General features: G+C 37.0%; 1 protein-coding gene and 1 pseudogene across 1 annotated transcript; both read left to right on the top strand.

The window, feature by feature from the left end:
* The first annotated feature begins 2,278 nt into the window (after positions 1–2,278).
* LOC125847240 (uncharacterized) lies at positions 2,279–47,678 on the top strand (annotated as a pseudogene).
* Positions 47,679–54,299: 6,621 nt separating this feature from the next.
* LOC125849214 (protein ASPARTIC PROTEASE IN GUARD CELL 2-like) lies at positions 54,300–55,866 on the top strand. The gene has a single exon (XM_049529255.1). The coding sequence runs from the start codon at positions 54,347–54,349 to the stop codon at positions 55,778–55,780; it is 1,434 nt and encodes a 477-aa protein (XP_049385212.1). The 5' UTR covers positions 54,300–54,346; the 3' UTR covers positions 55,781–55,866.
* The last annotated feature ends 7,099 nt before the right edge of the window (positions 55,867–62,965 follow it).

Here is a 62,965-nt window from a genome sequence, read left to right as displayed (position 1 = left end):
GCTCATTGACTTTCTTAGAGAAGGTTTTCTACCATTCCGGTCCACCAACTCTAAGTCTATCATTTCACACAAGAAGAAGGTCATCACCCTAAGGTATACCACTTCAAGGTTTTTCATTCACTTAGGAGTCTAGACTTATGAAAGGGCACCATGCTTAGGTCTACCGATCCTAGACATTCATTCATTCCATAAGCTTTCATGTAACAAGAAGGGACATCTAAGTCTACCAAGCAAGCCACAACATTTCCATATAGAGACTCTTCATAGTTTAACATCATCACATATATGAACATTAAAAGAGATCACACTTTCAATCATAATGCAATAACACTTTATAAAAGATCACCTTATGTCCATAAGAATACCTTCACATTTATATCTTCACATAGTACAATAACACTTCATAACTTGATAGAACTTTAATTCAATAGATAATGCCTTCAAGGCCATGTTCATAATACATTCCATAATTTAACACCTCCACCATAAGTGGATCAAACCAAACAAGAACAATTATATCAAAAATATGAGATTAAGCCAACTTACCATCCTCCAAAGCCATATTCAACAACACTCAAGTCCCAACCATTTTACTTGCCACAAGAGAATTCATCCATAACTTGCCCATAAGGCCACAACTCTCAATTCATCTATACATCAACAATTCATCATAGATCGATATAGAAAATCATGAGAGTCACCAATACAATCCAATCCAAACACAATTTCATAAACTTTGGATTATAAGAAAAAGACCCACTTCATAAGCAAATTCTAGGGTTTTGTGGAAGACAGGGGTTCATAGAGTTTTTCATTCAAAAACCTTCAATCAAACATTAATAACATCATATTTAATCATTGAAACCATTTTCATGCAAGAACCCTTGAGAGAATTGAGAAACAAGATTTTTCATAACTTTTTGGAAAACTTTGAAATTCATTTGAGATTGGCTATAAAGCGAAAACTAGCTTTAGATAAAGAGCCACCATACCTCAATTGATGAAATCCCAATGAAATTTGGCAGAAGGAACACCCTCAATTTGAAACCCTAGCTCTCCACGTTCTTCTTCCTTGAACTTGAGGGAACTCTAGAGAGAGAAAGTCTTTGGGAGTTTTTAATTTGAAGAATGAATTCAAAAATACCTTTTAAATGTTTTAATACCTTTAAAATACCTAATATAAGTTAAAACAACCGTCCATTCATTTAATTGGCCAAGGATGGAATTTACCAAACCACCCTTGGCTAGGCAGATTTTTGGACAGCAATACAGTGCCAATTGACGGCCACCATCCACAGACCGTGGATGGATTGACGGCCCATCCTGGCTGCTCGTCAAAAGGTTCAGAGAGGGTGTTGGGAGTCTTTGGTGAGGATACTAAGTCTCAACTCACGAAGCCAATCCACGCCCCGCCAATCCATTGACGCCCCGTCAATGGGGCTCGTGGATGGCTGCTGGTTTTGACAGCTTTTTGGTCAGCATTTGGGTCCTCTTCAAGGGCCCTTAAGGTGGTCCTTGGGGAGTCGTACCCAGGTGTTTTGACCCTAAACATGCTCATCTAGACACTAGGGTCACTTCCACTACTCTTTGACTCCAAACAACTCACCAAATCAAGGACGACACACTAGTACACACAAGACTAGTTTCCGGACGTCTCTTGACGTTTGACCTCCAACACAACCAAACTGACCACTAACACCATTTTAAACATTTATACAAGATTACCAACTATATACCAACACACGAGGCTCTAGTTTCATGAGTTCATTTTTAGGGTCGTTACAAAGGCTTGGCACACTGGAACTTTAGGCGGTCAAATAGCCATCGGTGACTCGCCAAGTGGACTAGGTGATCACCTGGCTTTATTTTCTTCACTCTTTCAGCTCGCTTCATTCCTTTTTGAAAATTAGTGTCCTTGCTTGGTTCCTCAATCCGTATACCTGGAAATCAATTGTTTTACATCCGTTATTGGCACAAAATAAGCATTTGAGGACACTAAATCATTGTAAATAAAGCCCTAACTTAGTCCAAATCTCGGACTCATCAGTACCTCTGGGTCGTGACAAACTTGGTATCAGAGAACAAGGTTAAGAATTGTTCTAGGATGTCTCAAACCATGTCTAGTAGATTTTTGTTCATAAGTGTGAAGCACGCCAAATTTCTGAATAGGAGGCTATTGGATGTTTATGAAACTTCACTTCTTCATTCTCTAAGTCGTGCCATAGTGTTTAACGCTATTAGGTCTTTCTCCTAATCTGTGCTCGATAATTTTTAGGATATGACTACTACAAGGTCTAACGTTAGAAAGAATAAGGAAGGAAATGTGGATCAAGAAGTTCCTCCTCAAGCTCCAATTGACCTTTTTGAAGATAAAGTGACTAATGGGAAGTTTAGGTTTGGTTTTCAACTGTTGACTCAGGTTGGGATAGAAACTATGGAATTTTATGGGTCAAAGATGGACGAAGATCCTCAAGAGCTTAAACAGGAGGTCTCTAAGGTGTTGTATTTTGTGGGAGTAACTCCGGTAGAGAAGACGGAGTTGGCTTCTTATCAACTCAAGGGGTTGCACAAGTTTGGTTTAATAAATGGAAAACGGTTAGAACGGTAGGAATGGGTCCCATAGACGGGGAAGGGTTCAAAAGTGATTTTATGTTACGACCCGAGAGTACCCCCTAGACGTAACATGGCGTACAAAACTCCGAAGAGCCTTATACAAGTATCTTAGCATATCATAATATAAGAACATAGGAAATTTTGCTGAAATTTAAAACTTTTCTTTACAATCAAAGTCTTTTATAAAAATAGGCGGGAGTCCATGACACTATGTCTCAAACCATCTACAACACTTGAATAACACTTTGGGACATAGCCCATACAAGATCTCTAAAATTAAAATAAAAGACATAAAGGATAATAAAGGGGTTTGTCCTCGAAGCTATGAGGACTCACAAAATATTCAACTCCATTCTCCTTAGAAACCTATCTTCCAAGAATAGTACTCAAGCCTCCAAACCCTACACTTTGTAAAAGCTAAGAAGAAATAAGGATTAGCACAAATATGTACTAAGTATGATAGACATGCATGAAAAACCTTTGAAAACATGCTAAAAGGGACATTTTTGTTAAATGGATGCACTTTGCTAGTTTGAAACCATCATTTGGAAAATACTATGAAAACACAATCATAAGAATACAAGACATCATGAGGTAAATAGACCATAGCATGGTAGACAACAATCATAACTAGTGCACATAAGAGATACCATTATGAACATATACATAGTGAATGCAATATAGTGTTAACATGACATGTGAGCAACACTTCATGAGCCACCTCAACGCAAACTTGTGCAATGCATAGGCAAGACCCCATAATCCCACCTATACTAAGCAAGTCACTTTAGATCCTCATTCATGTTTACCCTCTTTTAAACTCATCCTTAGCAAATCTCTCATAGACTAGGAAACATTCAGTTTTAGTCAACCACATCAATATAAGCAACTCATAGCAACAATCTAAGTTATAATGCAACATTACAAATAACCTTGACATCAAATGTAATAACCATTTAGACATAAGGACATTCATTACATGAGTCATCTTAACAAATAGGAACCTATCATGACTACTCTCAAAGCCTACTTGTGCAATGCATGGATGGCATCCCATACTACCACCCACACTTCATAGAACCTCTTGAGTGACCATAGCACATCCTAGACTTGACCTTGTGGGAATTTGCTTTAACCGACATAGATCATGTGAGCTTGCATGAAATCTGGTGCCATACCCCACACCGAAAAGAGGTGTCCTACTTGCCTAAGGTAGAACTAAAATGTATTAGCTTTGAAATGAATCCAAATGGCTAAATGTCCTATGGGGTCACGTAGTTATGGGATAAAGAGAATGCTACTAGAAACCCAACCTATCTAGCGGGGGAGTTTCCATCTCATGAGATATATTATAGAAGTCAGTCATTTGATGCAAGGGAACTTCCATCTCATATTCAATATCCACTCAGTGTTAGGCATAACTTCCCATGAATACATGATTAGTCTTGAATTGAATTTACAACCATTAAGGAGTATCTTACCCTCCATCCAACACAATTCATAAGGATAGCTCATAGATTCATTAGGTGAGAATGGACTTTCAACCTAAGATCTTCATGATAGATTCAATTAAGAACTATCTTTCAACCTAGAATCTAAAATATGTGAGGAAAACTTTCACATTATACTCATTATGTATTTATGAGAATGAACTTTCAATCAACACAATAATATCATCATAATCATGGAATCATCGTGTCTAACTGTGTGTGAGTGAGAATAGACTTTCAACTACACCACAATCACATCAAAGTCATAACCACTTTACTTGCTCAAAAGATGGTCTTACATCATGAACATACCTTCACTAAGCATGAATAATAACATATATTACCTATCTAAGGACCAAACACCATATTCACTCAGCAAATCTAGCATTCATTATATTAGACATGGATATAGTCTTAGTTCAAGTAATCTAGTCATTAAATGCATGATCTCAACCACTCATAATATTGGTCATGTTGGTGGAGTCTTTCCACAATAAACCACATACAATTCAACACAAAATAATTTAGATTATAATCATGCTCATCAAGTATACACATAAAGCCACAACTTGGCATAAATCTCATATTTTACCCCTCTTGGATCAAGGTTCACATTCAACTAATCTCATTTAGGATTACTACATTTAACATGGAAGGCAATATGATTCCAATAACTCAAATAATACAACATAATCTCATAATGTTTAACTTACTACAACGTACCCATAGAAATTCCTTAAGTAATACATAATTCAAGTAATCAACACATTATATCCATAATTCTACAACATTCTACTAAAGTAATTCAACACCCTAACTTTAAGGTCAAATTTGAGGAGTTAGTAAAATTCATTGATTCATTGAATAATTTATCATAAAAACATCATAAATCAGTAATTAAACCATAATATAAAACAATTGAATCATTGAAAATGTTTTGGGAAGGAATCCCATGATTTGGAGTGAAAGCCCTAGTTTTGGAGAATTTTCTAACTTTGGAATTGTGAATTTAAGGACTTTATGGATGAAAAGTTAAACATGAATCAAAACTAACATACCTTAATTGAATAATATTCATGAATTTGAATGTAAAGGGTGAGTTCTTGAGCCCTAGACCTTGACCTCTTTTTCTCCAACACAGGTTTTTACTGAGAGAAATATTTGGGGTTAAAGTTAGTTATGCTTTGAGGTCTTGGGAATTATAAAGTTAATAGGTTAGTTAATGGTTTAAAATACTTTATATAAGTCTAATAAAATGAATTAAATGATTTTACACTTGGATAAATTGATTGGGAAATTACCTAAAGTGTCTAAGCTTTGGCAGAGATTGGGCAGGAAGGTGCAGGTGTGACCCACGCCCATGACCCACGTGGGTGAGGGGTCTGCAACCTACTTTTCCAGGTCTTGACCTACGATTCGGAGCTACGGAGCGTGGGTTGACTTACACCCAGTAGGTCCCCATCTGCAAGTCCCAACTTTTTGGCAGATTTTTTGTTCTTAGGCAACCTTGGGGTTTAGACTTTAGGGTCCTTCTCAAGGACCCTTGGCTGGTACTTGGGGAGTCGTACCTTGACGTTTAACCCCTAAACACCTCGACCTAGGCTCGGGGAATCATTTTACAACCTAAAAGCCCACATCAAACTCAACACCTCACTCGTAAGGCACTAGTTTCACCTACTAGTTTTAGGGGGCGCAACAATATCTCCCACTTGGGGACATTCGTCCTCGAATGACACTTCTAAAAACTTCTCAGAATTAAAACTCAAGACTAGCATTCCAAAATGCATGAAACATCAAAATAATGAATCATTTAAAGGAGAAAACATCGATCTCATCTCAAAACATCATCAATGCAATACAAGGTAGTAGGAACTACTTCTAACAACCCAATATGCACTAAACTCAATAATTCTCATTTTCATAGGAGGAACTCACTTCTCCAACTAAAATAAGGCTCAACACAACATCATGGAGCCAATATGCAATTTCTCTCAAAAGCATACTAAAGCATGTCCATTAACACATCTCATGAAGTCAAATAGGCAACTCATACCAAATGCACCACAACATGAGAAACATAAATCATGAAAACTCATTTTCTCAATAAACATAACTTTCATCAAGAACATTCATCATTTAAGGAAACCATGGAAAACATATAATTCACACATGACTTCCAAAACAAGGAAATTATGGAACACATACAACATCCAAGACTTCACAATTATGAAACAAGTCAAGGGAAAACTTAACCTCTCAAGCTAAAGGAGGAATAGAAGAAAATATAAGGATATCGGGATATCTCACTGGCCCCTTGGCCTCCCAAGTAGCACCCTCACCTACAACCTTCACACAAAAACCACTCCTTTACACCTTCATGAAAACAACTTCCTCACACTTCTATTTCTTAACTTTCCAAACTAAGACCTCTATCGAAACTTCTAAATTAAAGAGATTCTCATTTAGGCACTCTAGCTCACAAGCACCCTTACCAACACTACTCAAAACCTAATATGAGCCTACAAAACCGAGACTAAACTTCTCAAGTCCACTACACCTCTCAAGGTGAGAATTTCAAGCCCATCCTAATTATGAACATATAAGACACCTAACCCCTTTTCCATCGAAGCACATTATCTCCCCCTTGGGAGTAAGCCTATACGGACTCTTCTAAGCCTCATATCTTTCAACTCTAAGGTTTGGTCAACTTATCACTCAACTTTCACATCCCTCACTCAAGGTGATTCTAAACCATGATAGACTACACTTCTACCTTTCTTAGAGGAGTCTATTGACTCAACATCTCTAGGCATCACTTAAGCACCACTATTCATCAAATCTTCCGACACACCCTAAAACTCATCATAACTAAGTCGGGTTCTACCAACAACACACCTAACCATAATGCAACCTATTCATACCAAAGGATTCCATATAAACCTATCATATCAAGCCTTATCTAGTAATATAGCCATAACTGGCATCACAACCAACCTTTCTCCCTCACTCCTTGTAGCATAAGCCCTTCGAGTAGTCATATCCAAAAGACCATCAGATAAGGAAAAAGAGAGAGACCTTATAGAGTTAAGCTCTATGGCACGACTTGGAGAATGAAAAAGAGAGATTTTGCTAACATCCAATAGCCTCCTATTCATAAATATGGCATAATTCACACTCTGAACAAGACTCTACTATATGTTGTTTGAGACATCTAAAACCATCCCAAAATCTTGTGCTCTGATACCAAGTTTGTTACGACCCGAGAGTACCCTTTAGATGTAACACGACGTACAAAAGTCCAAAGAGCCTCATACAAGCCTCTTAGCATACCATAACATAAGAACATAGGAAATTTTGAGGAAATTAATAACTTTTATGTACAATCAAAGTCTTTTATAAAAATAGGCGGGAGTCCATGACACTATGTCTCAAACCATCTACAACAATTTAATAACACTTTCGGACATAGCCCATACAAAAGCTCAAAAAGTAAAATAAAAGACATAAAGGGTAATAAAGGGGTTTGTCCTCGAAGCTATGAGGACTCACCAAATCTTCAATTCCATGCTCCTTAGAAACCTATCTTTCGAGAATAGTACTTAAGCCTCCAAACCCTACACTTTGTAAACCTATCTAGCGGGCGAGTTTCAATCTCATGCGATATATTATGGAAGTCTGTCCTTTCTAGCAGGGGAACTTCCATCTCATATTTAATATCCACTCGGTGCTAGGCATAGCTTGCCACGAATATATGATTAGTCTTGAATTGAATTTACAAGAATGAAGGAGTATCTTACCCTCCATCATATACAACTCATAAGGATAGCTCATAGATTCATTAGGTGAGAATGACCCTTTCAACCTAAGATCCTCATGATAGATTCAATTAGGTGAGAACTATCTTTCAAACTAGAATCTGCAATATGTGAGGAAAACTTTCACATTATACTCATTATGTGTTTATGAAAATGAACTTTCAATTTACACAATAATAACATCATAATCATGGAATCATCGTGTCTAAGTATGTGTGAGTGAGAATAGACTTTCAACTACACCACAATTACAACAAAGTCAAGATCACTTTATTTGCTCAAAAGATGGTCTTACATCATGAACACACATTCACTAAGCATGAATAATATCATACAGTTCCTTTCTAAGGACCAAGGAACATATTCACTCAACACATCCACCATTCATTATATTAGACATGGATATAGTGTTACTTCAAGTAATTTGGTCATTAAATGCATGATCTAAAACACTCATAATATAGGTCATATTGGTGGAGTCTTTCCACAATAAACCACATACAATTCAACTCACAAAAATTTAGGTTATAATCATGCTCATCAAGTATACACATAAAGCCACAACTTGGCATAAATCTCATATTTTACCCCTCTTGGATCAAGGTTCACATTCAACTAATCTCATTTAGGATTTCTACATTTAACATGGGAGGCAATATGATTCCAATAACTCAAATAATACAACATAATCTCATAATGTTTAACTTACTACAACGTACCCATAGAAATTCCTTAAGTAATACATAATTCAAGTAATCAACACATTATATCCATAATTCTACAATATTCTACTAAAGCAATTCAACACCCTAACTTTAAGATCAAACTTGAGGAGTTAGTAAAATTCATTGATTCATTGAATAATTTATCATAAAAACATCATAAATCAGTAATTAAACCATAATATAAAACAATTGAATCATTGAAAATGTTTTGGGAAGGAATTCATGATTTGGAGTGAAAGCCCTAGTTTTGGAGAATTTTCTAACGTTGGAATTGTGAATTTAAGGACTTTATGGATGAAAAGTTAAACATGAATCAAAACTAACATACCTTAATTGAATAATATTCATGAATTTGAATGGAAAAGGTGAGTTCTTGAGCCCTAGACCTTGACCTCTTTTTCTCCAACACAAGTTTTTACTGAGAGAAATATTTGGAGGTAAAGTTAGTTATGGTTTGGGGTCTTGCGAATTATAAAGTTAATAGGTTAGTTAATGGTTTAAAATACTTTATATAATTCTAATAAAATGATTTAAATGATTGTACACTTGAATAAATTGATTGGGAAATTACCTAAAGTGTCTAAGCTTTGGCCGAGATTGGGCAGGAAGGTGCAGGTGTGACCCACGCCCATGACCCACAGACTATGGGTCCACATACGCCCTATCCTGCCGGTCATGGGTGAGGAGTTTGAACCCTACTTTTCTAGGTATTTACCTATGAGTTGGAGCTACAGAGTGTTGGTTGACCTACGCCCAGTAGGTCCCCATCAGTAGGTCCCAACTTTTTGGCAGATTATTGGTTCTTGGGAAACCTTGGGGTGTAGACTTTAGGGTCCTCCTCAAGGACCCTTGGTTGGTCCTTGGGGAGTCGTATGTTGACGTTTAACCTCTAAACACCTCAACCTAGGCTCAGGGAACCATTTTACAACCTAAAACCCTATATCAAACTCAACACCTTACTCGTAAGGCTCTAGTTTCACCTACTAGTTTTAGGGGTGCGTAACATTTTCTAGATAGGTACTTCCCTTTAGATATGAGAGAAGCTTTAGTGCTTTATTTCATGAACCTTAGGCAAGGTAATATGAGTGTTAAGGAATATGCATTGAGATTCACCTAATTATCTAAGTATACTCCAATTCTAGTGTTCGATCCTAGGTCGGGAATGAGTAAGTTTGTGTCGGGTGTGTCTGACTTGGTAGTGAATGAATGTCGTACTACCATGCTTGATCATCATATGAATATTTATCGTCCTATGGTTTATGCTTAAATAATTGAGGAAGGGAAACTTTAAGAAAGATTTAGGAAGAAAAAAAGGTTTAGGATTGGTGATGATAATTCTTCTCTTGAAAGGTTCTCCGGACAAGGTCCTTCTAGGTTTGCCCCAAGATTTATTGAAGATAGGGTATCTAACCATATACCGAAAGGAATTACTAATGAGTCCATATGGCCTACTTGTGCTAGGTGTGGAAAGAGACATGAGGGTAGATGTTTAGTTGGTATAGAGGGTTATTATGGTTGTGGTAGGAGTGGTCATAAAATGAGCGATTGCCGGAACTTAAGGCTAGAGGGAGAGGGCATAAGAAAGTTGCTTCTACTGATTCGGGTATGAATGCCCCAAAGAAGAATAGGATATACGCTCTCCAAGCTAGAGGTGAACAAGAGTGTCATCCAAATTTTGATCCCGCTATGTGTTTTATATTTATTTAGATTCTGGTGTTTCTTGTGTTTTGTAACTTGATAGACTTTGATGTTGTCTTTGGTTTGAATGGGTTGCATTATGGTTATGTGTATTTGATGGTAGAAATCAACTTAGTTATGATAAGTTTTGGGGGAATGTGGATAGATTTGTTGAATAGGGTGTTTAGGTAATTCCTAAATGTTTTGAGAGAATAGACAGCTCTAAGAAGAGTAGAAATGTAGTCCACCATGGTGTAGAATCATCTTCAACAATGAATGTGAAATCTTAGTGATGACTTGCTCCGACCTTAGAATTGAAATAAATGATGCTTAGAAGAGTCCGTATAGGCTAACTCCCAAGGGGGGAGATAATGTGCTTAGATAGCAAGGTCGTTGAGTGTTTTCTATGCTCATGATTTGGGTTGTCTTGAAATTGTAGCCTTGAGAGGTGTAGTGAGTTTTGGGAAGTTTAGTCCCGATTTTGTAGGCTCATGTGAGATCTTGAGTGGAGTTAGTAAGGTTTTTTGTGAACTAGAGTTGCTTAATGAGTGGTACCGGTGTATCCGCTTTTTCCATGTCTCTTGGATATAGAAGGTGTTGGAGATCCGACATTCATAAATTCCTTAAAGAGAGTTGGGAGTTAATGAGAATTTCTCTAATTTAGAAATACCGGTGGGCATCTTAGACCGGAAAGTTAAGAAACAGAAGAGTAAGGATGTTGCTTCCATGAAGGTGTTAAGGAGTGGTCTTTAAGTGAAGGTGAGAGTGCTACTTGGGAGGCCAAGAGCCAATAAGAAGTCCCAATATCCTCATCCTTTCCCTTGTATTCCTTCTTTAGCATTAAGATGATGAGTTCCTCATGATTTGTTCTTTATGTGAAGTCATGTGTGTTATAGATGTTTCGATGATTTCCTTATGTTATGCATGTTCATGAAAACTTGTGTTTTGAACTAAAATGAAGTTGCATGATTAATTTCCTCATGATGAAGTGCATTGAGTAGAATTGCCTATAGACTTCATGAGACGAACTGATGAACATGTCCTAACTTGGACTTGAGAGATTCCTCCTTGGATGTATGTTATGAGTATAGATTGCATATAGGCTCCATGAGATGATTGTTGAACATGCTTTAGTTGAAAATATGTTGCATAAGGACTCCACGAAGTTGTGTTGAACATGCTTTAAGTTGGAGAAGGTAGTTCCTCCTATGGATATGAGAAATGTTGAGGTTTCATGAATAATGGATTGTTAGATGTAGTTCCTACTTTCTTGTGATGCATTGTTTATGTTAGAATTGGAGTTGATGTTTCCTCCATAGAATTGTGCATTATTTTAATGTCGCATGCATGATGGGCTGCTAGTCTTGAGTCTTCACTTCCATAAGGGTGTCTAGATCGTCATTCGAGGATGAATGTCCCCAAGGGGGAGATATTGTAACACCCCATAGTTTAGTAGGCCAACTATGTCTAAGACTGAGGGCAAGAAGATGCAAGGGAAGGGGGAAAGGCCCAAGCCAAGGGCCAAGGCTACCCCAAACTTGCCAAGCATTGACCCACCTCACGACTACCACCACGGCTCGTGGTGTGGCTTGTGGTGTCTAAGGCAGTAGCTACCTTGAGCTGCCAAAGAATGGCTCACCTTCATGAGCCACTTCACAGCCAGTGGTAAAGACCACGGCTCGTGGGAAGGCTCGTGAAGATGCCTTAGAGTGTTGGAGGCCAAGACATCATGGCTTAGCCACAGCCCAAGGACCACGGGCAGGACCACGACTCATGGAGCCTGTTGTGGTGCCTAGGAGCAGGCTGCCTAGTAAAGGGTAATTTGGGAAATTCCTTTTCAAGTTAACTTTAAGTGAGGTCATTTTGTATAGTCTTAGTACACCTATATATGCTATTTTAACCCTTCAAACTCCCCAATTAAGTTATTTTATTCCCAAAACCCAAATCAAAACCGAAAGTTCATCCTATTAAATATTTCTCTCTCTAGAAAACTCAAAGAAGAAGAAGAAGAGGGTCAACCTAGGTCAAGTCTCCATTATTTCAAGCTTTGTAGGCTTTGTAATCAAGGTATGATGTCTTATTAATTCATGGATTTCTTTCATCCATGAAGCCCCCCATGTTTCCCCCAATTGTAAATATGAATCCCCTATTCTAGTTAGGGTTCCTTCCTATATTGTGGGTATTATTGTATGTTGATCCAAGTGAGTGGATAATGGTTATTTATGATTGTTTATGATGTAATTACATGTTTTTAGTATGATTATACATGTATTCTTGATTAACCTAGGATTCTAGGTTGAAATTGATATAGTTCTGTTTTATGCCATGAAAGGGGAAATTGAGGGCTTAGATGTGAACTTTTAAGGTTGATGAATTACTTTATGAATTGCTTGATATTAGAGCACCTAGATATGAATTTCTTAAAAGTAAAGTTTGTAGACATGAATTAAATAGATTAGGGATATGATGAGTCATGATTAGTTGTGTTGAGATTGAGTTTATATGATGATATATGACTAGAATTTCTTAAGAATGAAGCATGTGGTTAGATTGTCTTGAGAATTAGGAATATATGATGATAATGTGAAGTATTTCTTGAGTGTAAGGCTTTAGTATGAATGTGATTTCTAGGGTCTTGAGGGTAAAAGTTAGTATGTTAAATTATTAATGTTAAGGCTTTGATAGTGAAGCTTATATGATGATGGTAGACTATTAGGTAGAATTGTTGTGGAGGGACCTTACCTACCTAATATACCTCATGAATGTTTGAGTGCATGAATTGATAGAATCACAATAGTTAGGATGATATCTATGCCTAGTGCTTGAACCCTAAGTGTGATGATTGAAAGTAAGTTTGAACCTCAAAGAGGTGAAGTATGAGATTATGCTTGTTGTAATTGAACTACTTGAATTATGATTATATCCATGTCCAATGTAGTCACTCTAGATGTGTTGATTTGATATGAGCTTTGACCTTGAAAAGGCAAGATATGATATTAGGCATGTTTATGAAGGTTTGGTACATGCTTTAAGAACACTTTGAGAGTAAAGTGAATATGCTCATGATCTAGTTGTTGTGTTGTTGAAAGGTTATTCTCATATACACACCTACGTATGAATATGATATGATATGAATGATTCCCTAAAAATATGATGATTCTAAAGGTTGGAATACTAGTCTCACTTAATGAATCTATATGATGACATGGACGGTGAAAGGTTATTCTCACGCATGATCTAATGAGCTATAGTATGAGTTATGTTTGATTGAATGTCAAGACATTCTTCCATAATTATGAACTTAAGTCAAGACTTAATATGAACTCAATGAGAATTATGCTTAGCACTGAGTGGATATTGATATGTGATGGAAGCCTTCACGTTAGTAGAGGTCGGGTTTCTAGTAGGAATCTCTTGAGATGGGAGCCCTCACGTTCATAAAGGTTGGGTTCCTAGGAGCAATCTCGTGGGATGGAAGCCCTCATGATAGTAGTGGTCGGGTTTCTAATAGCAATCCCCTTATTCCATAAACTACGTGCCCCGTAGGTTACTTAGCTAATGGATCCACCATCACCATATACGGAACTTTGTGGATGTGTATGGTCCCTTCTCAATCAAGAACATCTCACAAGATTCAGTCTGGCTCCAGTTGTTCCCTTTTTCTTTGATGGGGGAAGCGACCAAGTGGTTAGCTCAACTACCGAGGGATTCGATTACGTCTTGGGATGAGCTTACCGAGGCATTTTACATAAGATTTTTCCCTTCTTCAAAGATAATGGCATTGAGGGACAATATCCAGGGCTTTCAACATTTGGATGGTGAACCAATCCACGAAACATGGCTTAGGTTTCAGAAGTTGTTACTTCAATGTCTGACTCAAAGACTTCCAAAAAATGTGTTGTTACAACATTTCTACCGAAGTCTACACTCGGTTACCAAAGGTGTGGCTTATCTTCTTGTCCAAGGAGGAATTAGCAGCAACCTTTTGAGATAGCGTTGACTCTCTTTGATGGAATGAAGAAGATAAACCGAGCTTGGTATACTAGGAAGGATCAGGTATCTCTTTTGACTTACAGGATGACAAAGGAGCAAATGGAAAAAGACCAAGAGCGGGAATAAAACATGGCTAAAATGATGACCCAAATGGATATTTTTTCCAAACATGTCATGGGTAGTGTTTCTAAAGTCGTGAATGCAGTTGGAATTAGCGTAGTAAATCCCGATGATGAACACTTTGAAGCATTGTACAATGAAGAAGTACACTTTCTAGCGGATCAGGGAGGAGGTTTCTGCCAAAATTATCCAAGGCCAGGTGGAAACCAAGGTTAGAATAACGAGCGTGACAAAGGTTAGAATAATTGTGATAGGGAGTGGCATGACTGTGGTACAACTGGAGGGAGTGAAATGGTGACAAAGAGTTAGAAGAATTGTGATAGGGAGTGGCATGACTGTGGTACAAACTAGAGGGAGTGAAATGGTGACAAAGAGAGATATGTCCCTCCCTATGAGTGTCAAAAGCCAAAAGAGAAAAGGGCTAACCCAGACAAGGTTTTTAATGAAATTAAAGATGACGTCTCAACTCTAAACCAGACGGTAACTTCTCACTCATTTTCCATTAAACAGTTGGAAACGCAAATGGGCCAGATTTCATCTCATTTGAACCCAAGGCCAAAAGGGGTTCCACCAAGTGATACCTTGGTTAACCCAAAGAATGAACCTTGAGAGCATATACATGTCATGCCACGACATTAAATAAGGTGCTTCTTGGGAAGCAACTGATGAATCCACAAATTCGACTCATTTCGGGCTTTATTTTGATAGAAATAGTATCCTCGAATGCTTATTTTATCTCAATATCTGATGACAACTCTTAAGTTTCAGGTATTTGAAGTTTTAGCGGAAGCATGGACTCCTAGGCACAAAAAGGAACAAAAAGGCTGAAAAGAGTGAAGAAGCTAAAGCATGAACTCCGCCAATCACACTTGACGAGTCGCCAAAGGGACAGATCCCGCCCTTTATTCCAGTACGCGAAGCCCTGAAGGAAGAGGATCAAAAAAGTGATGAAAGGAGTAGTCGGCGCTTCGTCGAATAGTTCCGCGAGGCAGTACTATACCGCCCAATGGTCCAGGATGTGAAGATGCTGAAGGCAAGCATGAAACGGCGATGAGACAGAAGAAGTGCGAGTCGCCGAGTCATTCAGCGAACTTGACTAACTTCGCCGAGCTATCCGCTAGCACTAATTTATGATGGCTATAATTACTGAACTCTTTATTAATTCTTAGGAGAGAAACCATTATTATTATTTTTACAATAGAAAAGTACCTTTTTTGGATATGTTTCTTAAAGTTTAGAAGAGGGTTTTTGGGAGACTTGAAGAAAGAAAGATTTCATCTTCCTCAAGTTGGAAGTGGGTCTTCTCCATTCTTTTTCCTTTGCTTAAATCAAGATTTAATTTTTTATACCCATTTGATTTTAGTAGCATTTCAGGTGTATTTAGTTATTTCTTGATGTGTGGCTAAAAACCCCCCATTCTTGGGGTGTGATTTAGCAAATATGTGTTGATATTGTTGTTGGGTCTTGCTTGATGATAGGGTAGATGTATTTTAATGGTGATTTCACCTAGTGGTTGTGGTTTAATTTAATGGGTTTGTGGTTGTACATACAAAACCACCCATGTGTTTTCATCTTGCTCGAGAGAGAGGTCACGAAACCAAGACCACTAGACTGATGGCCTAAGGAGTGGGTCGACATAAGGTTCAGCCCGAGAGGGTGAGCCCTAGTCCCATATCCTAACACTCAGCTCGAGAGAGTGAGTGGGGTAAGTCGTAGGCTGGCCTTCATGCTGCAAGTGGGTGTCCGAGAGGAACCCATTTGAAACAGGATAAGTTGCCCGAGAGGGAACTTATTTCCATCTAAAGCTTAGCCTAGTCACTATTATCTTGCAAATTTCCTATTGAAAGCATGTACCCAACAATTTATCTCAACTTGTATTGTGGTCACACTCCAAGAACTTTTCCCCATACTGGATCATGTTAATTCTTGTTGTTTTTACTTACTTGTGACAAAACCCCCATTTGATATTTGACACTCTCGTGTCACCCCCTTTAATTTACTATATTTTTGTTCGTTAATATATTTAGCTACGACTATTTAGAGCTAAGTTTTATTTTTCTATTAATTCTCAAAACCACTCCCTTGGGACGAACCCAACCCTTGGTTGGGTTATTATACTATTGCACCATCGTAGACACTTGAATTGGAAGTTGTGTCATTGATTACGGCAAACATCAAAATGGTGTCGCTGCCAGGGAGTGGTGTTGTTTGAGAATTTTTGGATTAATAGAGTTTATTTTCTTCTTACTTGTAATTTACTAACTTAATTTTTAGTTTTGTTTTGTTGATTGTGTAAATATTTCAGAAAGCATAAGTGTTAACGGTAGTAACGGGAGCCAAGTGGGCCATCATGACGACATCGATAACCTCAACGATGTTCAAGAGCNGTTTTGTTTTGTTGATTGTGTAAATATTTCAGAAAGCATGAGTGTTAACGGTAGTAACGGGAGCCAAGTGGGCCATCAGGACGACATCGATAACCTCAACGATGTTTAAGAGCCCAACATCAATGATCCACATCTCATGGGAGGTGTTGGAGCTATCCGCCTACCTCCAACAGAGGGAAACTCAGTATTCCACATAACAAGCATCATGTTGCAACTTTTGCAACTAAAGGAACTTTTCAGTGGATTAGCTCATAAGGACCCACACGAGCATCTTCGAAACTTCGTAGATGTGTGTGGACCATTCTCATTCAAAAACATCTCTCAGGAATCAGTTCGATTAAGGCTATTCCCTTTATTCATTGATGGGAGAGGCGTGCAAGTGGCTAGCTGAGTTGCCACGAAACTCAATCACTTTGTGGGAGGAGTTGGTAACCGCATTTAATGTGCCATTTTTTCCTCCCTCGAAGATGACAACTATTCGGGATAGCATCCAAAGCTTTAAGCGTCTGAATTGTAACGACCCGAGAGCACCCCCTAGTCGTTACTAGCGTATTCGATCTCTCGGAGGTCTTATACAAGCCCTTAGCATTCTTCATAGCATTTATCATAGAAAAATAGCGGAAAATTTAAAACTTTTTCATAATATAACACAAGACATAAAAGTCACCTCATTAAATCTTTAATACAAAAATTGGAGTACTACGTCTCAAGGTAGCCATCTTAAAACATGACTACAACACAAGAGGGACACATCCCTTACAATACAAAAGAAACTAATATCTAGTACATAGAACTTAAGGAAACTCTTTAACATAAAGGTCCTTGAATCTTTACGGACACACACGAACTTGGGAATAGTAAGCCATGCTCATCACTTCTAGGAAAGACCCTTTAGTCACCATCACCTACACTTGGTGTAAAAGATGAAGAAGAATGGTATTAGTACAAGAATGCACTAAGTATGATAACCATGCAAAATATGCTTTTAAAAGGACATTTAGTTGGAAACTATGCATCATGCCTTTTTAGAGAAACTTCAAGAACATTTAGCGCATAGGCACAATATAAACCACATACATCATCATACACATGGAAACCATTCATAATAGCACATAGAGCCACTTATAACATTTTAGGCACATTCAATGCATACAATACATTACCTTCCTCTTTATCTTAACTCCTTTCCTCAAGCAACCCTTAGGGAATACTTGGTGCAATGTATCACCTTAAGGTTACCAAGGGTGAACTTACATATAGCCTTCATCAATCCAACCACATATATTCATAGAGTCATAAGCACACCATAAGACATAGTCTTCACATAGGAACCATCACCTAAGACAACCCCCAAGTCACACTAGTGCAATGTGCAAGTAGCATCCCATAATACTACTCACACCAAGTGTTCCTAGGAAGCCACCATAGACTAGGCACATCATATTCAACAAGTCATAACATCTTCATTTAACATTAGACATAAGACCAACATACTTCATAACATCATATAAGGACTCATTCCTTTACTACATCATTAGTCATAACCCATTTAGTTCATATCATAGGTAAACCACCCTCACAACCCCTTCACAAGCTCACTTGTGCAATGTACACATGGAGTCCCATACCCCCACATATACTAAGCAAACCCATTAAGAAGTCATAAGTGTAATTCACATGCATAAACATACTTCATGTCTTGACATAAGTAAAGTCAACCTTAACATGCTTTCATATTAACATACATAGACCATAGTCTTCATTACATAAAGAGACTAATCATAACCTCCCTTAGAGTACACTTGTGCAATGCATAAGTAGGGTCCATAGTCCTACCTACACTAAGTAACTCTTCAAGAAATCATGACTAGAGTTCATATTCTTATCTTAGTTCATTTCTTAACTTTCGGGAGACATTGCCATAACCGACATAGACCATGTGAGCTACATGGAATTCGGTGTTCTACTCCCACACCGAAAAGAGAGGGTACTACTTGCCAAAGTAGGACCTACATACATAATAGCTATCTAGTGGATCCACTAAGCTAATACCTACAGGGGCACGTAGTTATGGAACAAGGAGATTGCTACTAGAAAACCTTGACTTACTAAGTGTGGAGGTTTCCATCTCATGAGATAACATCTATGTTGGGAACCCGAACTTGCTAAACATGAAGCCCCCACTCTCATTTTTCATGTTCACTCGGTGCTAAGCTCCAACTCCCTTTTTTAAACATCTTTAAGCCTTTATTTACCATTAGTTCATAAAGTAGGCTTTAGGGACTTAATCCCTCATATCATATAGGTCAAAGGTTTCTAAGATGAGAATGACCTTTCATCGTAGAACCTACATTATGTGAGAATGACCTTTCACATAATCATACCATATTCATAACATAGTCTAGTTTAGAGTACAATTGAGGAAACCTTTCAAGCGACTCACTTTCACTAGATTATCATAAAACTTATTCATTCATTCATGTGTGTACATATGTGAGAAATCCTATCACATAAACACCTTTATCCAACACATATTCATACCTTTCTAATCATATACTTTGCATGCATAATAAGAGGTAAGGGTGCATTTAAGAGTTCACTTTTCAATAGACACCATAACACATCATATTCATAGCTATACATGTAGAGTGTGTGTGTGCATATTGGTCCTCATAGTGACATATTAGCAACAACATTGATATTGAGTATTCTTCCCTTAAAGGGATCACAACACATTCACAATGTCCCCAATTCATGAGCAATTCATATATAAAACCCTTAGGGATTCTAGACCACACACCCACACTCCATCATAGGAGACAAGGACGCATTCAACATTGAATAGGTACTCCTAACATGTATATGATCAAACATTCATATAGAAATCGTATAGGTAGGGGTCGTTCCACAATAGTACCTAACATAATCAGTCATGTAGACCACACCTAATCCCTAACATTATCATTCACATTATACTCCTCATCATCAACACACTTTAAACATCATGCTAGCATTGAGGATTTCATACATAACCTTCATAGCATAACTTCATAAACATATGCATCATAATCATCAATTCACATCACATCTATTGCCTTCAAGGCCATGCTCTCAATATGCATAGATAGACAATAAGTGAACACCTCCATCATAAGTGGATCAAACCACACAACATCAATTCTCATACTATAGACTAGAAGTTAGGTCAACTTACCAATTCTCCAAGACGTGATCACCATGGATCAATCCTCAACAATTCATAATCAATTGACATAGATAGTAATAGGAATCAACAATGTAATTCAATAACATAAACACAATCTAGTACAATTCTATAAACAAAGGGATCAACCCATAACTCTACCCCTAAGGCCATAATTCTCAACTCATCAATATACCAACAATTCAACATGAATAAGTATATATAATCATAGGAAACATCAATACAATCTAATCTAAACATAATTTCACCAATAGAGATCATATTCACAAAGCCCCACATCATAGGCCAATTTTCGAGAATTTGGGGATCATGGGTTCTTCAAGAATTCCTTTGAAAATTATCTTAAAAACCTTAATCCCACATTAATTCATTAATAAAATGATTCAGAAAATCGTTTGACAAAGGACCTATGTTTAGATTGAAAATTGGGAATTTTGGTCTTTGAATCACTTTTGAAAATCTTTGATAGAACTCCTTAAATGAGAGGTTATTCACGAATCAAGAGTCACCATACCTTAATTATTGAAGACCCATGAAATTGAAGAAGAAATCAGTTGAAAACCCATCTTTAAGCTTGAGCTTCATCAAGGTCTTCAATGGAGTTTTTGAGAGAATCTACTTTGAGAGGGAAGGGTCAATTTGAAGAATGGGGTCTAATTTTAGGTTTTGGGGTTTTAACCAATTTAAAATACCCTAAAATAGGTAGAATAACCGTTTATAATAATTCCCCAAAGTACACAAACTACCCCTCACTTAGTTGGACCTTTTAAACAAGTCAAACTTGAGTTTTATTTTCGCAGATTTCATCGGGAAACAAGTTCGCGATGCGGAGGTGTTCCCACAAGTTTTCTGAAAATTAAATTTGAGATAGTAGAGTCCGCGACATGTCCACGACGTGGACCAAACTTTTGGCCCTTGGTGGAGCTAGTCCGCGACACGGACATGCTCCCTCCAAGCACAACTTCAAGCTGCCTTGGCAGCTTGCTTGGCCAAGGTTGGGGTCCTCCTCGGGGACCCTTAGGGTGGCCCCCGGAGCGTCGTATACAAACATTTTGACCCTAAAAACATTTATTAAGACACTAGGGTCACCTCCACTAATTTTAGACTCCAAACAACACATAAAAACATGAACAACATACTAGAACACACCAACACGTAAAAGACTAGTTTCCGAATGTCTTGGTCATCCCTTGACGTTTGACTTCCAAACTCTTTAAACCTAACTAAAAAGGCTATTCTTCATTATTTTAACAAGTTATAAATGCATAAAACCCATGTGAGGCTCTACTTTATCCTACTTTATTTTGAGGGTTGTTACATGAATGGAGAGCCTTTGCACGAAACTTGGCTCCAGTTTAAGAAATTGGTACTACAATGCCCAGCCCATGGTCTGCCTAATAATGTGCTCCTTCAATATTTCTACCGGAGTCTGGACTCGATAAACAAAGGTCTAGCTGACCAACTCTCGCCTAGAGGCCTAATGCAGCAACCATATGCAGTAGCAGCCCAACTGCTCGATGGTATGACGACCATCAACAGGGTGTAGTACACCCACGAAGACCAGGTCTCACCGGTCACTTTTCATTTCTCTAACGAGCAAGTTGAAAAAGATAATGATAGAGACCAAAACATGGCCAAGATCATGACATAAGTTGATATATTATCCAAAAAAGTCATAGGGGTTGGTGCCCATGCTGTAAATGTTGTGGGGGTCTGGGGTGCAAATCCTGAGGAGACAAATTTTGACGCCTTCTATAATGAGGAGGTGAACTTCATACCCAACCAAGGTGGTGGTTATCGATCGAACTACCCAAGGCAGGGTGGTAACCAAAGTTGGGCTAGAGAGAAAGGATGGAAGGATTGAGAATGGAGAGACCGAAATCCTAATTGGAAGGATGGGGAGAAGCTCAGATATGTGCCCCCCATGAGCGACAAAATCCCAAGGATTCGGAGGTGGTAGGTCCGAGGATATGCTCTCGCGTATCCTAAACAAAATTGAAGGGTCAGACAAAATACTAAAAGGCATGAAATAAGATGCGTCTACCCTCAGCCAAACCGTCACTTCTTATTAAGTTTCAATCAAGCAGTTAGAAACCCAAATGGGTCATATCTCGTCTCATCTCAACCCGAGACAGCAAGGGGGTTTGCCTAGTGATACTACGGCTAACCCCATGGGTGAGGTTTGAAGGTTAAATTGTGTCATGCCATGACGTTAACTAAGGCACTATTTGGGAGGCAACCCAAAACCATTTACTTGCCTTTTGTTATCTTGATAAAATAATAGTGTGTTGTTTGTACAGATTGAGTAAGGAAAGTGCTTGAAAAGTTATATGTAGGCGAGCAACAGTTCAGTTTGGCAGATCATCGATAAGTTTGGTGTACCCGATCATTCCCACCGTTTGATGCAACACATCTTAAAGGTTGAGTCTGTAAAACTCAGCGAAGTGTGAATTTCATCGGCGCATCACCAACCCAATTAGTGATCTCGACAAAGACCGCTGATGCACTGCCCACCTGAACTGAAAACCCTGTTATATTCGGCGAGAAAATTATATATTCGGTGTTTTGTCGAGTGATTGAGCAAGATCAACAAACATCGCCGAATGAGTAGAAACTGGACGGTCACAAGCCGCAGGTTTAAAAAGTTCCATTTCATTCACTTTCTTTCACTTTGTCTCTTTTCACAAAATCACACTCGCACTTTAGTAGTCATATTTCTTGCACTTTTATAGTATTTTAAGTGTCGAATTGTGCTTAGATTAGGATCACATTGCTGCCTAGCAAGTCAGTACTATCTAATTCAGCATCAAAGGTTGGCAATCGAACCCCTCAGTTATTTGATCAGAGTTTTTTACTCATTTGCATAATGACTGATAGTATAAAATCTTTGCTGAGTTTCTGAGTTACTGGGATTGAATATATTATCGATTATGACTTGGTATTTTCTGCATGATTTGAGGGACTACCACTTAACTATGCTTTGAGTTGAATTGTTACGTGGTGGGAATAGAAGTTTCTTTGGGTCTTCATTGAAATTGAGTTATATAAGCATAAGTTGCATGATCTGGGGTCTCGGGGTGAAATTTGAAAGGCTGGGTTGTAAATAGACACGTTGAGCTGATCGGCGAGATGAACAAAATCCGCCGAATCGCTCGATGGTTCGCTTAACGTCCCCATTTCTCCTTTAACTGAATACTTTATGTACTGATTGATCTATGACTTTCGGCGGTCAGCGTAATTCTCATAATGCACCTGGCGACTCGCCGAAAGATCCCTTGTTTGCCCTTTGTCTGTGCCCTTGTATCATTCATACATCAATTTCAACGATTAGCCTAACAAGATAAGCACTTCACCAACTAGCTTTGCTCCTGTTTGAATTACTATCTAACTTATCTTAAAGTCATTGCAGAAATGGCTAGACCAAAAGTCGCAGGGAGATATGATCCACCCAGGCATATAAGGGCACGAGAGTTTAAAAAAATTGAAAAGAAAGCAGAGCTAGCTAGACAGAGAAAATATACCAAGGAAGCCAGGGAAAAGAGACAAATTCCCATCGACCCTAATGTGCCTCCATGTGCTCGAAGTTTAGTTAATGCAATACGGGCCTTCGAAGCAGCTCATGAAATATATCAAATGATTGAAGCTAATTTTGCTGCAGAGAACAAGGAAAAGGCAAACAATGGGGACCAAAACAACAATACTCTCGGGACCATTCTTTTACTTCAGGGAGATGCATCAGGAACTAATTCCCCGGCGGATAGAGAGACTGCATAGACAGGACCCTTCTTTACCTCATTCATTGTCTTATCCTTCTTCAACTCCGAACTCTGTCATTATTTGCATTAGAGGACAAATGCTTTTTTATTTGTGGTGGGGTGAGGTCCACACATTTTGTCACCTTTTGTGTTGATAGTGTGTTTTGTGTATATATTTGTGTTGTTCTGTTTTTAAAAGTTAACACTGCTTTTCTGTGGATATTTGAGTTTGAGGCTCCGTTTTGTTTTTAATTGCAAATGATTTTTGACCCTTCCAAAAATATTGAATTTTTCACAAATTTTCCCCACCCCTCGTGAGTTGAATATGGTTGTTCTTTTGCAAAAATTTAAGTCTAGGTTTCGATCAATACCAATGACTTGAATAGTGCTGTCAATTGAACGAACATGAATGTGCGGCTACGATGAAACCAAATGAAGTTGCATAAACAATATGTGAACTCTTTGCATCTCGTTGTGATTAGCCATTTATCGAATTGATTCTCTTGTAATGACCATTGCACATTAGCGAAAGTGTGTAGTCTTGTTCGACTTAAGTGTCAATGCCTTGTGTGATTAGCTTGCTTTGATCCATGCATGAATAAACCTAGAATTTTCCCTGTTAGTCTGATTGATTTAGAAAAGTGTCCTGTTGAGTGATCTTAGGAAACTTTAAAGAGTGTGAGCCAAATTTGACATATACCTCTTTTGTGGCCTGCCCTTGAGCGTATGTAACTCTTTTGAATACCCTTTGAGACTTACCTTTCTTTGGAAGAACCTTGATGAACCCTAGACCTTACTTGACCCACTACCTATAATTCTCTTGATTTGTGGTTTAAGCAAATAGCCAACTTAGGCCAAAAGCCTAAGTTAGGGGTGTGGTGAAAAGGAAAAGGAGAAGTCAAGAAGTGCAAGAAAAGTCCCCCTTAACCCATGGTATTGCATAAAATGGAACTCCTTCAGTTCAAAAAAATGTGTAATAAAGTACAAAGGGAATCGGGTTTCAAGCAATCCATGGAGGTGAATAAAAAGGTGACTTAGAAGCACTAGAAAAAGAATTGATAAAGGAAAATAAGGTAATGCCTTGAGAATACCACATCTCACGAGGAAAAGCCACTGAGCCTAAATGACCATACATTTGCACTCATCCCCATTACAAGCCTTAGAAAGACCATTTTTATCTTGAGTAAGCCGAATTGAAAGTCGATTGAAAAATAAGGGCAAACCTATGGGTGAAAACTTGCATTGTGTTCCTCTTTTTTAGTGTGAGCGTTGCATCTGATTTCGGATCTTGAATTGATTAACCTCTGTGTGTGGTTATGGAATCATTCTTTATGTGAGGGCATTTAGATACTTTTTGTTGAGCTTCAACTTGTACAAGTAGCAAGTATTGCGAGCATGAGAATCATTGGTAATGGTGTGTCACAGCTTAAATCTTTGAGTACACAATTGATCCTTGAATAAGTAAATTGAGTCTTGTTGTGTGCATTCATGATGGAGTCTTGTGTAGCACTGTTTGAGACACCCTTTTTGAACGGCTGAACTTAAGTTTGCTTGAGGACAAGCAAAAGTTTAAGTTGGGGTGTTGATGAATCCACAAATTGGACTCATTTTGGGGTTTATTTTGATAGAAATAGTCCTCGAATGCTTATTTTATCTAAATATCTAATGAAAACTCTTAAGTTTCAGGTATTTGAAGTTTTAGCGAAAGCATGGACGCTTAGGCACAAAGAGGAACAAAAAAGCTGAAAAGAATGAAGAAGCTGAAGCCTAAGCTCCACCAAGCACACTTGGTGAGTCGCCAAAGGGACAGATCCTACCCTTTGTTCCAGTATGCGAAGCCCTGAACGAAGAGGATCAAAAAGGCGATGAAATGAGCAGTCGGCGCTTCACCGAATAGTTCTGCGAAGCAATACTATACCGCCCAATGGTCCAAGACATGAAGATGCTGAAGGAAAGCAAGAAACGGCAATGAGATAGAAGAAGGGCGAGTCGCCAAGTCATTCGGCGAACTTTACTAACTTCGCCGAGCTATCCGCCAGCACTAATTTCTGATGGCTATAAATACTAAACTCTTGATTAATTTTTAGGAGAGAAACCATTGTTATTTTTTTTACAATAGAATAGTACGTTTTTTGGATATTTTTCCTCAAGTTTGGAAGAGGGTTTTTGGGAGACTTGAAGAAAGAAAGATTTCATCTTCCTCAAGTTGGAAGTAGGTCTTTTCCATTCTTCTTCCTTTTCTTAAATCAAGGTTTAATTTTTTATACTCATTTGATTTTAGTAGCATTTCAAGTGTATTTTGTTATTTCTTGATGTGTGGCTAAAAACCCCATTCTTGGGGTATGATTTAGCAAATATGTGTTGATAGTATTGTTGGGTCTTGTTTGTTGATAGGTTAGATGTATTTAAATGGTGATTTGACCTAGTGGTTGTGGTTTAATTTAATGGGTTTGTAGTTGCAAATACAAAACCACCCATGTGTTTTTGGCTTGCTCGAGAGAGAGGTCGCGAAACCAAGACCACTATATTGATGGCCTAAGGAGTGGGTTGACATAAGGTTCAGCCCGAAAGGGTGATCCTTAGTCCCATATCTTAACACTCAGCTCGAGAAAGTGGGTGGGGTAAGGTATAGGTTGGCCTTCATGCGGCAAATGGGTGTCCGAGAGGAACCCATTTGAAACAGGATAAGTTGCCCGAGAGGGAACTTATGTCCATCTAAAGCTTAGCCTAGTCACTATTATCTTGCAAAATTCCTATTGAAAGCATGTACCCAACAATTTATCTCAACTTGTATTGCGGTCACACCCCTAGAACTTTTCCCCATACTTGATTTTCTTGTTCATTTTTGTTGTTTTTACTTACTTGTGACAAAACCCCCATTTGATATTTGACACTCTCGTGTCACCCCCTATAATTTACTATGGTTTTGTTCGTTAATATCTTTAGTTACGACTAGTTAGAGCTAAGTTTTATTTTTCTATTAATTCTCAAAATCACTCCCTTGGGACGACCCAACCCTTGGTTTTATACTATTGCACGATCGTAGACACTTGAATTGGAAGTTGTGTCATTGATTACGGCAAACATCAGCAACCCATGTTTTTAAGCTTTTATTATTGTTGTTTGAATAACGGGTTTTGAATGTGCAATTTGAAATTTTTGGAAAAGGAGCAGTTAGGTGAGCTAAGTATCAGTCGGCGACTCACCAAACATGTCGGCGAGCCTAATCTGGATCGCCGTTTGGATCAACTATTTGGCTAGTGTGTAACACCCCGGAAAAATTTTAAGCTAAGACTCGAGCCATTCTTCGTTGTGAGTAGAACTTTACTGAGGAATTTTAAATTTCTTGAGTGTTAAGGTCACTAGATGTAGCACCTTGAGTTACAAAAATAACTAAATTAGAAATAGCAAAATCTGAAATTTTGCAACTTATGCTTAAGTTATGAGTTTTGGATCAACTTCAAATGACCATAACACTCAGTACATGATGAGTTAGGTCTTCCATAATATAGAAAATTAAAGGTCTTTGAATTATTTTTCCAACACCACCGAGTTTGCTACATTTTGAGTTTGGAGATATGCCATTTTGAAGTTAAGTTGTTCAGTTAATGAAAGTTACCCGAAAATAGTGAGGGGTATTTTGGTCTTTTCCTTACCAAATCAGTTTAAATCCATTTTTAGTAAGGTTTTAAGGGTCTAATCCTATTAGGTTCAGTTTTATTACCTAATATATGCCTAGGGTTTTAATTGATAGTTCAAGAAGAGAAAAGAAGAGAAAAAATGAGAAAAGAGGAAAGGATCAATGTGTTCGTCAAGGTTCTTGAGTTTTGTTGCGGATATTCCCCATGGGTTTGATCCCTAAGAGGTATGTAAGTTTTCATAGTTTTGGGTTCATTCACCCACACGCCAAACATGATTTTCATGTTCGAATCGTCCATCAAGATTGAAAGATTTAAGGTCTTGATAAGTGTTCTTCGAGTTTCATTCTAAATCTTATTTTGTTTGGGTTTGGATGATTTATTGAGATGAAAGTGAGTTTTTTTAGGGTTGTATTGAGTAGATTAGTATGTACTTATTTAAGAAATCGAATCCAAGTGATAGGGGAAGAAACTGTTCGAATCTAGGCGAAATAGGGTGAGAAAACGAGCAAAGAAAGTCGTCAGCATTTTCTGGGTTGGGGCCTGGCACCCCACGCCAGCTAAAGCTCCCCAACCACTCCTCTGTAGGTAAAGGTCTGGCACCCCATGCCACTCAATGCGCCAGGGTCACCTGCCCCCACCCCTTCTCCGTTGTTTCGCCGTTTGAGTCTTTTAAAAGGGTACCTTCAAGCCCTATTGATTCTAAACAGTAAACTACTTCTAAACACCTAAAAATCATTTCTAACATGATCATAACCTTGAATTAATAATTCATAATTCAAATTCAAAGTAGACTTAAGAGTTAATTCTTGGGAGTTCTTTCGAACATTTTGAGAAAGTCCATTTGAGTCTTTTGGAGGAGTCTTCTACAATTTCTAAAAACTTGTTTCAAGATTCGAGCAAGTGAGTATGAGGATGAGGAGAATGTATTCATGAGTCTACTTTATCATCACAAGATCCTTCATATCATAAACCATAACTCTTGAATTCATAATTTACATTCAAGAGAGAGTTAAGAGTAGAATTCAAGAAAGCTTTTGAGTTTAATTGTGAATCCTTTGAGATCAACTATCGATTTGAACTAACTTTTTGAGAAAGTAAGTATGAGAATGGGAAGAGTTGTATACATGAGTTCCATGTTGTTATGTAGACCCTCGAGTCGAGTGGTTCATGCCTATAAATTTCGCATGAACTCCATAAGTTGAGTATCTTTGAGAGGAGCAGTACCTTCAAGTTCTGAGTCTCAAGTATTGAGTTCCTAACCTATTTGTGATTATATTCCTAACCATGGGACTATTACATATTACCCATGAAGTACTTGAGTTGAATAGTCCATGCCCACAACTCTGCATGAACCCTATAAGTCGATCACTCTTGAGATGAGAAGTATCTTTGAGTCCTTGCGTTGAGTACTTCATGCTCATAATTCTGCATGAACCCTCAGAGTTGAGCATTCTTGAAATGAGTAGTATCATTGAAGTTCTTGAGTTCCAACTATTGAGTTCTATCTATGGTTATTGAAAACCTTGAATTGAGTCGTTCACTTTCATAATTAGGCATGAACCCTACTTTAAGAAGTCTTTTACAAATGCTTTAAACTTGTTTTAAGACTTGAGTTTTGAGTTGAGTAAAGAGTAACGAATGAAGTTCATTTTCTTCAAAAGAGTATATGGGAACTATTTATTCACAAAGAGTAAATGTTTTCACATTTAAGCAACAGAGAAAACTCCGATTTCAAAAAGAGCCTTTGAGCTAGTTTTTTAATAAAGAGTAAATGCTTTCACAATTAAGCAAGAGAGGAAACAGTGATTTCCAAAATAGACTTTGGGCTAGTTTTTGAGTAATAAGCTTAAACCATAGAAAGAGTTATATTTTAAACATATGTGCTAGTTATATTTTGGGAGTAATATTGAGCACCGTTATGGGGGAGAATTCAGACAACTCACAACCCCCATAAACCATGTTGCCAGTGTGGGTAGAAAAGGGTCATACTTTTTAGATGACTTCTTAGTGATTATTAGCATAGACTAGTGGATCCACATAGTAGTTAGGTTCTTTACCCCTGGCAATTTATAGGACGGCTCTGGCAGCGTGAGGCAAAATGTTGTATCATCACATAGCTCATAAGTGATGGTTGTTGGTTAGAGAAACTCCCACAGAGATATTTTGTATTCTTACATACACAGCATTTATTTTGTATTTTCATATACAAAGAGAGTTTATATTGTGTCCTTGCATACAAACTGAGTATATTATATTCTTAAATACATTGAGTTTATTTCTACTGTCTTAAAAGCTTTTCACATATTGCATCTCTTATTATTGCTTTATATTGAGTTGAGTATCCAGAGCCATTTGGCCTGCATCGTTTCATGATGCAGATACAGGTATTCATGTCATCAACAAGAGGTTTGTTGATACCACATAAAATTCGAGTTAGCTATGGTGAGACTCCTTGCTTTAAGAGGGTTCCACTTGTACTTTCAGTTATATCAGTTGTTAGGATGCTGTGGGTCTTATCCCGACTTCCATCTTTGTCAATTAGAGGCTTCGTAGATAGACAGTAGAGTTTGAGAAGTTTGTTTCATTTATCTTAATAAATGTATTAAAGACTTGAGTTGCCTATTGTTGGCTAGTTGAATATTCTATTTGTATTCTGAGTAAATCATTCGAGTAATGCCTTTGTATTTGAGTTTTATGAATTTCATTAAGTTTTTAAGCTTTGTATGCTTGAGTTAGTCTTCCACTTGTATCAGCCAGGATGAGGCTTCGCTTGGGGACCAACAATGGTTCTTGAGTGACGGTCACGTCGTGGGTGTAGGCTCAGGTCGTGATAAACTTGGTATCAGAGCACAGAATTCCAGTTTCCTAGGGTATCTATGAATCTGTGTCAAGTAGTATCTTATTTATGGTTGTGAGGGTCCACGTCTATAAATAAGTTACTAGAGACATTTAGGAAAAGTTTCCCTTCCTTCATACTCTTAATGGTGCAATAGAGCTATGTCATTGAGATTTATTAATACTCGTGTATTTCTCAGATTTATTCGACTACCCGTCATACTAGTGGTGGTTGAAAAGTAGAGTCAGATCTTTGTCGATGAGTTATTCTTAGCAAGAGCTTTTAGAAAGTCATAAGACTCCAAAGGGGCTTGTGGGAAGCCCATGAGTGAGTTAAGAGTTAAGTTTGAGAAAATGCACTCATATTTATATTAATCGTGCATTTGAGCTAAAAGCGAGTTGTACTCTCTTCTCTAAGTCTTGTTTCAGCTGAGATCCTTATGAGAAAGTATGTTTAGAGCTTGGGTAGTATTTTCACCCAAAAAGGGTAGGATGAGTTACGAGATCATGAGCTCTAGTAGTGACAGTGCCCAGAGTTAGAGGAAAGTATGCAAAGGTATAGATATCTATGCAAGGGAGAGAGTAATGGGGAAGATTATTTTATTATAATCATGCACCCAGTAAGTTATTGATGAGGAGTTTTCTCTTATGTGTATACTAAGAAGTGATGAGTTATGAAGATTCCATCATAGGAGGTAGAGTGTGTTGTAGATAGAAAGGAGTTTGTGGTGAAGTCTCATTGTGTAGGTAATGACCAAGAGTAAGTGTTGAATAGAAGAGCAGAAGTATTCATAAAGTGATAGATCTAAGCTAGGCTTATGATTTTTTTGAGAGGGTGATGATGTTCAGTAGGTTATAGAACTGATCAAGTAATGGGGTATAGCATAGTTGGAAAGCAATCGTATTGATATTCGGGTTTAGTAATGAACATTAAACTTGAATTTGATATGAGTGTCATGATCCAAAGAATGGAAACATGAGGGTGATGATGTTTGTCTTGAGATTTGATCTGGTAGACTTGAAATAGAGTAGGTGAGGAATTGGGATGTTAGCTGCAATAAATATAAGTAGTAACAGTGAGACATCCTAACGTTTAGATAAGGGCAGTGAAGTATGGCTAAGTCGCAAGAGTAAAAAGAGCATTAAGAGGTGTACCGAGAGGGTAGGTAATTAGAAAAAGGTCTTAGTACTGCTTATGGAGAGTTCGGTAGTCATGAGATAAGATTCTCCCGAGTGTTAGAGTAAAAGAGGATGTAGACCAGTTAATAATAATGGGATAGGTCCATAGCTTTCAAGTGTCAGCTTTAGACCTAAGGGGGAGATGACGAGATGAGAAATCAATTCAAGTGTTTGAGAATAAAATAGTAATGAGTCCCAAAGAGCATGGGAGATATCATTTCAGAGGGATTTTAGTAGTGAAGTAATGTTAAAAAGAGAAGGTTAATGATCTTATCGTGATGATGATTGTGTGATAATTTCATCAAAGGTTACAAAATAGGAGGATGAGGTTTTACTATGAGAAATAGTTAAATGAGAGCCCTTAGTTTGATCCGTAGAAGTTGGTTAGTAGGAGTCCATGGAGTTGTTAGAGTACTAAACTTGAATGTGGTGGTAAGGAGTAATAGTCTTGGGATGAGATTCTCTATGGGGTATAGAACCTGAACCTAAGGATTTNAGAAGTTGGTTAGTAGGAGTCTATGGAGTTGTTAGAGTACTAAACTTGAATGTGGTGGTAAGGAGTAATAGTCTTGGGATGAGATTCTCTATAGGGTATAAAACATGAACCTAAGGATTTGGGTTAAGCTTGAATATAGTGAAAGCGTACCATTAGAATCAGACCTTGGTAAGAGTAACTTCATTCCATACCCAGTCCAGTCGTCATTCGAGGACGAATGATCCCAAGGGGGAGATATTGTAACACCCCAGAAAAATTTTAATCTAAGACTCGAACCATCCTTCGTTGTGAGTAGTACTTTACCGAGGAATTTAAATTTTCTTGAGTGTTAAGGTCACTAGATGTAGCACCTCGAGTTCCAAAAAGAACTAAATTGGAAATAGCAAAATTTGAAATTTTGCAAGTTATGCTTAAGTTATGAGTTCTGGGTCAACTTCAAATGACAATAACTCTCAGTACATGATTAGTTAGGTGTGCCATAAGATGGAAAATTAAAGGTCTTTGAATTATCTTCCCAACTCCACAAAGTTTGCTAAGTTTCGAGTTTGGATGAGTGAGATATGACCTTTTGAAGCTATGTTGTCTAGTTAAGGAAATTTACCCGAAAATAGTGAGGGGTATTTTGGTCTTTTCCTTACCAAATCAGATTTAATTCATTTTTAGTAAGGTTTTAAGGGTCTAATCCTATTATTTTCAGTTTTATAATCCTAATATATGCCTAGGGTTTTAATTGAGAGTTGAAGAAGAGAAAAATAAAGAGAAAAAGGGAGAAAAGAGGAAATAATCAAGGTGTTCGTCGAGGTTCTTGACTTTTGTTGCGGATATTCGCCATGGATTTGATCCCTAAGAAGTACGTAAGTTACCATAGTATTGGGTTTATTCACCCACACGCTAAACATGATTTTCATATTCGAATTTGTCCATAAAGATTGAAAGATTTAAGTTCTTGATAAGTCTTCTTGGAGTTTCATTCTAAATCTTATTTTATTGGGGTTTTGATTATTTCTTGAGATGAAAGTGAGTGTTTTGAGGGCTGTATTGAGTAGGTTAGTGTGTACTTATGTTAAGAAATTGAATTCAAGTTATTGGGGAGAAAACGTTCGAATCTAGGCGAAATAGGGTGAGAAAACGAGCAAAAAAAGTAGTCGGCGTTTTTTGGGTTGGGGCCTGGCACCCCACACGAGCTAGAGCGCCCCAACCACTCCTCTGTAGGTAGAGGTCTGGTTCCCCACACCACTTAGTGTGGCAGGGTCACCTGCCCCTACCCCTTTTAGAGTCCTTTAAAAGGGTACCTTCAAACCCTATCGATTCTAAACACTCTAAACTACTTCTAAACACCTAGAAATCATTGCTAAAATGATCATAACCTTGAATTCATAATTCAAATTCAAGGTAGAGTTAAGAGTTAAGTCTTAGAAGTTCTTTCGATCATTTTGAGAAAGTCCCGTGGAGTCTTTTTGAGGAGTCTTCTACAATTTCTAATAACTTGTTTCAAGACTCGAGCAAGTGAGTATGAGGATGAAGAGAATATATTTGTGAGTCTACTTTATCATCACCAGATCCTTCATATCATGAACCATAACTCTTGAATTCATAATTCACATTCATGAGAGAATTCAAGAAAGCTTTTGAGCTCAATTGTGAATCCTTTGAGATCAACTATCGATTTGAACTAAGCTTTGAGAAAGTAGGTATGAGAATGGGAAGAGTTGTATACATGAGTTCCATGTTGTTATGTAGACACTCGAGTAGATTCGGTCATGCCCATAAATTTCGCATGAACTCCGTAAGTTGAGTATCTTTGAGAGAAGTAATACATTCAAGTTCTAAGTCTTGAGTATTGAGTTCCTAATCTATTTGAGATTATATTCCTAATCATGAGACTATTACATGTTACCCATGAAGTCCTTTATTTGAGTAGTCCATGCCCAAAACTCCGCATGAACTCTATAAGTCGGGCATTCTTGAGATGAGAAGTATCTTTGAGTCCTTGAGTTAATAGTTCATGCTCATAATTTCACATGAACCCTCAGAGTTGAGTATTCTTGAAATGAGTAGTATCATTGAAGTTCTTGAGTTCTATCTATGGTTATTGAAAACTTTGAATTGAGTCGTTCATGTCCATAATTCGGCATGAACCCTATTTTAAGAAATCTTTGACAAATGCTTTAAACTTGTTTTAACACTCGTGTTTTTAGTTTAGTAAAGAGTAACGAATGAAGTTCATTTTCTTCAAAAGAGTATATGGGAACTATTTATTCCCAAAGAGTAAATGTTTTCACATTTAAGAAACAGAGAAAACCTCGCTTTCCAAAAGAGCCTTTGAGCTAGTTTTTCAGTAAAGTGTAAATGCTTTCACAATTAAGCAAGAGAGGAAACACTGATTTCTAAGAGAGCCTTTGGGCTAGTTTTTGAGTAATTGTCTCGAACCATAGAAAGAGTTATGCTTTAAACATATGAGCTTGTTATATTTTGGGAGTAGTATTGAGCACCGATATAGGGGAGAGTTCAGACAACTCATAGCTCCCATAAACCATGTAGCCTGCGTGGGTAGAAAAGGTCCATACTTTTTAGATGATTCTTTAGTGCTTTTTAGCATAGACTAGTTGATCCACTTAGTAGTTAGGTTCTATACCCCAGCAAGGTATAGGACGTCCTTGGCAGCGTAAGGCAAAACTATGTATAATCACATAGCTCATAAATGATGGTTGTCGGTTAGAGAAAATCCCACTGAGATATTTTATATTCTTATATACACAGAGTTTATTTTGTAGTTTCATATCCAAACAGAGTTTATATTGTATCCTTGCATACAAACTAAGTATATTGTATTCCTAAATACATTGAGTTGCTTTCTAGTATTTTAAAATATTTCCATACATTGCATCTCTTATTGTTGATTCATATTGAGTTGAGTATCAAAAATTTATCCAGAGTTGAGTATCTAGAGTTTGAGTACCAAGAGTCAAGTGTATTTATTGAGTTGAGCCTTATTTCAATGAGTTAAATATCCTATTATTGAGTTGAGCCTTATTTCTTTGAGTTGAATATCCTATTATTGAGTTGATCCTTATTTCACTTAGTTAAATATTTTATTATTGAGTTGAGGCTTATTTCACTGAGTTGAATATCCTATTATTGAGTTGAGCCTTATTTCACTGAGTTGAATATCTTATTGAGAAGAGGTAAGTATGTTTCCTTTTTATCAAGTTCAAGCTTATGTTATGTTTTAGAATTCCCCTTACATGCTCGTACCTTCCATGTACTGAACCATTTGGCCTGCATCGTTTCATGATGCTGATACAGGTATTTATGTCATCAATAAGAGGTTTGTTGATACCACATAAAATTCGAGTTAGCTATGGTGAGCCTTTTTGCTTCCAGAGGGTTCCACTTGTACTTTCAGTTATATCAGTTGTTAGGATATCATGGGTCTTGTCCCGACTTCCATCTTTGTTAGTTAGAGACTTCATAGATAGATAGTAGAGTTTTCGAAGTTTGTTTCATTTATCTTATTAAATGTATTAAAGACCTGAGTTGCCTATTATTGGCTAGTTGAATATTATACTTATATTTTGAGTAAATCATTCAAGTAATGGCTTTGTATTTGAGTTTCATGAATTTTATTAATTTTTTAAGCTTTGTATGCTTGAGTTAATCTTCCGTTTGTAGTCAGCCAGGATAAGGGTTCGCTTAGGGACCATCAATGGTTCTCGAGTGCCGGCCACATCTAGAATGTAGGCTCGGGTCATGACATAATGTTTCTGTAAAACTCGCTGGCAAAAGAGTCATTTAGTGCATTACTGAATGGGTCGGCGACATAAGTGAGTGTGGTCGTAAACTCTTAGGCAGTGGCTGCCAAGGTTGGGGAGCCTTGGCCCTTTGGCTTAGGCTTGCCCTTTTGCCTTGGTAGCTGTCCTTCCCATGCACAACCAAATGCATATAGGTCATCTAGGCTTCTAGGTATAATGTACACCTTGATGCCCTACCATTAAACTCCCCATTCACAACACATAAAGTCTCATCTACGACACTATTTCACATACGACACACCATAGAACCCTAGCTTGTGGCTCGAGTTTGGTCTATTAGTTTCCGGGGCATTACAGGTCTAGTGTGGGTGAAGTCTAAGTAACCACATTTGCACCAATTTATTGATTTTTCCCATTGATAGAGCCGGTGATGTCATTCTTAAGGGAAATATACGTTGATTGGTCAATTTTGGCTAAAACAGGGGAACTATGAGTACCCCGAGGTCATAGTAGTATGGGTATAGGTTTAATTGCATAGAATAAGTGCTTAATTTTGTTTTCGTGGGTTGTGGGTGTTGGGGTCAATATCTGGCACGTTAGACTATTCGGCGAGCTGGGTCAAGTTCGCCAAGTGGTTCGGCGGTGCACCTAATGACCCTTGGATCACCTTTTTATCTTTCATATTTGTGGATTTTATTCTGTAACTTTTGGCGATACGCCTTAGCTCGTTGAGTTGACTCGGTGACTCTCTGAATGCCCCTTTAGATCACCCTTCTACGCCTCTATTTTTTGAAATTATTCTGTAACATTCGGCAAGCTACTTATAGTTCGCCAAATGATGTCGGCGATCTGCCAAAGGAACTGGACATCACCGACTGGTGCTAATTTCTGAGTAATTATGTTCTGCAACATTCGGCAAGCTCGACGTGGCTCACCAAATAGGTCCGGCGACTCGCCGAACCACTCGATGAGTTTTCCTTCACACTTCTATAACTTTGAAATTTTTTGAATTAAGTCCAACGTAGTTGGTTTTGTTTTGAAGGAACTTCTAGACCAAAATTACCTGGGAGAAATCAACCGCCTCGAAAGTAGGCTAGAGGCATAGTCATAAGCAAGAGGGCTGCACCCTCCCGGAATGCACTGACAAAATGTCCTCTGACTGGGGAAAAGGAAAATAGAAGGACCTCGTAGTGTATACACCTGTGGTGGAGAGCTCCAACAGTGAGGGTGTCTATGCCACCCACCTCACTACCTCAGAAAGTGAGGGCCACTAGGTGGATAGTTCACGGTCTCCGCATCTGAGCCGAAAGATGATCAGACTCTCCAAACTAGCAGAGCGGAGCTATGCTCCAAATCTTTGAATAATCCAGCTCAAATCCCGGTTCCTCTTACGCCTCCTCCACCTCCAGCACATGTAATAGAGCAGGTACCACCAGTTCAGGCTCCTCCTCCCAGTCATTAAATATGCCGAAGGCCAAGGATTTGAGGACCATCTTGGAAGAAAAGAGATTTTCTACAAATGGTGTTGTAGACTTGTACCCGCAGATGTGGAACACTATCAAGTTCCACAAGTTCGTAATCTTCACCAAGAGTCGAGGCTCCAACATTCCTACTTAAGTCTAGGAGTTTTATGTCGAGTATGGGAAGCTTGTCCTGTCACGATCCAGGGGTTCCCCCTAGATGGAACAAGGCGTATAAGACCCAGAGAGGCCTCATACAAGCCACTTAGAATATCATAACTTAAAGCACTCTTTGCTTTGAGGACTTCAATTGGCAGAGAGCTCATCGACCATGTATCTGATGTTAGCTCACCAAAAGAAGCTTGAGAGCTATTTGATAGATTGTTTACAAAAAAACATACTGCTAGGCTACAACTGCTGGAAAATGAATTAACAATGCTAACATAGGGAGGTATGTCTATTTTTGAATATTTCTTACGAGCTAAAGGAATTTGTAAAGAAATTTCAAAATTAGATCCTGATGAGAAGATCGATGAAGCAAGATTGCGGTGATTTCTTATTCGAGGATTGAAGGAGTACAATCCATTCGTCACCTCCATTCAAGGTTGGACAAAGCAACCTTCAATGAAGAATTTGAAAATTTGCTTTCTAATCAGGAGGCATTGGCAAAGCAAATGGAAAACAACTTTGAACTAGATGCAACTCTCTTTTCAAAGGATTAAAATAAAAAGAAAATCATATCCTCGGAAAGTAGGAACAATGAAAAAGGATCCAATGGTGAAAAAACTACTGGTGGCAACTTTGACAATTAAAAGTGCTATAGATGTGGTAAAATTGGACACATCAAGAAAAATTATAGAGTGAGGATCTCAAATGCAAATGTTGCAAGGACACATTAAGAAAAATTATAGAGTGAGGATCTCAAATGCAAATGTTGCGAGTGAAAATGATGGAAACGAGCAACTCAAGTGGGAGTTGTGCTTCACTGTAGACGTAGATGAACAAAGGAATGATGATGTAGTTCAAGCTCTCTACAACAATAATAGTTGCACACAAGAATGGATCATTGATTCTGGTTTCTCTCACCATGTAACTGGAAATGATTCTCTTCTTTCAGAGTTGCAACGGATAACTAGACATATCCAGTAGCTAATGAAGGAGTCCTGAAGATTGACGTTGGATCTACAGGGGTTGTCAAGTTGAATGATCTATTTCATGCTCCGGGTTTGAAGAGAAACTTAGCTTCAGTTTCTCAAATCACTGATTTTGGAAAATATATTCCATTTGGTCCAAATGATGTGAAGATTCTGGACAACGTGAATAACATATTTGTTGATGTTGTTCTTACAAGTGAAAACAAAGGTTCGTTGTTTGTTATGGCAATAGGAGAATCCTATGTGAAGAAAACAAGTCAAAGAGACAGCGTAGCAATTTGGCATGCTCAACTAGGACACTTGGGATACCAATTATTGGGAAAATCTATTCAAAGAAACTGGTGGATGGTCTACCAGCTCTGCAAAATATTCATGAAGATGTAGTTTGTCAAGGTTGTCAATTTGGGAAATCACATCATCTCCCATTTCAAAGATCAGGAAATCGAAGATCCACTATGTTTGAACTGGTTCATACAGACCTTATGGGACCAACAAAAACAACAAGTTATAGTGGTTTTCAGTATGACATGATATTTGTAGATGAATTCTCAAGATATACATGGGTGAAGTTATTGAAAGAGAAGAGTGAAGCCTTGTTAACATTTGTTGAATTTAAAACTATCGTGGAGAAGAATTTTGGGGTAAAAGTCAAATGCTTGCGTAGTGACATTGAAGGAGAATACATGTCTGATGCATTCTTTAAATATTGTGACGACAATGGTATTTCAAGGAAAATGATATGCACTAATACCTCCAATAGAATGATGTTTCTGAAAGGAAAACGGATCATATTGCTTCTACAAGCCTTTCCTTGTTGCATGATAAAAATCTCCCTCGAGAGCTCTGGGATGAAGCTATTCAATGTGCATGTTATGTGAGATAAATTGTTGGCCTCCATGGCTAGGTAAAGCAAAATTCCCTTTCTAGATTCTATATCATGAAAAGCCAAATGTAAATTACTTTCGGGTATTTGGTTAAACTTGTTATGTTCATATTTCAAAATCCTCTTGAACTAAACTTGACCCGAAAGCAAAAAAGTGTATCTTTGTTATCTATGATTCTTATAGTAAAGGGTGGAGGTATATGGACCTTGAAACCAAGAAATTTTTCACTTCCCGAGATATTGAGTTTGATGAAATATCATCCTATCATTTTGCCAAGAAAACTAACAAACAAGAAATGATTCTTAATGTTGATCAAGAACCTTTAGAGCTGATTCCAGAGAGAAATTTACAGGCTTCAAATAATGATGAAAGCCCAAATTCAGATGGTGTTGAACAACAAACCGAAAGGAGGTCAACAAGGAAGAAAAGACAGCCAAGTTACTTCAAAGATTATTAGGTACACTTGAATAATTGCTCGATTACTTCATGTTTCTTTATAGGAGTATTGGATGAACAAAGCCAAAGGTCATCCTGATTGGGAAGTAGCTATGCAAGAAGAAATTGAAGCTCTGAACAAAAATCAGACGTAGGAGTTGGTGTCGAAGCTAGAAAATTGCGAGCTTATCACTTGCAAACAGACTTTTCATTTGAAGAGAAGTTGAGATGGGGTTGTCAAAAAATAGTAACTGTAAGAACCATTTTTTCACTTTGAGCATCTATGAAGTGAAAGTTGTGGCAGCTTTACGTAATAAATGCTTTTCTTTATGGAGAATTGGATCCTGAAGTGTTTATCAAGAAGAGAAAAGGATATGTCTCTATGCAGAATCTTCATTATGATTGTCGATTATATAAAGTGTTGTATGGCCTTAAATAAGCACCGCGTGCTTGGTATGGTAAAGTTGCTCAATACTTTATACTTTGTAGTTTTAAAGTTTCCGATGCAGATTCAAGTCTAATTATTAAATTAGAATCAAATGTGCATCTGATGGTTTTATTATATGATGACACGATCATTACTGGTAATAATGATGCTGAAATCTCAATGTTGAAAAGTGATCTTTCGGTTCGATTCGAGATGAAGAATTTTGGGGAAGTGAGTTATTTTCTTGATCTGGAAGTTGAAAAATAGGTCAAGGATATTTTATTTCTCAAAACACATAAGCAAGGAAATTGTTGCAGCGCTTTGGCATAGGAGAGTCAAAAGAAAAATCCACTCCAATGGAATCACATATAAAGTTGATGAAAGCGGAAGGAAAGCCATTAAAAGATGCCAAAAAATTTCAGCAACTTGTTAGTAGTTTAATTTATTTAACTATCACCAGACCAGAGATTGCTTACTCTGTTGGAATTGTTTCTCAATTCATGCAGTGTCGAAGAAGTTCACCCCTTGATGCAGCAATGATAATTTTTCGTTATGTGAAGGGCTCTATAACATTCCAAAAAATTAGTAAACTAAACTAGAGCCTAACGTAAGGGTTAGAGTCGTAAATAACTCCCGGTAATTAATATACATGTTTTTGGGTGTAAACGTCAAGTTACAACTCCCCAAGGACCAACCAAGGGTCCTTGAGGAGGACCCAAAAATAAGGCCCCAAAATAGTCCACCCACGAGGGGGACCTATGAGCAATAAGTGGACCCACAGACCACAGTTTACCAGCACCGGTGGTGGTCCCACCCACAGTCCGTGGGTCCTGGGTGGTAGGTCATGCCTGAAACTGCCAATTGGAAGTTAGACTTAGGGGTCTTTTGGGGATTTCTTTTTTAATTAATGGCTAAGTCATGTCGTTTTAAGCCTATTTTAAACACCTATATAAGTGTTTCACCCACCTAAACTAACTCATCTAAAATCATAATTCCTAAATCACCAAATCAAAACCAAACCCTCTCCAAAATATTCTCTCTAGAACTCCAAGAAAGAAGAAGAAGAAGAAGAAGAAAGGTGAAGCTAGGGTCGAAGGAACCGTCTTTTCTACTCAATTTCATGGTAATTCTTCAATAATTTATGGTAGTCCTTCATCCATAGATAGTTTTCATCCATGGAGTCCCTCCAAAACCCTTAATTTCAAAGTTAGAAATCGTAAAACCTATGGTTTGACTTCAATCTCATGGATTTCTTTCACATTCATTTTTAATGATTGTATTATCTTTAATTATGGATATATTGATGATTATATATGTTTTTAAGTTGAATTACTCAAGAATCCATGAATTTCCCAATTTCCCCAAATTGGATCTAAAAGTGTTGGTGAATCGTAGAAAGAAGAGTATTATTCCATTATGCTTGTAGTAATAATAGTAATTGAATCATTTTATCATCCATGTCTAATTTGTTAATTCTATATATGTTGATTGAATGTGATATATGGTCCTTGAAGGGCAAAGCATGAGAATTATGTATGTTATGCGGGTTATGTTTATGCATTTAGATCACTTTGAGAGTAACGTGAATATGACTATATCTAATTGTTGTGTTGATTGGATGATTATCTTCATGTATACACTTATGTATGAATATGATATGATGTGAAAGGTTGGTCACATGTAGTGATTCTAAGGTGGGAAGACTAGTCTCCCCTAATGAATCTATGAGCTTTAGTATGAGTTATATGGATTGAGTGTCAAGACATTCTTCCATAATTATGAAATTAAGTCAAGACTTTACATGAACTCGATGGGAATTATGCTTAGCACTGAGTGGATAGTGATATGAGATAGAAACCCTCACGTTAGTAGAGGCCAGGTTTCTAGGAATAATCTCTTGGGATAGAAGCCTTCACATTAGTAGAGGCCATATTTTGTAGTAGCAATCCCTTTATCCCATAAACTATGTGCCCTCATAGGTCATTAGCTATTGGATACACCTAAGCTATGAGTATGGTTCTACCTTAGGCAATTAGGACAACTTTTTTTCGGTGTGGGGTTGACACTGGAATCCATGGTAAGTTCACATGGTCTTGTCGGTTAAGGCTAATCTCCCACTATGATAATATGAACAAGAATATGAGTTACGAACTATAGCTACTCAAGAAGCTTTCCTTAGTGTGGGTAGTATTATGGGATCTTATTCATGCATGGCACAAGGATGCTTTGAGGGTATTTATGGTATATTTCCATTCTGATATGATGATCAATATGTTGAATATGCTTATGACTTATGTTTTTACACTAATCTTCATGATGCATCTTTACCTTGGTATAGTGTATGCTTTTCAACTAAAATGTCCTTTTTGCATGTTTTGAAAGTATTTTATTCATGACTATCATACTTAGTGCATTTTTGTAATAACCCATATTTCTTCTATATTTTTCTACAAGTGTAGGTGTCCGGTGTTTGAGGTGATCTTTCTTCTTGATCAAAGCTTGGATCGACTAGTCCCCTTGCTTGTGGTGAGTCATCATGGATTTAAGGACGAGGGATATCTTGTAGTTCCTTTCTTTCATGGTACTAGACTTATGGATTTTCTTGTTGTAAGGGTTGTGACCCTATTTGGTACTTCGATTGTAATAGATGGCTAATTGAGACAAGTCTAGACTTCCGCTTTGCTTTTATGAAACTTTTGGACTTAAATGCATTTTTACTCGTATTATTATAATGCTTTATGTTATGATATGCTAAGTGGCTTACATGGTGCCTTTAGGGGTATTATGTGCCATGTTACATCTAGGGGGTTACCCTTGGGTCGTGACAAACTTTGTAATCAGAGCACAAGGCTTAGACTGATTCTAGGATGATGTCTCATAAGCCACATCTAGTAGATTCTTATTCATGAGTGTGAAGCGCGCCACATTTATGAATAAGAGGCTATAAGATGTTAGGAAATTTCACTTTTTTCATTATTCTTAAGTCGTGCCATAGATTTTAACACTATAAACTCCCTCTCCTAATCCTTCTCTTGTGTCTTTAGGAAATGAATACACAGAGGGCTAATACTAGAAGGGTGGAAGAGGAAAATGTGAATGAAGGAGCTCATCCTCAAGGTAACCAAGCTCCGATTGATCCCATGGTTGATAATTTGACCCAGACGGAGTTTAGATCTACTATCCAAATGTTGACCCAAGCCATGACGGCTCAAGCTCAAGTCGTGACAACCCAAGCCCAAGCTATGATGGCCCAATCCAATAGAGATGTTGGGCCTCATGTGAACCCTAATATGAATTTCGCGGCTTCTAGATTAAGGGATTTTTCAAGAATGAACCCTCCCGTGTTTCTTGGTTCCAAAGTGGAAGAGGATCCTCAAGAATTTTCGGAAGAGATCTATAAGATCTATGGGAGTGACTTCAGTAGAGAAAGCGGAGTTAGCAGCTTACCAATTGAAGAGTATGGCTCAAGTATGGTATACTCAATGGAAGAACAATAGGCCGGTAGGAGCGGGTCCAATAGATTGGGAAGTGTTCAAATCAACGTTCCTTGATAGGTTATTTCCCCGAGAGATGAGGGAAGCTAAGATGGAAGAATTCATTAACCTTCATCAAGGAGGTATGAGTGTACAAGAATAATCTCTAAAGTTTACTCAATTATCCAACTATACTCCGGCTATGGTGGCAGATCCAAGGGATATGATGAGTAGGTATTTGATGGGTGTGTCCAAAGTGGTAAGAAAAGAATGTCGTACGGCAATGCTACTTCATGATATGGATATATCACATCTTATGGTGAATTCCCAACAAATGGAGGATGAGAAACTCCAAGGCAATAATAGGGAGGTAAAAAGATCTAGAACCGGTGATGGAAATTTCTCCAATGCTAAGTCCAATGGACAAGGTAGACAAAGGTTTAGGAAAATATTCTCTAGTCAAGGCTCCTCTAGTACTCCAAGGGTCGACAAGGATGGGGTTTCCAACCCTAAACCTCAAGAAGGTAATAATGGTGGTTTGTATGTTGCTAGGCCTAATTGTGCAAAATGTGGTAGAAAATATGAAGGCAAATGCTTAGTTGGCTCGGATGGGTGTTATGGTTGTGGAAAGAGTGGCCATAAGATGAGATATTGCTCGGTACTCATGGCCAAGGAGAGAGATGGCAAATAAGCTCCTCCAAGTGGTTCCAACTCCAATGCCCAACAGCAAAACTACTTGTATGCTCTTCAATCCCGAAGTGACCAAAAGAGCTGATAGGATGTGGTGACCGGTATGTTAAATGTCTTTTCTATTGATGTATATACCTTGTTAGACCCCGGTGCCACTTTGTCCTTTGTTATACCTTTTGTAGCCATGAAGTTTGAAATATTCCTTGAAGTGTTAGTAGAACCATTTTCGGTGTCTACCCCGGTTGGTGACTCGGTGGTGGCAAAAAAAGTCTATAGAAGTTGTCCTATTTATTTGTCTCATAAAGTTACCTTGGTGGATTTGGTAGAGTTAGACATGCTAGATTTTGATGTGATTTTGGGTATGGATTGGTTGCATACATGTTATGCCTCTATAGATTGTAGGACCCGGGTGGTCAAATTCCAATTTCCAAATGAGTCTATTTTAGAGTTGAAGGGGGGAAATTCTATCCCTAGAGGTCAATTTTTTTCTTGCCTTAAAGCTATGAAAATTATCTCCAAAGGGTGTATTTACCATCTTGTTTGGTTTATGGATGTTGAGTCTGAAACCCCTTCTCTAGAGTCGGTTCTGGTAGTGAATGAGTTTCCGAAAGTTTTCCCCGATGATTTGCCCAGTATTCCTCTTGAGCAGGAAACAGATTTTGGTATTGATCTTTCACCGAATACGCAACCTATCTCCACTCCTCCTTATAGAATGGCTCCGGCCGAGTTGAAAGAGTTGAAAGAGCAACTCAAGGATTTATTAGATAAGGGCTTCATCCGACCGAGTATCTCTCCATGGGGTGCTCCGGTATTGTTTGTTAGAAAGAAGGATTGGTCTCTTAGAATGTGCATCGATTATCATCAATAGAACAAAGTGACCATTAAGAATAAATATCCCCTTCCGAGAATTGATGACTTGTTTGATCAACTTCAAGGGACTAGCTATTTCTCCAAAATTGATCTTCGTTCAGGTTATCACCAACTAAGGGTGAGAGGGGTTGATATTCCCAAAACGGCCTTTAGGACCCGGTATGGTCACGATGAATTTGTGGTTATGTCATTTAGGTTGACAAATGCGCCGACGGCATTTATGGATTTGATGAATAGAGTGGTTAGACAATACTTTGATATGTTTGTGATTGTGTTTATCGATGATATTTTGATCTATTAAAGGACTGAGAATGAACATATGGACCATTTGAGAATTTTGTTGCAAGTTCTTAAGGACCAACAACTTTTTGCAAAGTTTTGCCGGTGTGAATTTTGATTGAGGTTCGTAGCTTTCTATGGTCATATTGTGTCAAACAAGGGTATTAAGGTAGATCCTAAGAAGACAGATGCGGTAAAGAGTTGGCCTAGATCTCTAACTCCTTCCAACATTAGAAGTATTTTGGGTTTGGCCGGTTACTATAGGAGGTTTGTTGAGGGTTTTTCCTCCATTGCTTCTCCATTGACGGCTTTGACTCAAAAGAAGGCTAAGTTTGAGTGGTTAGAGGCTTGTGAGAAAAGCTTCCAAGAATTGAAAGATAAACTTACTTCCGCTCTAGTGTTGACCTTACCGGAGGGTACAGATGGTTTTGATGTATAATGTGACGCCTCTAGAGTGGGTTTGGGATGTGTCCTCATGCAAAACGGTAAAGTGATTGCCTATGCTTCAAGGCAACTCAAAGTACATGAGAATAATTATCCAACCCATGATCTTGAATTAGCGGCAGAAGTATTTGCTTTGAAAATATGGAGACATTACTTGTATGGGGTCCATGTGAATGTTTTCACCAATCACAAAAGTCTTCAATATAGGTTTAGTCAAAAAGACTTGAATCTCCGACAAAGAAGGTGGTTAGAACTTTTGAAGGATTATGACATGAGTGTCTTTTACCACCCTAGCAAAGCTAATGTTGTAGCGGATGCACTTAGTAGATTATCCATGGGTAGTTTGGCTCATGTAGAGGATGAAAAGAAAGAATTGGTTCGTGAGGTGCATAGATTGGCCCGACTAGGTGTCCAACTAGCAAATTCCACTAAGGGTGGTTTTCACGGTTCATAATGGGTCCGAATCATCCTTTGTGATAGATGTGAAGTCCAAACAAGACCTTGATCCTATAGTGGTTGAGTTGAAAAAGTCGGTACTCAAGAAGTCCATTGAGGCTTTCTCCCAAGATGGAGATGGGGTACTTAGGTACCAAGGTCGATTATGTGTTTCGGATGTTGATGGGTTGAGGGAGAAAATTTTAGAAGAGGCTCATCGTTCTAGGTATTCTATTCATCCGAGAGCCACAAAGATGTACAGTGAACTACGGGAAGTCTATTGGTGGAATGGTATGAAAAAGGATATTGTGGAATTTGTAACCAAATGTCCTAATTGTCTACAAGTTAAGGTTGAGCACCGAAGGCTGGGAGGCTTTTTGCAAGATATATCAATTCCCACTTGTAAGTGGGAAGAGGTGAATATGAATTTTATTGTGGGTTTTCCTCATACTCGAAGGCAATGCGATTCTATTTGGGTCATTGTTGATAGGATGACAAAATCAGCCCACTTTATTCCCGTCAAGGTTTCTCTTTCGGCGAAAGATTATGCTAATTTGTGTATACGGGAGATAGTGAAGTTACATGGAATTCCTTTATCTATTATTTCGAATCGGGGTACTCAATTTACTTCACATTTTTGGAAGTCATTCCAAAAAAGGCTTGGTACTAAGGTTAAGCTTAGCACCTCTTTCCACCCTCAAACGGATGGTCAAGCGAAACGCACCATTCAAACTTTAGAGGACATGTTGAGGGCATATGTTATAGATTTCAAAGGTAATTGGGATGACCAATTGCCATTAATAGAGTTTGCCTACAGTAATAGTCATCACTCAAGTATCGGTATGGCTCCTTTTGAAGCTTTGTATGGTAGGAGATGTAGGTCTCTGGTTGGTTGGTTTGAGGTAGGTGAGATTGCCCTTATTGGTCCTGAATTGGTTTATGAAGCTATTGAGAAAGTTTGGATCATTAGAGAGAGGTTGAGAACGGCTCAAAGTAGGCAAAATTCTTATGCCGATGTGAGGAGAAGGGACCTAGAGTTTGAAGTTGGTGATTGGGTCTATTTAAATATCTCACTTATGAAGGGTGTGATGAGGTTTGGAAAATGGGGAAACTTAGTCCTCGGTATGTAGTCCCTTATCAAATTTTGAAGCGCATTGGGAAAGTTGCCTGTGAGTTGGATTTGCCAAATGAGTTGGCCTCGGTTCATCCTGTATTTCATGTTTCTATGCTTAAAAATTGTATTGGGGACCCGGTGTCCATTATTCTTCTAGAAGGGTTACGAGTTAATGAAAGCCTTTCGTATGAAGAGGTTCCGGTAGAGATCCTTGACCGGCAAGTCAAGAAATTGAGAAACAAAGAAGTAGCTTCCGTGAAGGTTTTATGAAGAAATCATTTAGTTGAGGGTGCTACTTGGGAGGCCGAGGCCGATATGAAGTCCCGATATCCTCATCTCTTTCCTTCTACTCCTAATCAAGCTTGAGCTAAGTAGTTCCTTTTGAGTTTTAATATTTTGGGAGTCATGTGTGCTATATGTGCTTTTCCAGGATTTCCTTATGTATGCATGTTTTTGATGAAATTCATGTTTAGTAAGAAAATGAGTTTTCATTATTTATGTTCCTCATGATTGTTGTGCATTTAGTATGAGTTGCCTATTTGACTTCATGAGATGAATAGATGAACATGCTTTAGTATGCTTTGAGAGTGATTGCATAATGGCTCCATGACATTGTGTTGAGAATGATTTTAGTTGGAGAAGGTAGTTCCTCCTATGAACATGAGAAATATTGAGTTTCATGCATATTGGGTTGTTAGATGTAGTTCCTACTTCCTTCTATTGCATTGATTATGTTTTGAGATGGAGTTGATGTTTCCTCCTTTGAATTATGCATTATTCTAATGTTTTCATGCATGATAGGTTGCTGGTCTTGAGTCTTTAATTTCGTAAGATGTCTAGATCATCATTCGAGGACGAATGTCCCCAAGGGGTAGATAATGTAACATTCCGGAAAACTAGTAGACTAAACTAGAGCCTAACGTAAGAGTTAGAGTCATAAATAAATCCTAGTACTCAATATATATGTTTTGGATGTAAACGTCAAGGTACAACTCCCCAAGGACCAACCAATGGTTCTTAAGGAGGACCCAAAAATAAGGCCCCAAAACAATCCACCCACAAGGGGGATCTACGAGCAGTAAGTGGACCCACGCCCCGTGGTTAGGGGTCGTGGGTCAAGCCCCTCAAAAATAGGCCACAGACCACGGTTTACCAGCACGGCCCGTGGTCCCACCCATGGCCCGTGGGTACTGGGTCGTAGGTCATGCCTAAAACTACCAATTAGCAGTTAGACTTGGGGTCTTTTAGGGATTTCCTTTTTAACTAATGGTTAAGTGATGTCATTTTAAGCCTATTTTAAACACCTATATAAGTGTTTTACCCACCTAAACTAACTTATCTAAAATCATAATTCTTAAATCCCCAAATCAAAACCAAACCCTCTACAAAATATTTTCTCTAGAACTCCAAGGAAGAAGAAGAAGAAAAGTGAAGCTAGGGTTAAAGGACCCATCTTTTCTACTCAATTTCGTGGGAATTCTTCAATAAGGTATGGCAGTCCTCCATCCATGGAGTCCTTCCAAAACCCTTAATTTCAAAGTTAGAAATCCTAAAACCTAGGGTTTGACTTCAATCTCATGGATTCCTTTCAAATTCATTTTTAATGATTGGATTATCTTTAATGATGGATATATTGATGGTTTTATATGACTTAAGTCGAATTCCTCAAGAATCCATGAATTTCTCTATTTTCCCAAATTGGATCTAAAATTGTGGGTGAATTGTAGAAAGAAAAGTATTATTCCATTATGCGTGTAGTAATAATAGTAATTGAATCATGTTACCATCTATGTCTAATGTAGTAATTCTATATATGTTTATTGAATGTGATCTATGTCCCTTGAAGGGCAAAGCATTAGAATTATGTATGTTATGAGGGTTATGTTTATGCATTTCGATCACTTTGAGAGTAAAGTGAATATGACTATGATCTAATTGTTGTGTTGATTGGATGATTATCTTCATGTACACACTTATGTATGAATATGATATGATGTGAAAGGTTGGCCACATGTAGTGATTCTAAGGTTGGAAGACTAGTCTCGCCTAATGAATCTATGAGCTTTAATATGAGTTATATGGATTGAGTGTCAAGACATTCTTCCGTAATTATGAAATTAAGTCAAGACTTAACATGAACTCAATGGGAATTATGCTTAGCACCGAATGGATAGTGATATGAGATGAAAGCCTTCACGTTAGTAGAGGCCGATTTTCTAGGAACAATCTCTTGGGATGGAAGCCCTCACGTTAGTAGAGGTCGGGTTTTCTAGTAACAATCCTCTTATCCCATAAACTATTTTTCCTCATAGGTCTTTAGCTAGTGGATCCACCTAATCTAAGAGTATGGTTCCACCTTAGGCAAGTAGGAAAACCCATTTTCGGTGTGGGGTAGACACTGGATTCCATGGTAAGCTCACATGGTCTATGTCAGATAAGACTAATCTCCCACTATGATAATATGAACAAGAATATGAGTTATGAAGTATAGCTACTCAAGAAGCTTTCCTTAGTATGGGTAGGATTATTGGATCTTATTCATGCATGGCACAAGGATGCTTTGAGGGTATTTATGGTATGTTTCCATTATGATATGATGATCAATATGTTGAATATGCTTATGACTTATGCTTTTACACTAATCCTCATGATGCATCTTTAACTTGGTATAGTGCATGCTTTACAACTAAAATGTCCTTTTTAGCATGTTTTCAAGGATTTTATGCATGACTATCATACATAGTGCAATTTTGTACTAACCCATATTTCTTCTACATTTTTTTACAAGTGTAGGGTCCGGTATTTTAGGTGATCTTTCTTCTTGATCAAAGTTTGGATCGACTATTCTCCTTGCGTGTGGTGAGTCCTCATGGATTCGAGGACAATGGATATCTTGTAGTTCCTTTCTTTCATTGTACTAGACTTTTGGATTTTCTTGTTGTAAGGGTTGTGACCCTATTTGGTACTTCGATTGTAATAGATGGCTAATTGAGACAAGTCTAGACTTCCTCTTTGCTTTTATGAAACTTTTGATTAAAATGCGTTTTTACTCTTATTATTCTAATGATTTATGTTATGATATGCTAAGTGGTTTACACGGTGTCTTTAGGGTATTATGTGGCATGTTACGTCTAGGGGGTACCCTTGGGTCGTGACAGGCTAACTTGATCATGGTCTTATGTATAGAAGACATGAAACTTTTATACTGAATAGATTTACCGACGCGGATTGTACTTGAGATGTGAATGATAGACATTCAACTTCAGGGTATTATTTCAATACTGGTTCAGCAATGGTATCTTGGTGCAGTAAGAAGCAACCAGTGGTAGCATTATCTAGCACTGGAGCTGAGTATGTAACTGCACTATGGTTGCACAAGAATGTATGTGGTTGAAGAGACTAATAGGAGAGATGTTGTGCAAAGTTGATTTCGCTATTCAAATTTGATGTGACAATGAAAGTGTTGTCAAGCTTGCATTAAATCCATTTTTTCATGGTCGAACGAAGCACATAGAGATTCTCATCACTTCATTCGAGAGAAAGTATTAGATCAAGAAGTTACTTTGAAAGGAATTTCTACAAATGAGCAAGTCGTGGACATATTTACAAAGGCCTTAATAAAGCCTAAGTTTGAATATTTCAGGGCTGCTCTTGGAGTTATTGATCGTCAGCATGCACTATGGGGGAGTGTTAAAAATTAGTGCATCTTAACTGTTTTTTTAAATGTTTACTTCTGCTTGTTTAGTTTACTGAATCAAATAAATGTGTTCCTATTTCGTAGGAAGTCTACCTAAATAGAAGTCTTAGTAAGTTACTAGAGCTATTTTAGGAGTTGAAGTTAGTTGCACAGTATTTATAGTTGTTGCATGATTGTTGTAAATCACTGCTTCGGGAATGACATTCTCTTTGTCCAATTTCTGTATGTTATACTGCAAGCTTCTTCTTTATCTGCTTATTTTTTGTTTGGAGCATATAGGCTCACACTTGGTGTCAATTTTTCATGTAGTTTTATTCAATTTTATTTGTAGTTTTGAGAGATGAGAGATGAAGCTTCAACATTAAGGTCTAGCGGAAGTATAGAATTATTTATGTATGTTATGTATAAGAAGTGGATAAATTAATTATGTTATTTGAAGATATTGAGTTGTAAAACTTTAGAAGAAAGATTTAATTAATTAAATTGGTATTCCAGCTAGCGGTCCAATGTTGTTGTTAGTGTCGTCGTTTTCCGTATATACCATATATATATACACACTGATGCTTTTCTCATTTTATTCCTTCCATGATGAAGTGATTTTAAGTAGTACTAGGGGTGTGAATTCGGTCTTTTGGTTTGGTTTTATAGTACTATTCGGTTTAGATTTTTTGGTTTTTAGTTTTGTAAAAGTGTAACCTAATCCGATCCAAATTAAATTTGGTTTGATTTGGTTTTCTTCTATTCAATTCGGCTTTTTTCGGTTTGGTTATTCGATTCTGTCAATAATTAATAACATAACCAAAGTAATAATAATGAATCTCTTAAATATACTTTCTAATATAAATCATAAGTAAAACTTAAAACACAATACTTATAATTATACCCATTATAGATGTTCAAGCATAAAATATAAATGTAATCATCATCAAAGGCAATAACCAAAAAAGGACAAAAGTGGTTAACTCCAACTTAATTCTAAACCTAAGCATTATATATATATATATATATAAAATTAGGTTTTTTCGGTTTTTTGGTTTTTATTTTTTAAAATCCGAAACCAAACCAGAAAATCAAACAAAGTAATTTATTAATCCAAAATCAATCTGAAAAACCAAAAAACCAATCCAAATAAAATTCGATTTGATTTGATTTGATTTGATTATTCGGTTTAATCCGAATAGTGCACACCCCTACCTACCAGGCAACGTAACAATCTTTATTACAATCAAAATGCATCGATCAGTATATATAACAAATTAATGCATGCACCTTATTATTATACATAAAAAAGGAATAAGTCATGTGTTTGTTTTATTTATTTATGTTAGGCATATATAGTCTGATTGTGATATATATTCCTCCTGTTCACAAAATTCTATTTATTTAATTACATTTTCTTTAATTTATATATTGAAAATGATTTTTTGTATAAATAAGCTCGGAGGATCCGACATACATACATATGTTAGTTAATCTTCACTTGGAAACTCAAATTAACTCTCTACTTAATAATAACACTTTACGCAGCAACCAAAAATCATTTCCAACACATGCATGCTACCTATCACACAAGTGCAGCTCTTCTATCTATATTATATAATTATATATAATGAAATTATTACCGCCTTTTATCTATATTGATGAAAACAACTTTTTCAATAGAAAACATAATTATTTTTTGCATCATTTAATATACACATTATTATGATAATTGAGAAAATGAAATCGTGTTTAGTTAATTATAGTAATCTTTCTAGTTTTTTATTTTGTTACATACCTCATTTATATTCTCACGACCAATATTAGTTTTATATTTACTTTTTTTATTCCCCTTTCATTATTGAATATTCTAGAGTGTTCAAACCTTTTACACTATGTAAAATTTATTATTGTGTGTTTATAAAATAAAATTTATTTTTGATGTCTTCTTCAAATTTCAAGCATTAATATATACATAAATTATTTTTATGCATTGTTTGATTTGATTTATTAAAAATACCATGTATTGCATAAAAACATTATTTACAAAGATACCCTATGCGCTATTATGATTGAAAAGATGTAAAAGAGGATTTGAGGGGCATTTGGGTTTTTAATTGACCTAATAATGCATGCATTAAAATCATTGCATTGCTAATACCTAAAAACTCATGTTATTATTAGTAATACACAATAGAGTATATAACTAATTCAAACATTAATTATACATAAATTAGGTTAGAAAAAAGTATCAAGCAAGGTACTATAATACACAAGATTAATCCATACACAATTTTTCCTAACACACTCTACCAAACGAACCCTTATTTTTTTACTTTTAAGTTAGGTACCAATCCATTACCAGTTAGGGAAATCTGAGTGATGACAGTTTTATGAGGAATGAAATAGAGAAACTCAAGTCTTTTGTTTGTTGAGAATATAATTTATATGCATTTTGGGGTATGATTAGGCGTAAGACTTAATTTAACAATTTTAGATAAACACTTGAACATTGTCAAACAAAATTATGAGTCATAATTGTTTATAATTAATACTGGTAATAATTCATATGAGTAGTGCAACCTTTTTATCCTGTCTCCCTTTAATTTTTGTCATCTGCTGAATTGTTTACAATATTGTTGTTTGCTTCATCTATCAACTAAATTTTGCAAGAAAAATGTAGAAATTATTATATTTAATTTCCCGCAAACAAAACATTAATGTAGAAATTAAAGTATATTTCAGCTGTAAATTATCAACTGAAAGCTTTTTTGACCCTTTCCCATTTTACAATGTCAAATTTTAAAAATTTCTTACAAACAAAATTTGAGCAAATGGAGGTGGTGAATCAATCCAAAAACAGCCTTGTTTAAAAAAGAATGACATTCTTTTTTAAAAAATATTTATTAAAAAATGACTCATTTTTTTTGGTAATATATACTTTAATTTTAAGTGACATGTTTAAGGCAATAAAATTAAGAATATTTTAACAAAATCCCTTATGATACACCAGATCCGGCTCGATTATTGATAGAGTGAATAGATCTGCCATTTCTTGAAATCTCTCTTTTGATGCAAAATCGTTAACATATCTTTAATTAAATTGTATGGTAAATTAAATTAGATTATTATTATTTTTGAAAGAGAAGAAAGAATAGTAGTGATAGATTTACTAATGATGGTGAGAGTCATTCCAAAATGGGGTACCTTTTTGTTGTACATATGTGGAAAGGCAAAGTAGATAAATTCCCCTTTCCTAAGTATCCTTTTGGTCACAATTTCCAAGAGAAAAGAAAAGAGAGCAATGTTTGTCCCTTCAATATTTTTGCTCTCCATCATGACTTTCATAAGTGCAAGTGTTAGTTATGAAAGCAAGAGCACATCGGGGCATGCAATCCCATTTCCCACCCATGAACACTTGGATGTCAACCAAGCCATTAAAGAATCAACATTAATCCAACCTCCTGAAACACATGATATTAATATTGTGGATGATGACAATAGCAGATGGAAGCTCAAGCTTCTTCACAGAGACAAATTGCCTTTTTCTCACTTTACTGATCATCCTCACCGCTTTCAAGCTCGCATGAAAAGAGACCTCAAAAGGGTACATACACTCACTGCTACTACTAATTATGATGAGGTTAAGGAGGAGGAATTCGGCGGCTTCGGGAGTGAGGTTATTTCCGGTATGGAGCAGGGCAGTGGAGAATACTTTGCCAGGATTGGTGTTGGTAGTCCTGTTAGACAACAATACATGGTTATTGATGCTGGTAGTGATATTGTTTGGGTTCAGTGCCAGCCTTGTACCCATTGCTACCATCAGTCTGACCCCGTATTTGACCCTTCCCTTTCCGCTTCTTTTTCTGGTGTACCATGTTCTTCCTCCCTTTGCGACCGCATAGATAACTCCGGCTGTCATGCTGGTCGCTGCAAATACCAAGTCATGTATGGTGATGGCTCCTACACCAAGGGGACCATGGCCCTCGAGACCCTTACTTTTGGCCGCACTGTTATTCGTGACGTGGCCATCGGATGTGGCCATAGTAACCACGGTATGTTTATTGGGGCTGCAGGTTTGTTGGGTCTTGGAGGTGGCTCCATGTCACTTGTTGGACAACTCGGTGGACAAACAGGTGGAGCCTTTAGTTACTGTTTGGTTAGCCGGGGAAGTACTGGATCAACTGGATCACTTGAATTCGGGCGGGAAGTATTACCCGCCGGTGCAGCATGGGTACCACTCATCCGAAACCCACGGGCTCCGAGTTTCTATTACATCGGCATGTCGGGTCTTGGAGTTGGAGGAGCGCGTGTACCCATACCTGAAGATGCATTTAGATTGACTGAGGAAGGAGATGGAGGAGTGGTTATGGATACAGGGACAGCCGTTACCAGGCTTCCCCAGGAAGCCTATGTGGCGTTTCGCGATGCCTTTGCAGCCCAAACCTCAAGCCTTCCACGGGCACCCGCCATGTCAATATTCGACACCTGCTATGATCTTAACGGGTTTGTAACGGTTCGAGTACCAACCATTTCGTTTTTCCTCATGGGTGGTCCCATCTTAACCCTACCAGCTAGGAACTTCCTAATTCCAGTGGATAGAAAGGGCACATTCTGCTTTGCATTTGCTCCATCTCCAACCAGACTTTCCATAATAGGGAATATCCAGCAAGAAGGCATCCAAATTTCTATTGATGGAGCTAATGGTTTTGTGGGATTTGGCCCCAATATTTGCTAGCCATGCATGCATATGCTTAGTTATAGTAAATTAATTTCAATAATATCATCATGCAAGATATGAAGTATATAAACCATAAATATTACTAGTAATTATGTGACTATTGATTATGATCTCAAAGATATATGCACCGGCGCTTCTCTATTTATCTTATTTAATATCACACGTCTAAATAAATGGAGAAAAGAGAGATCAATCATGTTTTCTTCCTTTGGCTAGAGAGTTGTAGACATCCTTGAAACTATGGGTGGACCTAGAATATTGGCTACATATTCGATCGAATCAAGTAGCTTTGATTCAAACCAATCTTATATTTGTGTCATACAGTGTTTGATCGGCAAAAGTCTATAGTTAATGAGATATGTGAACTCCTTATAAGGTTTGAACAATCCTCATTTCTTTGAGCTATATTTTGGGTTGTAATTTAGGCGTAATACCTAATTTAACAATTTTAGATAAGCACTTGAACATTGTCAAACAAAGCTAAGAGTCATATATTATTGTTTATAATTAATACTGGTAATTATATATTCATATGAGTAGTGCAACCTTTTTATCGTGTCTCCCTTTCATATTTGTCATCTGCTGGATTGTTTACACTGTTGTTGTTTGCTTAATCTATCAACTAAATTTTGCAAGAAAAATGTAGAAATTATTCCGCAAACAAAACATTAATGTAGAAATTTCAGCAAATTCATGCTGTGAATACTTTTACAATATATATTATTCTCTACAAAAACTAAAATATAAATATTAAAATGTTTTCTTTTTCTTCACATTATTATGGCATGTCAACGTTACAGAGAGAGAGAGAGAAATAATTGTAGGAATTAATTAATAAGTACAACTTTTAGGTGTAATGATGGTTCAATTATTGGCAAGTCTTACATACTCCACTTTGCTTTTGTGACATTAATTTCCACTCTTATTATTTCTTTTGTATTTGGTGGGTTGGCGTTTTGTCCTATTTTAATGCACCCACTTTCTCTCAATATAATAATAATATTCACCTTGGTATTTCTTTCTAATATTACTTATTTTATTTTACTGATAGAGATTGTTTGGCAACTAGTATTAGATTAGTGGAGTGTTTCTATTTAATGTAATGTAATTAATTAAATTAATAAAATAAAATCCATTCACGTTGTTATTATAATTCAAACATGACTTGTTGCCTGTAGTAACTCCGGTAATGCGTTCTCATCAAAATTAAGTAGGTCTTGAGATGATATACTATTTCTTTCGTTATTTGGTAATTCGTAAAAAAGTAGATATCAAATATAAATTTTTAAATGTTAGTTCGGTAATTTAATAATTGGTAAATCATACTTCGATTCAGTATTCAATAATATCGTATTGAAGTTGTAGTATGATTGTATTAGAAAGTTAATATTATTGCTTCAATTGTTTATATTTTCCTATGAGGCACGATATAATTAAAGATCAATAACTAAGAAGACATCAAGAAAAACAAATTGACACAACTAAAAGACATATATATTTGGATTGTTTATTTTAGTCTTTAACTTTCACTTTTGACTTGTACTAATGTCTAATGGACCTGTTAATATATGACATTCATTAAGTAAATAATTCGATACTTGGAAAATAAAGAATATCAAATGGTACTATAATGTCTCATACCAAACACAAATTGAATATCGTAATTAGGGGTGGGTGTTAGGTATTCGATTTGAGATTTCTAAATTTTGAATTCAGTAATTCAGCAATTGGTAGTTAAAAGTAGATACGAAATATTAAAATTTTGAATTTTGGTTCGATAATTCGGTAATCAATAAATCAAACTTTGATTTGATATGGTTCTCGGCGATACTGTATTGAACTTGTAGCCAATTGTATTGCAAATTTAACATTATTACTCAAATCATTTCTACTTTTCTATATGGATGCACAATATAAAAGAGTATTACTCCCTCCATTTCAAATTAATTAAATTGTTGAGGTGTTTCACATCCTTTAAGAAAAGAAGATTAAGACATAAATTAGGCATAACTTTCCATTTTTACCCTTATTAATTATTGTCAAATTTATGATTAAAATAACTANTATATGGATGCACAATATAAAAGAGTATTACTCCCTCCATTTCAAATTAATTAAATTGTTGAGGTGTTTCACATCCTTTAAGAAAAGAAGATTAAGACATAAATTAGGCATAACTTTCCATTTTTACCCTTATTAATTATTGTCAAATTTATGACTAAAATAACTAAACATTACTCCCTCCGTCCACAATTAATTGTCATGATTTCCTTTTTTAGAGTCAAACAATAAGAACTTTGACCAACATTTTACGATGTATATTTTCATCATATTGATATGCAAAAAATTGCAACTTATAGTACTTTTCGTATAGTTTTTGAATATCTAATTTTTTTTTAAAAAAATATCGAATTAACGTAATCTAATTTAACTTTAAAAATTAGTCAAATTGACTTTCGAAAAGCGCAACATGACAAATAAAAGTGGACAGAGGGAGTAATTAATAACCAATTTCAATACTAACTAATAAAGGATCAAATTGAAAGAACATTCTAAAAGTAGTCTTGAAAATAGAACAATTAAGTTAATTTGAAAAATAAAAAATATCTCAACAATTCAATTAATTTGAAATGGAAGGAGTAACAACTAAGAAGACATCAAGAAAACTAAATTGACACAACTAAAAGACATATGTATTTGGGTTGCTTATGTTTAGTGTTTAATGTTAACTTAATGTATTTTGAATAATGACAGGAAATCAAGGAAAGCAAAATCTGTGGATGTCTACAAAAGAAGGCAATAAGATAAATCAACAGAGGGATTCAAGCAGAAGATCTGGAGATCATGCAGCCTTCATCAAAGGAGGATAAATGGATACTACATCAATCAGATATCCTTTATCAGAAGCCAAAAGGGAAATGACAATCAAGATGACAAAGCAAATCAATTTGAGACAATCAGATTACAAATCACTAAAAGCCAAAAAGGGAAAAACGAAATAGACAGCAACTCAAGATGGAAAGGAACATCAACAAAGGATCAACTCACTGATCACTAAAGATCACTGGGAGTCGAAGGATTATTGCACAAGTCTCCAACCAATTTCTGATTCAAGGCAGAATCAAAATTGGTATCTCAAATCAAGGTCTCAATCAAGGAATCATTACAAATCCTTGATTGAAGGAAACTCCTTTGGATTTTCCTATTAGAGCAAAAGTCACCTCAACACTCAGCCTATAAATGAAGAACTGGACTGACGACAAAATCCGCAACTTCACTTGAACTTATAATTGTAATCCTCTTTCATCTTTCATAAAGCTTTGTACACGTGAGTGAACAATTGTAAAAGAAAAAGAGAAGGAAAGATTTTGAGTGTAGGTTATACAAGTAGAGGCAGTGTCAACATAGAAACTCTGATTTGCATATCAAATAGGACTTGAAGATCGCACCTCCTGTACAGACAAGTTCGCAACAAGCTCTAAAGGAAACCCTTGAAACCCAAAGGGACTGGACTAGGCACCACATCGGTGATCCGAACCAGTATAAAACATCTTGTGTCATTTTACTTTCAGTATCTTATCTTGTTTTATACTGTGTAACTAACTTGCAGGTGAGTCAACTACTTCTCACAAGAAGTCGACTGTAGGAATTTTAATTCTCCCCCCTCCCTCTTGAATTTCAATTGGTATCAGAGAAGGTCTCACCATTTCAGCGTTTAACCACACGTGAGCAAAGATCCAATGGTACACTATCAGATTTCAGACGCTTTACTTCAAGATGGACATTCTTCACACCGACCACCATACTTCAATGGACTACATTTCTCTCATTGGAAAGACAGATTCAGAATCTTTGTCTCCTCAAATGATCATCAAGCATGGATAGTAATCAAGAAGGGCCCAAAACCTATTTCTGGACTGACTGAAAAGGATGGTACTGAAAAGCCATTTGATCCTGAATCATTTGACATCACTAAGGAACAACAAGAGGTAATTCAAACTAACGCTAGAGCTATAAGTTTTTTATATTGTGCAGTGAGTGGAGCCGAATATGACAAAATATCAACATGTGAAACTGCAAAAAAAATGTGGGAAAACTAGAAGTGACTTATGAAGGAACCACTAAAGTAAAAGAAGCTCGGATCAGTTCTCTTGTAAGTGAATATGAGTTATTCAAAATGGCCGAAGATGAAAACGTTGAATCCATGTTCTCGAGATTCAGTAAAATTTTATGTGAACTCAAATCACTTGGAATGGTGTACTCTAATGCACTACAAGTTAGAAAACTAGTTAGAAGCCTTCCTAAGGCATGGGAAACTAAAGCTGCCATTCTTGAAGATGGAGATTTGTAGAAGATGACATACGATGAACTTCGAGGCAACTTAATGGCTTATGAATAAAATCATATTAACAGGTACAACAAGGATGATAAGAAGAAGACAGTGGAATTCACAGCCGAGACATCTGACTTTGGAGAAGAAGTAAATGAAAATCAAGACGAAGGAATGGCTCTTATAAATCGAGGAGTGAGACAAATGCTTAGACAAAGAAGACAGAGACCTCAACGGAACAATGATTTAAATATGAATAATGATCAATGCTACCATTGTGGAAAACCAGGACACATTAAACAAAATTGCCCAGAACGAAGAAAATGAAATAATTGAAGAAATGAAGATCCTAAAAGTCTGGGAGCATGGGATCAAGGAGAAACAACTGATGATGATCATGATGAAATGGCCAACCTATGTTTCATGGCATTAGGTGAAACAAGTGAGGTAAGACCATTTAACTGTCTTAATTGTATTGACTTACAGAACTCTTTGGACATGGTTACTGATAAATTACAAAAGGTTATTGACGAATACAATAACTTGCTCAAGAAAAGAAAGACTGGCAGATTCTTCTCGAAGCAAGTCAAATTGAAGTCGACTTACTTACAAAAGATCTAAAGGAAATAAAATGCAGCTGAACAACATCAGAAAATTGCCTAGTCACAGTTCTGTTCGATCTAACCAAACTACTCTTTATAGGAGAAACTCTCTTAATCGTAGTTCTAACAAATCTAATAAATCGAGTTCTAATTCTTATTCTCATGAAACTTCTGTTAAAATTACATGTTACACTTGTGGTGATCTTGGTCACAAATCTTTTAATTGTAGAAAATATTCCTCTGGAAAATGGATTTGGAGACCAAAAGCTACTAATCATCAAGGATCCAAAAATACTTGGGTACCTAAAAGAAACTAATCTTGTTGTTTTGCAGGAGCAATCTAAGAAAACCTACAAAAAGAAAATGTGGGTACTTGATAGTGGAAGCTCCAGGCATATGTGTGAAAAGAAAGAAAACTTCAAAACCATCAAAAAGATCGATGGAGGATTTGTAAGATTTGGGGACAATGCTAAATGAGAAGTAACAGGAGTGGGAACCATTACTCTAAGCTCATCATATGATCTGATTGAAGTATATTTAGTTGAAGGACTCAAGCACAATCTTCTTAGCATCAGTCAACTATGTGATGCTGGATTCCAAGTCACATTCAACACAGCAAGTTGCATTATCAATCATCCTGAGAAAAAGCTTACTCTCATTGGAGATCAAGTAAATAATATATATGTTTTAAATAATGTTGATTTCCCTTCTCTTACTTGTCTTACTGCAGTCACAAGTGATCATTTGCTATGGCATCAAAAACTTGGACACGCAAGTATGCATGCTCTTGAGAAACTTTCTAAACTTGAGCTAGTCATTGGCTTATCGAAACTAAAATTTGAGAAAGATCACATTTGTGACGCATGCCAATTGGGTAAGCAGACTCGTTCATCTTTTAAAGTAAAGGACACTGTAAGTACCTCTAAACCTCTTCAGCTTCTTCATATGGATTTATTTGGTCCTACTCGAATTGCAAGTATTGGAGGTAAAAGATATGTTTTTGTAATTGTCGATGATTTTTCAAGGTTTACATGGGTAATATTTCTCTCTCACAAAAATGAAGCATTTGCTAATTTTGAAGCATTTTGTAGAAAAGTTCAAAGAGAAGCAGGTTATTTCATTACAACTATCCACAGTGATCATGGTGGTGAATTTGAGAATAACGCATTTGAAGAATTTTGTGCTCAAAATGGGTTCACTGAAAACTTCTCCTCGCCTAGATCACCTCAACAAAACGGAGTAGTAGAAAGGAAAAATCATTTTTTACAAGATACAGCAAGAACCATGCTACTCGATCAAAATTTCCCTGACCACTTTTGGGTAGAAGCTGTAAGTACTGCATGTCACATTCTTAACAGGTGTCGCATCAGGCTTATATTGAAGAAGACGCCCTATGAACTCTGGAGAAGAAAGAAACCAAACATCAGTTTCTTTTATCCGTTTGGTTGTAAGTGTTTTATCCACAATAACGGTAAGAATAATCTTGGTAAATTTGATCCAAGAAGTGATGAAGGTATTTTCCTAGGCTATGCACCGTCTAGCAGGGCTTTTCGAGTTTTTAATAAAAGAGCCTTAAGTGTTGAAGAATCTGTACATGTGGTATTTGATGATACTAATCCAAGAGTGCAGGAAATGGAAGTTGGTGACGATGAAACGACATCATTCAATCAATTTGAAGCCATCTCATAGGTCATTACTGAAACTAATACTGAAGAGATAGCTACTGCAGAGGTGGAGTTGACTACTTCAGTTGACAAAACTAATATACCCAGGGGATGGAGACATAATGCAAGCTATCCTGAAAACTTCATTCTGGGCAGACCAGATGATAAAATCCAGACAAGATCTTCCCTTCGAAAGCAAGCCTCTTTGGTCCTTGTATCTCAAATGGAACCAAATCGAATAAATGAAGCTATGGAAGATGAATCTTGGATACAACCAATGAAAGAAGAACTTGATCAATTTGAAAGAAATCAAGTATGGACTCTTATTGAGAGACCAAAAAATTGCTCAGTTATCGAAACAAAATGGATTTTTCGAAACAAGATGAACAAAGAGGGAAAAGTTATCTGAAATAAAGCAAGACTTGTAGCTCAAGGCTACTCACAACAAGAAGGTATTGACTACGATGAGACTTTTGCTCCCGTAGCCAGGTTAGAATCAATTCAAATTCTTTTAGCATATGCCTCTTATAAGCGGTTTAAAATTTTTCAAATGGATGTCAAAAGCGCCTTTTTAAATGGTTTTATA

This window comes from Solanum stenotomum, chromosome 12, assembly GCF_019186545.1.
Source record: "Solanum stenotomum isolate F172 chromosome 12, ASM1918654v1, whole genome shotgun sequence".
Taxonomy (NCBI): domain Eukaryota; kingdom Viridiplantae; phylum Streptophyta; class Magnoliopsida; order Solanales; family Solanaceae; genus Solanum; species Solanum stenotomum.
Note: the sequence above shows the minus strand (reverse complement) of the source record. Positions and strands in the feature narration are given on the sequence as shown.

Excerpts from the sequence above, each read along its gene's own strand:
- LOC125849214 (XM_049529255.1), top strand. The coding sequence starts at position 54,347 with ATGTTTGTCCCTTCAATATTTTTGCTCTCCATCATGACTTTCATAAGT.